Source organism: Sapajus apella, unplaced genomic scaffold (assembly GCF_009761245.1).
Source record: "Sapajus apella isolate SASKATOON/1434 unplaced genomic scaffold, GSC_monkey_1.0 scaffold157, whole genome shotgun sequence".
NCBI classification, from domain to species: domain Eukaryota; kingdom Metazoa; phylum Chordata; class Mammalia; order Primates; family Cebidae; genus Sapajus; species Sapajus apella.
This window is the reverse complement of record NW_022437097.1, coordinates 255,301-327,389: the sequence shown is the minus strand read 5'-3', so window position 1 is coordinate 327,389 and position 72,089 is coordinate 255,301. Positions and strand designations below refer to the sequence as shown.

The 72,089-nt window shown below is 38.2% G+C and overlaps 3 pseudogenes across 2 annotated transcripts; all 3 read right to left on the bottom strand.

Annotated features, from left to right (window-relative positions):
* Window positions 1-12,187: 12,187 nt before the first annotated feature.
* Window positions 12,188-13,422, bottom strand: LOC116541847 (annotated as a pseudogene).
* Window positions 13,423-34,458: 21,036 nt separating this feature from the next.
* LOC116541818 lies at window positions 34,459-35,888 on the bottom strand (annotated as a pseudogene). Its single transcript, XR_004264963.1, has one exon. The product of XR_004264963.1 is annotated as a focal adhesion kinase 1 pseudogene (transcript).
* LOC116541817 lies at window positions 34,459-37,961 on the bottom strand (annotated as a pseudogene). The gene has a single exon (XR_004264962.1). The product of XR_004264962.1 is annotated as a focal adhesion kinase 1 pseudogene (transcript).
* Window positions 37,962-72,089: the final 34,128 nt, after the last annotated feature.

The following is a 72,089-nucleotide window of genomic DNA, read 5'->3' as shown; positions in this document are numbered from 1 at the left end:
TAAATAATATGGTCCATCCTATTTACCAGGTCCACCCTAATAACAACCCTCTCTTGAAGGACTATAGTATCCTGGTCTTTCAAATGAGGAAATTAACTTAGTGTTGAGATCTCAAGCAAAAAGTCTGGCCTCAGAGTTGGTGTGCTTAATCACTGTACGATGTGGCCGTGCTCTGCATTTTAGTTTTATTATGATGATCTGGTTATAAGTGAGTTTACAAGGGACAAGGGGAGAAGACTGGACATAAAAATATCAGTCACGATCTAGAATCAACTCATTCAAAATATATAGTTGTTATTTTACTCTCTCCACAGTCACTTAGAAGGCACTCCTAATATATTTTAGACCTAACTCTTAGAATACTATTAGATTCCTGAGAAAATGACAACTTTTCTTCTTTGATGAAAAGAGTCTTGTATTAATTATGTGTCCCCTTTGCTTTGACTGTTAAAATAAACTCTTATATCTTAAAGACGTCCCCAACGCCAACCCCTCCACAAGTCCCACATTCAGTATTTTACTATTCCAGTTTACATTATTTCCTACTACTAATTTTTAAGTTGAAATTACTTAACCATTTTTATGTGCTTATCTATCTGGTCATGTGACTTGGAAATGGGGTAACCAGATAGAATGATAGATTGGCTTGCAAAGGAAAACAGAAAGGGAGCAATATCAATAGAGGACCAGATGGATGCTTCCCAGAAGCAAAGAACAGGGGCCAGCGCTTATAGGAGTATGTGGGGACTCACGAATGAAGTTCATTACACCTTCCAGAAGAGTAACCAAGCCTCTGATGAGTGAGCTAACTAAGCCAACTAAGAGCTCTGATACTCTCAGTTAGCTAAGGCCCACCTGCTGCTAAGATTACCGCAAAATATTAAGCTTAAGGTAAAACTCCAGTTTTAGAATCATATTAAAGATAATTTGGTTAAAGATGACCTGTGAAATAATTAGTTCAAATGCTGCTAACTGAGCGCTTCAGTTAGTGCTCCTTAAGACTGCAAGAAGTAGGCTTAGGCTTAGTTCCTCCTGGATGCCGTAAAAGGGACATAAAATCTCTGGACCCCAAACTCAAGGGGAGGGAAACATCAAGCTGAGAACTGGGTTGTACAAACCAGCCTCCAATTTTGTTCTTAAATAAGATAGCTACAGATCTAAAAGACTGTGTACCTCCCTCACAATTTGCTCAAAAGGAAATTCTTTGTGGGTCCCAAGATCTTTACCCTAAAACAGTTCTGTTGAATTTCACCCAGACAGTGCAAGTGAACAACTTATCTTCACAGATCCTGGGACAAAGGACAGAGGACAGAACTAAAAGGCACCTCCACTCCCCATTACCCCCTACCAAAGGAGGCATATCTGATTGCCTCCTTTGGAAAGGCTAATCAGAAACTCAAAAGAATGTAACTGTGTCTCACCTCTCTGTGACCTGGAGCTCCCTCCCAGCTTTGAGTCTCCCTGCCTTTGCTTCCAGTTGTCTCGCCTTTCCAGACCGCTCCAATGTACTTCTTACATATATTGATTGATGTCTCATGTCACCCTAAAATGTGAAAAACCAAGTTGTCCCCTAACCGCCTTGGGTACATGCTGCCAGGACTTCCTGAAGCTGTGTCACAGATGCGTCCTCAACCTTAGCAAAATAAACTTTCTAAATTAACTGAGACCCGCCTCAGGTTTTCTGGGTACACAAGTGCATAGCTGATTACTTCCTTTACTTCATGTTTATTTTAGCTTATGTGAAATGCAGATTCACTGAGTGTGAGATAAATGCATAACTGGCTGTTTCTCTACCCCTTCCTTTGACATGTGAAATGTGGATTCAGTGGACACTGATCAGAGACTCAAAAGAATGCAACTGCTTGCCCCTTTTATCCACCCTCCTCCTTTTTTCTTTTCTTTCTCTTTCTCCTACTGCCTGCTCTTTCCCCTTAAATACTAAAATTCCCAGGCCTCTTTGGAAAAAGCATGACTCACAGATTGTTCTTGTGGTTTTGTGTTCCTTTTTCTCAGGTGCATTCTTAAGCTTATCAAAATAAACCTCTAAAATGATTGAGACTCTCCTCCGTCATTTTCTTTGACTGTCAGTGGTGAAGGTTTGTTGCGTGGGTCAACTTCTTTCCCACTCTGAGTCTTCCTCTGGCTGCTTTCAGTGCCAACACAAAGTGCTCCCTCTAACCTCTTTGCAAACACACATTTCTTCTATCATCACTATCTCTAGGCTTTCTGTCAATTGCTTTTGTCAGCTTTCATACATCCAATCCCGTTTCTTGTCTATATGGCTTATATTTAAGGCGAACAAGAGAGTCTCATGGGTTGGAAAGTCACTGATATGAATGATCCAGACCTTTGGCTGCCTTTGGCTAATGGGCAAGCTGGTGAGAAATAGTGGCAATGAGAGTACCATATGAGCTTAATAAGTCTGTGGTGATACGCCCAAGGATTTGCTTCTCATTGCACTTATCAGAGACGGCAGTGTTGAGTGCAGACAACTCTAAAACGGGAACTTACCCAGCCTGCTCAACCTGCTAGAGGTGAAGGAGTATGCAGGGAAAGGTGCCAGCACATTGGATAAAATGATCATTATAAAGAAACAGGCATACCTGGGGCCATGGGCATTTGATACATAAGATCTAAAAGAATAATCCATATGCTTCAGACCAGTTGTGAGAAGATTTACTTTTCTATATAGCAGGCTCCAAAGTGCACTTCTAGGAGGCACAGATGCCTCACTAGAAAATTAAAGAAGTTCTGAAAAGAAACTAATATGATACTTGGGAGCATGTCTGTTTCCATCTCCTCTAAGTCACAGAAAGAGAAAACGGCCTCATTTACCAAAGTGTGAATTGGAAGCCTCTGAAAAACGTGACTGGATAGGACGAAGCACTTGTGTGACACTTTAATAATGGGTATTGGCTAGCTCCTCATTGTTTTCCACTGCAGTGAAGTATGGCATCTGGCAAGATGTCAGTGTAGCATTTACCTATGCAGTGTCACTGCTGCAGAATTTTAAGGACTGGAGATAAGGAAGTGCTACTTGAAAGCTAGCAAATACACCACACATTCAAAGACAAAAAAAGTTGACTTTTGCTGAGTACCTGCTTTGTGCTAGGCACTGGTTTCCACATTGTACTGCACAAGAGAATCATCTTGGATCTTTAACAAATCTTGATGCCTTGTTCCCATGCCTGATATTTTGACTTCATGGATATGGAATGCAATCTGGATACTGTGTTTCTAAAAGCTTCCCATGTCATTCGAATGGGCAGCAGTTTGGGAATCACCCTGCCAGACCATTCTATTTCTATCCATTATCTCACTTAATCCACAGTGGAGCCTGTTGTTACAGATGAGGTCATAGAGACTAGATGGCCCCAGAAAACTTGCCTAATTTTGAGTAGTGAAATAGACTATAAAATCTGATCCTGCAGCTGTATAACTCCAAAGCCTGGGTTCTTTTCGTTCTTCCACACTGGTAGAATTCACGGACTGTAAGGGAAGAAAGGTTTTCTGTTTAATTTTTTGTGACTGGTAGCTAGTAGAGATTTCTAAATCATTTAGTAGAGGAAAAAAAAAACCATATACATATGGGCTATTTTATTAAGGATTGGGTTTTGGTTAAGATCAGACAACGAAACCTATTATAAATTTCCAAAGATATGTAAGTCAGACCACACTACACCATGTTTCTGGGAGCCCAGCATGCAGAAACAAACATCAAAGTTCTCTTGTAATCTCATGGAAATATTTCATGTTAAAGTTGTATTAAATTCAAAAGGTTATAGTAGAAAAAGAGAAGTATATACTTCATTAATTCTCAAGTTCTATATTTGCCAGAAACTTACCTCGCTTTCATTTAAAACATCTCTTATTACTTGATTTCACAACACTTATAAAACATACTATGACATCCTCAGTAGGGATTCAAAATCAGTTACCAAAAAAACAAGTAAAATGAATTTAAAAAACCAAACAAAAAAATGTTTGAGCTCGGAAAACAAGAAACTCAGATGGAAAATACAACTTAAAATAAAATCCTATGTAAAATTTAACAGAAATAAGAAGATACCTTTGACACTATATGGAGGAAAAACAAAAGAGGGAGGAAAAGAGCTTTTCAGACCAAAATAAAGAAAAGAAGAAAATGCAGTGATAGTCCTGGTAGAATGCCAGAGTAATCCCCTCAGATGCCGTGATCCTCAGGGGGCATACTATTCTCAGGCATCTGAAATTGAGAAAGGAGGGTTTTATTTCCCACTCCTGTTGTAGGACTAGATTCTCTACTACCTATATTTAGACATATGCTACTCATGTCCAATAATATTGAATGTATAGATTTATATCTTGCTTTTTCCGTGTATATGTCATGTCCATTTTTGACAAATGTTCATATTTATTACAGTTAATAACAACAGAAGTTTATTGCCTCGTGTTGGGTGGTAAAGTTTCCTTAACTATTTTCCTACTCTTGAATATTTATGCTATTTCCACTTTTTGATGTAACACGGAACGTGTTGTAAACATAATTAAAAAAAAACTTGTCAGGATAAATTTCTGGTAGTCAGATAGTGATTAAAGGAGGATGACATTTTTATAAATTGTATAGCATTTGTATGTTACTTTCTGAATGCATCCATTAGGTTACAAGGTCACAAGTAGCACATGGTGCATCTTATTCTCCACAAGACTGTGTTATAAGTAAAATTTCGATGCCACAAAAGAAATAAATCCTCTCAGCAAGGCAGTTTACTTCTATAGAAGGGTAGAGCTCACAGATGGAGCAATGGTGGCCTCATGCTTGATAAATCCTCTCAGCAAGGTAGTTTACTTCTATAGAAGGGTAGAGCTTACAGATGGAGCAATGGTGGCCTCATGCTTGGACAAGGAGAAGGGATACTTATGCCTGACAGGGGTCGTCCCTACTGTTGTGTCATTCCCCTGTTGGCTAGAGTTAGACCGCACAAGCTAGACTAACCTGAATTGGCTTTTTTAAAGAGAGCAAGGGTCTGAGCTGGAGTGGCAGGGTGGGTGTTTTGGCAAAGGACCGTTATGGGAGGGTTAGAGCAGGTAGCCAGAGGTGACCTAGGGCAAAGAAGGTGACCAGAGCAGGTGACTGGAGCTGGTGGCCAGGATGAGTCAGGATGGAGCTGGAGGCCGAACGAACAGATGTGAAGTGCTGATTAGAACTGGTTGAGAAGGTTGTTTACTGGAATTACAAGGAAGTTAAACTTAAAAATAGAGAATTAAAGAATAAGAAAGCTGAACATACTGGGATACTGATTCTTTGAAGAGAAACTTGGGGTTCACTATATCAACTGCCAGGAAAGGTTTACCTTTTCACAGTGATTTTATGAGTAATTAGACATAAAATGGTGCTTTGGACTACTGTAACTTTCATTTCTATGGTTATTGGAAAAATTTTTTCTCACTTTTTTAAAACTATTTACATTATCTCATATGTGATCTTGTCAATAAAGTTTTTTCCTTTTTTTTAATTTCTCTTAAATTTCCTCCTACTTTCTGAAATAATTTATTTACTCAATATAGAGAGTAGTCCTCGAAATGGTAGTATTCATTGTAATATTTCCCAGCTTCATTTTGTTCCTCATATAGCTCTAGTCTTCTTCTGCAGATATTTTCATTTTTATGCATTTAATTTTTTAAAGAATATCTTCTGTTGCTTATCATCTGTGAAAGTTTTTACTTCTTCATTTCTACTTGGACCTAATGACACTCTTATTATCTGTAGGCTTTTCTCTCCATTAGGTTAGCACAGCCTTTTATAACCTTATTAGACCTCACAAAAGCATAGTTTAACACACTTCAACGCAGCACCTCAGATCTATTTGGCCTCTTTTCTTCCACACAGGCATATCATGTTCATTTATGCCTTGGGGCATTTGGTCCATCTCAGATGCCTGCCCATTCTTATTTCCTCTACCCATTCAAAGTCTACCTGTCAGTGGGACAGATGCCTTCATTATACTCTTCTCCTTGATTTACTTAGTCACATGAACCCCTGTAACCTGCAGAGTCAATATTTAGAATTTAGCAATTACCCATAATTATGTAGTCTCTTGTACGTATTTCAAATGTGTTAGCCTTGTTTTCTTAGACAGACTGTGAGAATTAAGACCTATATTTCAGTCGTCTTTATAGCAGCTCTGATGACTGTGGAAATATATTTTTGAGTACACTACATGCTCACTGCATATTTAATAGGTTAAGAATTAAATAAAGAACTGAATTTTTTCTCCGCAACTCAGTGGGCCAGGACAGTTGAATTCCAAGTGTCTCCAAGTCCTCATCACCCACCTTTGAGTGACATGACTCACTCAAATTCAGGTGATGAGAAACAAGAAAACTGGAACTCATACTTTCAGAGATTTTTCTGCCTCAGATGTAAAGTCTCCTGGCTACTGGAGTCTAGAAGATTCTGAACTGATTCTGCCAGGACTCTAACTTGAAACCCCATTATATTCAGTTTTCCTCACTGTTCTCTTCACTCACTCCACTCTAGGTGGTACCAGTATTGAGAACTAATTCCCCTCTAAACTCTAAACCCTAAACTGTGTCCTCTTTTCATCTCATGTATCCTGCCAGTCCCTCCCTTTCAAGTTTCCCCCTCAACGATTCAATTTATTCTCTTCGATTCTGATCGTGTTCATCAGCACTCTCCACGTGCTTAACACTCAAACTTTCAAAGCACCCTTAACACTCAAACTTTCAAACTGGATCAAAACAACCATGACTACAGCCTATCCCTGGGCTGTAGTGTGTTGCCACAAGAATTCACCCACTGAGTGACGTCAGTGCTCACAATTTACAGCCACAGAGCAGCTCTGCAGAACTTCCAGCATCCTCTTCCATTTCTCCCATGGCTCCACCAAATCTTCACCAGCCCTCAGAAGACCTTTCCTTGCATTCACAAAGAAAATTTGGTTATCAGCCAGAAAGTCTTTCCATTGTCATGCTCTAAAACAAACAACCAGCCACGTGAAGACATTACCCATATTTGCACGTGATCATGCACATGTTCCTACCTTCTAATCTGAGAAGCCTTAGAGGGAAAAGCCTTTATGCTCAAAGTCAGTCCATGCTCACACTGTTTCTCAGTCATATTCGAGATGCTGTCTAATTATTAATATCGGTCTTCCCCTTTCATAGATTTTCAATCTTTTTAATTTATAATCATGATAAAAATTTTTTCCTGTGAAGAGAAAAAACCACCTCTAGTGTTTAGACCTTGCCTTCTATCCACCACTCTCTTCCTCAGCCATGGACATTTCCTCTTCAAGGCCAAATTCTCCAACGAAATGTGTTCCATCACTTCCTTGTCAGGCCTCCACCCACTTCCTTTTGACTATGCACTCTTATTGAAGGGCATCAATTCCCCAGTAGTCAGATCTGAGCTCATCTAACTCTGCAGCCTTTCATCTTGTAACACTGTCTTTCCTTGGCTTCCATGATACTGTTTTTCCACACCCTCTTCTAAGGTCTCTGAATGTGCCTCCTTGGTCTCCATTGCTAAGCATTCCTCCTGCCTGCTTCTTGAATGCTGGTGTCTCTCGTGTTCCATCCTTGACCTTATTTTTCCCAGTGCATTCCTCTGGGTAATCTAAACAAGTGCTTGTCAATTTTAATGTATATATAAATTGCCTGGGAATCTTCTTAAAATGCAGATTCTTATTTAATAGTTCTGGGATGAAGGATGAAATTGTGCATTTCAAACAAGCTTTCAAATGATGTCTATGCTGCTGGGCCACGCACCACACTTTGATAGTGAGAATCTAAGGTACTCATTAGTCTCAGTTGGTGATAATCCCTAATCTCTGGCCAGCTCTATCTCTGAGCAAATGCCATACAAATGGTTAAGCACCAAAGACAAACATCTCAAAAACAAATATGCAAAACAGAACTAATTTTCTCTGTTTCCTCAATCAGATAATTTGCAGACATCCCCCCACCTTTTTTTTTTTTTTTTTTTTTTTAAGCAGAGTCTTGCCCTGTTACCCAGGCTAGAGTGCAATGGCACAGTTTCAGCTCACTGCAAACTGCGCCTCCTGGGTTCAAGCGATTCTCCTGCCTTAGCCTCCCAAGTAGCTGGGATTACAGGCAAGCACCACCACGCCTGGCTAATTTTTTTTTTAAAATCTGTTGTAGAGACAAGGTTTCACCATGTTGGCCAGGCTGGTTTCGAACTCCTGACCTAGTGATCTGCCCAACTTGGCCTCCCAAAGTGCTGGGATTACAGACAGCCCTGTTTTAATAAATGGCATTATGTCCCTTCAGTTATGTAAGTCAGACCTGGATTACCCTAGGCCTTTTTCACTATCCCTCCTGCCATCCATCCCCTACCTCAATATTCAGTTAATAAGAAAGTACTGCTTATTCTACCTTCATAACATCTCTTAAACCCATGGACTCCTATTTATCCCAGGCTACTGCCTTAATTTACAACATCAATACCAATTTTATGAATCCCTTACAATAATTTGCAAACTTGTTTTCTGGCCTTTACCATTGCTGCACTCCAGACTCTCTACATTAGGAATATGCTTTTTAAAAATGAAAGTGTAACAAAGTCACTGTTTCAGGAGAATGTATCCAGCAAGTGATCAAGAAAGGCATCAGGCAAGAGGCACTGGCGTTTGAGTAGGTCATTTTTGGACAAATGAACCAGGACAGGCAGAGGGAGTGTAATGGCTTCCATTTCATCCCTGTGGCTCCACAGGATAAACGCCAAAACCCTTAACACAGACCACAAAGCCCTTGAAATCTTCAGTCAACTCCTCTGTAAAGTGTCTTCTTACTGACTCTGTCCATTATTATTCACTCTATCTGCCATACTTCTCCAGCCAATCAGCCTTTTAACATTCGTTGCTATAAAAACCATTAAAGAGGAAATTAGTACAGAGAAAAGCAACAGGTTAGCACAAATCAGGGGGTTGGGGAGGAAGTCGAGGGCTCGTTTTTCTATCCCCAATTAGAATCAGCACATGTAAGAACACCTGTGGAGAGAAACTCCAGATTGCAGCCCTTCATTAAAAACCCTTCATTTTACATATGGTAATCTGAGATCTGTAAATGACTCATAACTTACAAGATTCTAAATCTAGTGAGTCCCACATAGAACTTTTCACCTCCAGTCCAGTGCTCAGGTGTTTCTGTTCTCCTGCCCATCATCCATACAGAGGAAGTACGTTCATGCGGGGATGTTCTTCTCCAGGGGAGACTTGCCTAAGCATTTGTGCTGTGGAGATTCTTTCACGCATCGAGAAACAGTTTACTGACAGTATAATGCAAATTTTATTTCAGTGTAGAAAATAATTTCTAGACCGTCATGTCACATTATTTTGGCAGGGGTTATTGTTGCAGAGTTCATCATTCTCTGAAAGTCATTGGTTCTTGGTTCTGTTTTAAAAGAAGAGAGCTCATTGAATTTAAATATGTAACCAAAAGTAATGTGACACGAGGGTCTAGAAATTATTTTCTACACAGAAATAAAATTTGCATTATACTGGCAATAAACGATTTCTGGAAATTAGTAATAAATATCCAGAACAGGCTACTTTTCTGGAAACTGTTAATAGAATATGCATAACTAGACATTGATTAACATGGGGTTATAATTACAAAAATCTTAAGCATTATTTCAAAGGTCTTTATCTTGCCTTCTCTCGGATAGACATTAAGAGGTAGACAGGATTCAAAAAACCTAGTTTACAGAAAGGGGAAGACCTCAGAACTACATGAAGAGATTTGACAAAGGTGTAGTGACATGTATCCACCGTTATAGTATTACACAGAATAGCTCCAGTGCCCTAAAAATCCTCTGTGTTGTCTATTAATCTCTCCCTCCTCCCTAACAAGTGGCAACTGCTGATGTTTTTACTGTCTCCAAAGTTTTGCCTTTTCCAGAATGTCATACACCTATGTCTGTCTCATACCCTTCCACCTTCTAGCTTAGAGCAAGACTCTCTCCTTTCAGCCAACCTGAGTTGGCTTTTAATATGCTAGCGGTGATTGGGAATTTGGTGTACCCTTTTCTCCCTCAACAAAGCTCATCTTCCAACTCTATTAATTGTTGTGAGCTCAAAAATCCTGTTGTGGGGCCAGGTGCGGTAGCTCATGCCTGTAATCCCAGCACTTTGGGAGGCTGAGGCAGGAGGATCACAAGGTCAAGAGATCGAGGCCATCCTGGCCAAAATGGTGAAACCTCATCTCTACTAAAAATACAAAAATTAGATGGGTGTGGTGGTGTGCACCTGTAGTCCCAGATACACAGAAGGATAGCTTGAACCCAGGAGGCGGAGGTTGCAGTGAGCCGAGATTGCACCAGTGTACTCCAGCCTGGCGACAGAGCAAGACTCTGTCAAAAAAAAAAAAAATCTTATTGTGAAGGTTAAAAGCTAAACATTAACTCTTTTTAAAAAAACTTTTCTGCCACTTTATTAACTGAGGTTAAATGGCAAGATAGATATATCACCCATTTCACATGTATGTTGCAACATCAGAGATGCCGATTTTCATTTAAAAAGTCAGAACTAAATTCCTTCTAAAACACGCGCACAAAATCAGTACACTTGATACCTTGGAAAATGATGAAATGTTATCATGAATGCTGGTCTATTTGTCATGAACCAACTAAAAATTATCTTTAATGTAAACTATAATTTACTCATGTGATTGCTCCTCGTCTTATCTATATCTACTCAAAGTGAGTGATTTCTCATGTTTAACAAATTATTCTTTAGGCCATAAAAAAGTACTTTCATTAAAAAAGAAAAATACAAAACAATTATCACAGCAAACTTTCTAGTATTTTTAATTTGAAATTATATACTTTGGAAATATTATGTACTTTGGATTTTCATGCTGTGCCAAGCTTGAGCAAGATAGCAAATGCGTAAATTGAGCTCTCGAATCACAACCTCAATATATGGATTTGCATTCATTAAAATACTTCACATCAGCAAATATGATTTTCAACATTTGTGTTTTGGAGGTAATTAAGCAACTGTACAAAAATAAGTGCACTTTTCCCTCCGTTCCCCAGTGGCTAAAAAATTTCCACACTTTAAATACAATAAAAATACTAATTTTTAAAAGCAATAGCCCTTAACTCTTTGCTGGTATCTGTGTTCCTGCCCTTCTTTACTTCATTATTAGCTCTGCCAGTTTTTTCTTGCATGTGATGATAAAAAGGGAATGTGGATGGGTCATGATTTTCATGCGCATTCTGTTTCCAAATTTTCTTCTCCAAAATGCCAACCAAATAAAGAAACAAACAAAATGACTCAACAGTGCAACAAAACACAAATGGCTTTCAAATAGTTTGACAAGTGATGCATTCACCTGTGGTTTTAGTCAGTGGAAATGCTGCTTTGTTGTAATAGAAGAAAAGCAACAAATTCTAACAAGAAAACCGAAAGGTATACAGTCTTAACAAAGTCTTTTATTAGCTTCCTCCTCTTATCTCTTTTTTTCCCCCATATTATCTGTTTAGTATTTACAGCAATAAGCTGCCAAACATACAGCAAAAAGGATTGGCTTAAAGGCAATTGATGTTTGTAAATAAATCCACAATAGGATCCAAGCTGAAGAGGTGATACATGGTCAGTCCAGTCAGACAACTCTGAGCATGTGCATGTGCAGGTGAAGTCCAGGCTCCGTTAAATTTTTTAACAAGTCAGTGTATTTTTATTCTTTTTATGTTTAAGTTTTTTTCAAAGCTTTCTTTTGTTCCTTGTTGTGCCGACCACAAACAAGTTTTAAACGAGCGTCAAGAGTCTGGTAAAAATGGAAAAAACAAAAAAGCTGTAGGGACATTGAACTGCACAATGTAAGTACTGAGCATGTACAAATTTTTAAATCAGAAGAAGAACATCATCCTTCATTACAACCTGGTGCCTTGACACATATGACCACAGACTAAGAAGACGGCTCTGAGAATGTGCTGGTTTAAAAGGAGAAAAGCTCAGATGTTCAAGCATATTGAAGCAGCTCCAGAGTGTTAGCTGCAGGCTTCTAAAGGTGATCACTGGTTATTTCGCATATTCACCACTTTTCTGGGCAAAAGCAATTCTACTTCCTCTGAAAACTTGTCTCCAAGATACTTCTCTGTCCTCAGCCAGAAGAGATACAGATTGGAACCTGCATCAACCTGATTCAACCAAGTGCTCCCTCAATCAGAGGGGCAGGATGGTCTATCATCTGCTGACTGATCAGGATTCCATCTCTGAATAAAGAGGCAGAGGCAGGAACCGAAACTCTTGGATATATGCAAACAGTGGGCCTTGGAGCACTTTCCTGAGGTCATCGCAGGCACTCATGGTACAAGATTGTTCTGCCTTTGTTCCTCTGTTACCCCTTCTGCATAACTGTGTGGTGCTTTGGGTCTTTCGGGAAGGGATAAACCAAGCCAGTTTGTATTCACGTTATGCTGCCTGCTTATATTTCAGGCTCTGCTACCCAATGGATGTAGAGGAATGGTGCCGATGGCAAGTGGCAAATTAATAAATAAATTCATAGCTCCAGGAATATCTGCATATTCCATTAGTGAATATTCCACAGATTATACCACAGTGGAGAACAGAGGGAGAAACTGGTGGAATTTTCAGCAACTTGCCATTCCACATCTCTCTTTCCAAATGACAAGGATTCCTTATGCAAGTTAGCCATGCAACTGTTTTACTTCCTTCATTTCCCCTTTGGCATGGAAGGCTTGTGTTTGGTAATGTCTGACTCTGGCACCAGCATTTGGGAAGAGCAGTTCTCAGTCTTAGCAAATATCTGAGTTGATTCACCCGTGTTATAGCCCTTCCTTTCAGTTTTGGCACTTGAGGATATTGAGCCTGAGGCAGAAAACCAGCAACCGAGTGTCTTTTCTTCTGTGCCTGCTTGGGGTGGCAGTGATGAAGGAGTGTTCATATTTATATATTCAAAGACTGTAAATTCCTTCTTGGATGTTACTGTTAGTAGCCAAGGCCTGTGAGATTCAGCTTTCACACAACAGTGCACACACCATGACTGCCTTTAAATGAAGTAGCAAGTGGTGTCTGTGGACGCTTACAGCTGAATGCATATTCATGCCTTCCTGAATGAATAGCCTTGAAGCCTTCTTTGGAATTATTATTGTCTCTTTCATGCCCAATTAAGATATCTTTATGGTTGAAATATTCTACTTCTGCAATGTAATTCTGTGTACACGCAGTATTGGTGCCAGTGTTTCTAGATTCAGCCAAGCATACTTCTAAACATCCTCTTGCATGAATTTTAAGAGATTTTACTCTGATTTTGCCAGTAACTTCTAAATTCATCCTTCTTGAGATGATATCCCCACTAGAATACACAGGGACATTGCTGTCATTAAAACAGTCAAAAGCTTATTGTCAAACTTTTCACCTTTCCCATCACCATGTTTCTAACAAAGTCTACAAACGTAAGGCAAAAAAGAAGGCATATAAAAGGTGATCTTCATTTAACACTGATATCTTTGTCATGCAAAATGCTTGTAGGTTGAGTCAATGATTCTTTACAAGTAGTTCATTGGTCTCAGTCTGTCCTCCAGACTGGAGTGTAGTGGCATCATCCTGGACTCTAGAGATCTTCCTGGCCTTAGCCTCTTCAGTAGCTGACACTACAGGTGTAAACCACTATGCCTGGCTAATTAAAAAAAATTTTTTTTAATCGAGATGGGAGTCTCATCATGTTGCCCAGGTTGGTCTTGAACTCCTAGGCTCAAGTAATCCTCCCACTTAAGCCTCTCAGAGTGATGGGATTACAGACATGAGCCATCATACCTGGCTGTGATTTCTTAGAAATTCAGGGAAGCAGAGGCTGTTGCTCTGTGCTCCTGCTCATCTCAGCGGTCTCCTTACAAGCATCCATTAACTACTTTTTTTTCTTTCCTACTTTGCCAATGGATGCATTTGAACAAATAGGGGAAAGAGTTTTTAGAATAAAAAAAAAAAGAGAGAAAAGCAAATTAATATATTTCCACATTTAACCCATTTTACACAAGCAATTTCTTGGGCTTAATCCCCTGCTCCAAAGCCTCCCTGTCTGAAAATCTTTTTCTTTATGACTCTGCCTTCATTCTGAGGCATTGTATCCCTTTTTAATCCTAGCATGGAATACTATTGATCATTAGGATGGAAACCCAATCACTGATCTATAACAGAACAGCAAGAGACTGGGAAACTGCAGAATTAACCATTTTATATGCTTAATTTGTAGTTTCCCCACACTTATCCAAAACAACATTCTACATTAATACATTTGGGATGTCTACAAATATTTTAATGTTTTACATTACAAAGAACAAGTTATCTCATCCTTCACTGGAACCATTCATAGTAATGTAGAAAACAGGGCTCACCGTGGACCAGTCTCAGATGTGAGACTACACCATATTTGAAGCACATGTATTTCTTGGGAAAAATTTTCAATGTTACTTTTAATTAGTGCAATTAACATGGAGACAATAGGCATCATCTGTCATTGTTTATCTTTCATTCTAATCAAAACAGACATTTAAAACAAGCTTTTTAGATTTCTGAAATATTGTCTACTCGTAATCATATAATATAAAATTCAGCTGTTTTGCAAGTTAACTATACCAATAGTGCATCTGTTAGGTATGATAACAAGTTAACTCATTAATCTCATATAGATTTAAAGTTTTTATAAATTAGATATCTTTGAGTTGTGCACCCATATTTGGAAAGGACAACTTTTAGTCATATCCCTCATATATCTGTTTTGACATTTTATGCAACCTTATGTTTAAATATGATACCCCATTATAATGCCCTAAAGGCAAGAAACAATATGCCCAGACAAAAATATGTCTATCTTTTTCTGTGTTATAATTTATAAGGCTGGCTTTGGTAATTGAGTAAACATTTTAAGGTATTTTATTATAATTATTTATACTCCATTGAGTTGCTCAAATGAATATGAATCCTTCTAGCAAAAACCCAAACCTTCTATGGAGCTATTCACAAAGCACTCTTCAAAAGTTTGTCAGATATTCAATGTTTGTAGTTCTTTATGTATTATTTCTTCAATATTATTCATGCAACTTGAAGGAAAGTTCTGCCTTATTCTTGCATAAACTGTATAGGCACACATTTGTAATTCAATGCTTCTAATATTTTCTCCCATTTCTGAGATATTTTTTAAAAATGTATCATCATTATCACCATCATTACCTCACTATCATCATCAAAACCTCAGTGACAAATAGAACAACGGCGATCAGTTTGTGAGTAAAAGTCTGATACCAGGCACTAGTATCTTTTCTTATGAAAAGAGAACTCTTTTCATTACACGAGGAAAAGGCCAGGCCAGTATTCAACATCTGATTTATAGATCTTAAAGTTGGTCACTTCCCCTTTGCCATGCTGAATCTTTAAAATAAATCCTAATTCAATCTTTTAACCTAATGTCATGTCCAAGTCAAGTTTTTTACTATGCACTTTTCCCAGATTCACCTCTTTTATTACATATTGGAAAAATATAATTTCGCAAAGATTATTTCAAATAAAGAGGCAATTTTTCCAATATGTAAGTGAAATCCACAGGAAAGGAGAGCTCTGTTGTATAAAGAGCGAAAATTCAGAGGAATGCCTTTGCAAACTTTATGCTTCACCAACACAGATCTTCACAAGGAAGAAAATTCAAGATTGACCCCAAAACTCGTCTCCTGAACTTAGTTGATATATCTTTTTACTAACTGCCAAAACCTCATTTGAAATTTAAAATACATTTGACAAAAAGCTAAAATGTTCTGAAATGTCAAATTCACTTGTACTTCACTTCTTCCACACTAATGTTTTCAATAAATGTACTGTCAGCTACCGCAACAATGTCCAGTTCCCCTTGTAAACAAGTGAAATAGCTTGGAAGGATCTTCTGAGATTCCACTGAAGTGTGCTCACAGGGCTCTTTCATTTATAAGGTGTGCAGTCAGGTAGGTGGGTTGATCTGTTTCTTCAAGTAGGATCCACGTAATAAGATACTATGCAGTTAAGAGCCTGAGCTCTGAATCTCAGCGTCTTACTATGGGATGCTGAATAAGTGAAGCTTTTTTCTATTTTATTTTTAAGTTCTGGGATACATGTGCAGAATGTGCAGGTTTGCTACCTAAGTGTACATGTGCCATGGTGGTTTGTTGCACCCATCAACCTGTCATCTAGGTTTTAAGCCCCACCTGCATTAGGTATTTGTCCTAATGTTCTCCTTTCCCTTGTCCCTCACCCCCTGACAGACCCCAGTGTGTGAAGTTCCCCTCCCTGTGTCCATGTGTTCTCATTTGAACAAGCTAAACGTTCTAAGCTTCAGCCCTACCATATGTACATTGGAAATTATAATAGAGCCTTGTATGGCATTTAGTCATGATGCCTGGTGTAGAGTAGATGTTCTAAAAACATTATTTGTATATGTGGAAGGGCAGACATCTCATTTTTTTTTCATTTAAAAGAATATATTTTTTCTGAGACAACGTCTTACTATGTTGCTCAGGCAGGTCTCCAACTCCAGAGCTTAGGTGATTCTCCCATTTTGGCTTCCCGAAGTGCTGGGATCACAGGCATGAACCGCCATGCTTGGCCCACATCTTATTTTCATTGTGTTCAGAATACAATATAGAGTTGCATATAAGGGCATTAAATGAACTGTTGTCATACTTTCCTTGTTGATGTGTGTGCATATCTGTAATCTACCTTACGGCAGGGGATACAGTTTTGTTTGGGCTCACATCGCAGCTGGCAGAGTTGTCTCTTCATTAGAAACTGGATGGTCTAGTTTAAAACTACACAGTAAAGATGTGAGGTGGCCTTTAGTTATGGCACTCAAATAGTAAGTGTAACTCATCAGATTTCCCTAATAATATAACACGGATATATTTAGCTAGTCCACAGAAATAAATATTTTTGTAGATTTTCTTTTCTTTGTTTTTTGGAGATGGGGTCTCACTCTGTCACTCCATCTGTAATCTGTAGCACAGTGGTGCAATTATGCCCAGCTGATTTTTTTTTTTTATAGAGGTGGAGTCTCACTATGTTGCCCAGTTGGTTTTGAACTCTTGGGATCAAGCAATCCTCCCACCTTCACCTCTCAAACTGCTGGGGTTACAGTCTCAAACTGCCACCGCGCCTGGACATGTAGATGTTCAATAACAAATGTAAAAAGTAAAGATGTAAGATTAAAGAAAATTATCTATTTTTTAAAACTTCCAGACAGTAGTTATTCCTTCAGCTGCGAGAAAACATAAATGCAAAATACTTGCAAAATGTGATGACTTCTTGTAATATAGCATCACAGGCAAGCTGCGACTTTTCAGAAGATGCATTAACCCTATTACCTTACAGCTCTACCAGGTGGGACATCCCAGAGATCCTCATATTCTGTCTTTTTAATAGTTATTCCCAGACGTCATTTCTCTGCATATATTGTCAAAATCATTAATCCAATTTAACACTCATCTTTCTGGCAAGAACAGTAAAGGGTCCGAAATTGTATACTACTTGCAATCTAACAAGTTGGCCTGCCACTCTCATGGATGCTGCAAAAAGAAATAAGACTCCCAGGTCAGAGACAAAGGATATTATTAGAATTGCGGGCATTCGTAGCAGCAACTTTGGCATCACGGTTCAGGGGTTGGGGTGCGGATGGGTGGCGGGGACCCCCTATCCCATGTCTTTGTGCACATTTGCGCCAGTGGCGGTGTTAGCATAGGAGTGAAGCACTGGTGAGCACAGGAGTGTGTGCGTCCTCCTTTTACTTTCACGTGGGTGGTTGTGGCCGCTCAGGACACGGGTGGGTCCTCTGGTCTCTGTGTCTCTTTTCACACTGTTGGTAGCGTTGGTGCAGGGGCAGGGCACTGGCAGGGGCTGGGCTGGCGGGCTTTGTGCTCATCAATGCTCTAACAGTAATGGCAGTGTGATGGGCATTTGGGAAGGTGAAGCGCACTCAGGATAGCAGCAGTAGCATGGGTGTATGCCCACACATGCTGTGGCGGGAAAGGGGAGGGAAGGTCTACCCGCACATACATGCACTGGCAAAGCTATGTGGGGGATGGCCGTGGCAAAGTGGCAAGGGGGAGGCTGCAGTGGGGGCAGGGCACAGTCAGGCTAGGCTGGTGCGTGTACATGGGGACCACTCTGTAGCAGCTCTCTGCCGGTCGGGCAGTCGGCTAGCACAGGAGGTAAGATGCAGGTCCTCAGCAGGTAACCCCCACTGCACCACGCACCTGAAGCTGCACTGCAAGCAGATGTGGCCAGGCTGGGGCCCCATGAGTGGCCAGCAGACTGAAGGATGCTCAGGTCGGACTGGCTCTATCTCATGGGCATGACTGCCCTGCAGAATTCAGGTCTGACAGTTCCCCTAGGGCTAAAGTCTCCTATGAGAGCAAGTCTAGCCTAGGCCAGTGGGTATCCCTGGCCATGCTCCACTACAGATGCTTCCACACCAAACCTTCTGGGCTCTGCACCGTCTGGAGTTCTACCATTAACACTTTCTAAGCAGCTTTCCGTGACAACTCAAGTGTCCCTGGTGGTTGTAGGATCTCCTCCTGTCAGGAATTGAGGGGCTTGTGGCAAGAGGAGGTTGCTCCTTGCCTGTTCAACTCACCCTCCCTCCAGGAGTTATTGGGAACCAGGAATGAGTCTTGGTGCACAGTTGCCCCTTGCAGGGTTCCGGCTTCCTCCCTCTTCGGCCCACCATCTCTGTTTTCCCTCTGTCTCCTCTCAAAGTCTTTCCTCTGAAGATCTGTCAGGAGTGCACCAGTCTTCCCAATTTCTTGGTCCCTTGGTGGGAGATGTTCCTCCTGGCTGTGTCTAGTCAGCCATCTTCCCTCATACTTTCTTCACACAAGTTAACAACGGTTATTTTTACATTTCAATTTCATTCATTAATTGGCCTTTAAGAGAAAACAAATCTCTTTAAGAGAAAACAAATAATCAGATTATGATAATCTGCTAATATTGCTCCCAGTGAGCACATGTGTTTCATTGTTTCCTTCAACAAAGACAGTGATAGCTCCACATCATTGTTCTGATTTTATCAGATCTATAGGAGGAAAACTGCCAAACCGTGATGAAGGAATTCAGTGAAAATCTAAATGAATGGAGAGTAATTCTAAGTATACGGATAAAAAGACTCAACATTGCGAAGATTTCGGTTCTTGCTAACTTCATCTATAGATTCAATGCAATCCCAATATAAATCTCAGAAAGTTATCCAGTGGATATTGACAAACTGGTTCCCAAGTTTATATAAAAAGGAAAAGACCCAGATTAGCCAACGAATGTTGAAGAAGAATAAGTCTTAAAGACTTATACTGCATAGCTTCAAAATTTATGATAAAGCAATAGTGATCAAAACAGTGTGGTATTGGTGAAAGAATTGAAAATAGATCAATGGAACATGCCAGAGGGCCAAAAAATAGACCTACAGGTACATAATAAATGGATCTCTGACACAGGAGCAAGGGTAACTCAAAAGGAAAGATAGTCTTCTCAACAGATGGTGCTAGAATAACTGGTCATCCAACATGCAAAAACATAAATCTAGACACAGACTTTATACCTGTCACAAAAATTAAGTTGAAATGAATCATAAATGTAAAGTGCAAAACTATAAAACTTCTAGGAGACAACATAGGAAAATATTTAGTTGACCTTGGTTTGATTATGACAACATAATCAACATCAAAAAGTGTGATTCATCAAGAAAAATTGATAAGCAGGACTTTATTAAAATTAAAACTACCATCCTGTGTAAGACACTGTTAAGATAATAAACAGACAAACAGAAGACTGGGAGAAAATCTTTGTATAACACATATCTGATAAAAAATTAGTACCCAGAATACATAAAGAATCCTTAAAATTCAACAAGAAGAAAACAAACAATGCATTTAAAAATGGGTAAAACATCTGAACAAACATCTCACCCAGGAAGGTACACAGAATGACAAATAAGCATATGAGAAGATGCCACACATCATGTGTCACTGGAGAAATGCAAATTAAGATAACAGTGAGATACTACTGCTCACCAATTAGAATGGCTACATCCAAAATACTGACAAGGCCAAATGCTTTGGAAGATATGGGTCAACAGGAACTCCCATCCATCGTCAACAGGAATGCAATACAGTATAGCGACTTTTGAAGAGTTTGACAGTATCTTACAAAACTAAACATACTCTTACCACATGATTCAGCAATTACAGTCCTTCATATTTACCCAAAGATATTGAAAACAAAGATATGTTCAAGCAAAAACTTGCACACAGATGGTTATAGCAGCTTTGTCCATAATTGCCAAAACTTGGAAGATGACTTTTAATAGCTGAATGGATAAATAATCTGTGGTACATCCAGACAACAGAATATTATGCAGTGATAAATAGAAATGAGCTAGCAGAGACATGTGATGACATTGAGGAAATGTAGATACACGTTGTTAAGTGAAAGAAGTCAATCTGAAAAGGCTACATACTTTAGGGCCCCTGGGGGAAGGGAGGGATGAATAAGTGGAGAAGAGAGGATTTTTCAGGTAGTGAAAGTATCCTGTATAATACTGTCATGATGGATGCATATCATTGTGTGTTTCTCATAACCTGTAAATTGTAAAACACAAAGTGATTCCTCATGTAACCTATGGACTTAATAATAGTGTGCTAGTATTGGCTCATCAATCATAACAAATGTACTAGGAGATGTTAATAGCAGCGCAAACTTTTGCAAGAATCATCCATTCCCACCCTCTCATTTCACAGATGACTTCCCATGATCAAGAAGTGCAAAGCCATCTGTTGCTGTTCCCATCTTATTGGAGGCACAGCCCTGACTCTTCCTCTGAGTTGGGTCCAGAGAGCTCATTAGAAAGAACAACAAAGTTAGAAATATGGCGTTTGTGGGGAAAATGCCATTCTTCAAATTCCCTCTGTCTTTTATTTTTTAAGTACATATCCTTCTTTTTAGGGGCAAGATGGATGGGGGTACTCATTTTGAAACTTAGGACAATAAGAAGAGCTTATTTACCAAAGCAGTGAAATGGTTTGTCTGAAAGTTGCCTGATTTCACAATTGTTGTCCCATAAAACCAAAGAAAATGATGCTTGCCACGTGGTGAAAGCTGACTTTAGTTGACGTCTCTTCCTTCGTTCTTTTTCAGTTGACCCATCCTCCCCATTTTCTGAATTCCCACAATGACTATGATCGCTGGGGCTCATAAAATGGTACCCCAAAATATGATGCTTCCGCATCCAGAGTGTTTTGAAGGCCCCAGAAACCAACTTTCCCTCTGACCTTCTCCTGCCTTCCTGTCTCCCACCCCAACTTCTCCCCTGAGGTGAGTCCTGGAAACCAGAATTCTTTCCCAAAACAAGCCATAACACCCTGGAAATATCACTCTAACCTTCCCTGTCTTTCTGTATGGCAGTGGGCCATGAAGAAATTATCTGACCCACCTTGTTTGATAGCAGATCACAAGACCCCCAGTTCCAGAGGGGTCCTGCCTTGTACTGGGGAGAAAGAATGTCACACAGAGAGGCCAAGAAGAATCTGAACAGATGTCCACTCACCTTTGCACATGTCTGCCCATTCTTCATTGAACCTAAGCATAAAAATAGACAGCTTCCCCCAGGCCTTTGGGTCTTCATTTCTGAAGACTCCATGTCAAGTAAAACTTTGATTAAATAAATGTATCATGCATTACTTTTGCTTACCTGTCTCTTGTTATAGGAGTGTCGCCTGTGACCCTTATGATGGGTAAGGAAAGATATCACATCTTTTCTACCCCCTACATTGTCATAAAATTTTATTATATGCTGTCTTGCCCTCACAGAAAGAGAATTTTGGACCTTGAAAGAATCCTGCTAATTATGAAATCTAAACCTTTATTTAACAGAAATTTCTTAGAGACATGAAGTGATTAGTGCTGTTTCACAGAGAACCAGAGTAAGAGCCAGACCCTGGGTCAGTCCAGGCTCTGCTCTCTTTGGAGGTGGGGGTTCAGGTCTCCCCAGCGGGTTGTGAGGTCCCAAAGAATGGGAGCCAGTCTTGAGTCATAGTCTCCTGCATCCCTGCAGAGCCTGCAGCAGGAGCTGGGCTCAAGGATGCTGCTGAGTGAGTTCACGTGACTAACATAACACAGCTCTGGAAGCGCCACTCCAGCAGACTAACCCTCTTCTTCCCATATAATCCAGGCAGATTATTTTAGACAGTCCAGATTTTTCTAGATAATCTTCTAACATAGTCACATTCAACATACATATATAAATTCACACTTGGTGTGTGTAGGAGAACTGCACAGACTTCAGTAGAATTTATGTCTTAAAGCTTTCTGTAGACAGTCATCTAAGGCCAGTAAAATGTTTTAAATCTCAGGGGATAAATGGGTTCAAACCAGAAATCAGTAAAGCTGTCATTGCAGATTTCTGTAATAGACAGGCAAGTACAACCATTGATTAAGAAGTCAGTCCCTTTATAGCTATATAAGATATAAGACCACTGGCTACCCCTGTAGACCTCAACACACCACATTCCCCAGGTCAGAAATCCAGGAGGACATGTGGCATTGGAAAGGAGACCACACAGACCCTTGTCTCTCCTGTCTAGTCTATGCATCTTCACTCGCCTGGCTCCCATTTCACCAAACAGGCATTCCTGCTCCAAAGTGCTTGCTCATTAGCTGACCCTATCCTGCTGCTTACCCAGGCTTTAACCTGTGAGTCACCCCACACCCTCCTGACATCTGCTTTTCTCAGGACATACGAAATACAGGATTGGGATTTGAGCATTTTCTATGTTGAAATTGAGATTTAGGAAAGCCACTTACTGAATTTGATAATTTAGATGTGGATTAAGATTGTAGGTGTTATTTTGAGAGGGCCCCAAGCAAGTTTCAGCCGTACATTTTTTTTAAGAAAATGTGTGAGAGGCTATTTTGCTCTCACTTCTCTGCTATGGTTAGGACCCTAGTATTTACCTGCCCGCTTGCACTGGAACTCCAGAGGAAGCTTTCACCTAAAGCCTGGGAGCAATGATTTGCTAATAATCCATCACTGTGCTTTTATCATATTTCTAAGCATTTTCTCTTTAACAAGCAGTTCTTTTAATATTAAAATTTTCTTCTTCAGGCATCACTACCATAACAATATTATCAGCCACTTTGGGAACATTTTTGGTGTGTTTTTATTCAACCCAGAAAAAATTTTTTGCCAGCATTATTTTACAGAGAAACTGTGTCAGCTATAGATATATGTCAAGTTACTAATAACAGTAAAAAACTAGAAATATGGGAAAAGTTTGAGCTTGAAAAATGAAAATTAGAATGATGTACTTAAATAAAAGAAATATTTGAAGATATCCTTGGACCCAGGCTGATAATAAAAACACAGTACAATTTATTTCAAGATTAAAATGTTATTTACTTTCTGACTATGTTCTTACATAGTCAGAAAATGAAGACACACATTAGATGCTGAGATATAAGTAGTAAAAATTTTTAGAAAAATAAATAGCATGCCCACCTAGATTACTGTTAACAAACACTCTTAGTTTTTGAGGGAAACATGACCTTAGCATAGAAGTTTAAGAAAACAGAAATTTTTTTTTTTTTTTTTTTTTTTTTTTTTGAGACAGAGTCTCGGTCTATTGTCAGGCTGGAGTGCAGTGGCACAATCCTGGCTCACTGCAACTTCCGTTTTTCCATTTCAAGTAATTCTCCTGCCTCAACCTCCAGACTGGCAGGGACAACAGGCACGCACCGCCATACCCGGCTAATTTTTTGTGCTTTTAGTAGAGATGGGGTTTCGCCATGGTGGCCAGGATGGTCTTGATCTCTTGACTTCATGATCTGCCCACCTTGGCCACCCAAAGTGCTGGGATTACAGGTGTGAGTCACCGCGCCCGGCCAAAAGATTTTTTTAAAGTCACTAAACTATGACATGTCCACAAAAATGTTTAGTAGATAGTTCCTCAGAAGTAATTTTCATAGACGAACAAAATGATGATTGTGTATATTCTTTTCAGTGGTCTTTGCAGATGTATTAATTCATGGGGTAAAAGGGAAAACTTAAAAAAATGTAAATCATGAGAATCCCACATTTTAGTTTATACTGATTCTCAATAATTTATCCTGTAGTAATTGTTGCCTGTTGCTTTTGATAATTTCATAATTGTTACTTAGAGATTCTGACCCCAGTTCCCATTGTCCATCCTGTCTCAACACACAATAGAATGTCATGTCTGGGTCACTACATGTCTGCATTGGAGTGAGTTTGAACTGTCTTCAACGTCAGACTCAATTCAGAAGAGGCTACCTTCAGAGGAAGTATGGTTTTGTTTTTTCCTCTGTAGGACTTTTCCAAGTGGCTCTGGGTCAGTAAAAAGTTATTAAGAGCAACTCCTACTTCTGTCCTCATTAAAAATGGTGCAAAACAAAAAAATACATCTTTTTCACACATTATTTTTCCTGAGGTAATCTTATATTTGTTTTTTTTCTTCAACAATTGAAATCAAAAGGTAAAATAAATATATAGTTTTAATTTCTGATATTGGCAGAGTGTTTGTGTCTGACTATTTTCATGGAGATAAAAGACAAATAGTCTTCACAGTTATTCAGTTATTTTCTTTATTGTTAGGTTTAAATCATATTTGATTTAGTGTTTTATTTTCTATAAATGTTTAAGTAAACATTTTATAGATAAGCCCAATCACTACCGCCTCCTCAGATCACTCAGGTTGCCTCTAACCCCACAATTTCACACTTAGATATCCAGGAGAAATTAAGCATATGCCTGTGTAAAGACTTATAAACAAATGTTTACAGAGCATTGTTCACAATGACCAAAAAGTGGGCACAATTTAGTCGTTCAACAGCCAGGTGGATACACTAAATATGATATAGCCATGCAGAGGAATACTGTTTAGAAAGAGAAGGAGCAAACTACTCACACACGTTATATCATGGACACACCCCAAAAACATGCAAAAGGAAAGAAGCTAGACAGTAGAGACCACATATTATACAATCCCATGCTCATGAAATGTACACAAAAGGCAAATTGATAGAAAAAGGAAGTATGTTAATCATTGCCCTATAGTTAGAAATGGGAATACGGGTTAACCCTAAATACGGTTGCTCCATATCTTTGCCAAGACTTAGTATGATTTCTTTAAAATTTTAGCCATCCTAGTAGATGCAGAGGCACTTGGAGTATGCAGCCAGAGGCATGCTGGCTTATCGGTCCTGATGTGGGATCTTACCTACATTTGAATTTTTTTGGTAGGTTCCAGCTAAGTTTGGTGTTTGTTGTTGTTTAATGAGTTCTGTGACCCCAATCTGATGGTTTTCCTATACATTCCATTTGTGGCATGTAGGTTTCTTTTGTTTGTAACTAAGAATGCTGGCCAGAATGATTTTCAAATATACCTTGGTGGGAAGTTGGTAGAGGATCATTTAGGAATTGGTATCACTTTAAATGACAAATTATTTTCATGCCTTAAAAGAATCATTCACATAATTGGAGGAATGTTAATTTCACTTGGCCTGTGCAGATTTTGGCCATCTGAATGCTTTCGGCATTTACTTAAATTACGTGTTTTGCCTCTTTAGTATGTCTGTTATAACTGAAGTTTTGAATGGTGTACTATGTTAAATAGTGTCACCCCCAAATTCATGTCCTTCCCATAATCTGAGAATGCAACTTATTTGGAAATAGAGTCCTTGCAGATGCAATTGTTAAATTAAGATGAGGGTATGGGGTATGGTGGGACCTAAATACAACCTGACTGGTAAGAAGAGGAGAAGAGACACAGGGAGATACCCTGCGAAGACACAAACCAAGAGAACAGATGGCCATGTGACCATCTGCCTTCATGGCAGAAACTGGAATTGTGCAGCTGCAAGTCAATAAAAGCCAAGAATTTCCAGAAATCATCAGAAGCTAGGATAAATGCATGGAAGAGATTTTTTCCTCTGAGCCCTCCAGAAAAAACCAACCCTACCAAGATCTTGAGTTTGTACTTCTGGACTCCTGGTCTCTAGAACTATGAGAGAATAATTTGTTATTTTAAGTCACATCGTTGTGGTACTTTGTAATAGTAATGCTAAGAAATGAATGGAAGTAGCAGTAACCAAAATGTCTTCTGTTGGCCAGGTGTGGTAGCTCAAGCCTGTAATCCCAGCATTTTGGGAGGTCAAGGCAGTTGGATCACTAGAAGTTGGGAGTTTGAGATCAGCATAGCCAACATGGCGAAACCCTGTCTACATACAAATACAAAAATTAGCCAGATATTGTGGCGGGCTATTCAGGAGGCTGAGGCGGAGGTCGCAGTGAGCCGAGATTGCGCCACTGCACTCCAGCCTGGTGACAGAGCGAGACTCCGTCTCAAGAACAAAAACAAAAACAAAATGTCTTCTGTAAAACACTAGTCCAATAAACTTCTGCCGACAAACCTGAAGGTAACCAGAATGGCAAACACTAAGGTAAACAAAATTCTACATTTCTCAATGCCTTTAATATCCTAATGTTCATTGTGACTCTCTAAAAAGGTATTCAAGAGTTTTAGAATTTCTTGCAAATCAACATAAATATTTGGTGGGAAGAATACTCCAGAGTTAAATTTTGAGCCTCTTTTTGAAGATTTTAAGCCTCTTTTTGAAGATGTTACTTCTTGAATGATCTGTAAAGTTTGAGAATGGAAGAGATCTTTTTTTTCTAAAGTATCTGATTGGCCAGTGTGTTCATTGCACGGGTCCCTTATTTGGCTTCTACAAAATAAACTGTTTAGTTAGTGGTAGATTCAACATTGGCGCCCAATTCCCAGCTCCCCAAGTGCTGCCATTTACCCACTATAATCCCCTGATGGAATTCCATTCTAATTCCCCAGGTTGATTTGGTGAGGTTTTACATTAGATTCCAGAAATATTTGACTGTATTATAGCCTATCCTCACCAGCTCTGCCAAAATTGTACTTAAATCTATCTCCATCCTCTTAGCATTGAAACAATCAGATATATCTGCTTGTAGCAGAAACTTTATTTTTGCCTAATTATTAGAGACTCAGATATATTTCACATTTTGATGAAGTTACGAGTGTATACAACAATGATAAAGTTGTTCAACTGATAGTTGTAATATGAATTATTTTAATAATTCTGCTAAAGAGCATGTGTTTGGTATAAATGTAGCAATAGGGACTATACAAAAAAGATGCATGTATCCCTTTTAAGGTGCTGATATTATGGGTGCTAATAATAGTTATTATAAGAGATGAGCTCACACAATTCATCCTTTGGCACGTTGAAGGGCTAAAAATGACAATAAAAAGCAAACCATAGTTACAGGAGTTTACTGGCAGATGTCTGGTTGTATTTTTGTAAATTGATGCAATATTGATATTAAAGTTTTTAAATTTTGCAGTGATGGCTTCAATTTGTACAGCAATATTAGAAAGTTTTCATTGATATACTTTTTCTTCAATAAGAATGTAATCAAGTGAGTAATCAAGACAGAATGTAAAAGCAGTTTAATATTTTTCTAGTCTTACACCAGAATTTTCCTGTCTTATTTTTCAACTATAGGAAAAAGTACTAAGGATTAATTTATCCAAAATTTGGAACTTTCTTATTTTTGCCAAAATATCATACCTGAAGAATTTTGTCGTTGTTATAAATGTTGAGAGGTGTGCATTTTTGTGTTCCTATGAAATGTCATAGATATGAAATATTACATTCTAGGGAATATTTTAAAATAAAGTATGACACCTTTCTAGCATTAACTATTCATGGCTACAAAAAATTAGCATTATCTTTGTGCTTGGCTGCTAAGGTTTGTGTTGAGATAAACTACACGTTAGGTAGGAATGACAGCCAACTTACAATTAACATTTTTCCCATCATATATTTGCTGAAGGGTATATTTTACCAAAAATTATAATGTTGTTTTTAACGTAGGTTTCAATTTTCTTCCAAAATGAACTAAAAGGACTTTTTTCTCCTGCTAATCAGAAAAAGAGAAAGTGATAAGTTTCATGTCTATTGAGTAATAAATTATAGTAGGCAGGTGTTTGCTTGCTATCTGCCCTTCATTGACACCTTAGTCAATTGACTCATGCATAGCAAAATATCAGTTAATGTATTCTGGCCCACAACATATTCAGAATGCTTTAGACTGTGAAGATTCTTTCTATGTAACCCTTAAAAAAGCCCTAGTCTAGGAAAATAGGTACATGTCTTGGGCATGGCATTATATTCATAAAGAGAAGTGATTTTACAAAAAAAAAATACTACCTCTTTATGAAATCACTTTCTCTGCTAAACATTATGAAAATGCTACCAATTTCAACTAGAGGAAAAAAATTCAAATTTAAGAGAATGGGCAATATTTTTTATTCAGTTTACTTAAAATCTACCTAAGATTTCTGAAACTGACTTAATCAGCTCAAATGACAAATTAAACCTAATACAAAAAAGACAGATTCAAAGGCATTTGGAGGATGAAGTACATGGGCTTTGAAGTCAGGAAAACCAAGATTCTAACAGGTTCTTTACAACAAATTGGGTAACATTAGAATGAGACATGAGTTCTTAAAATCATCCAATTTTGCCATGTTATAAAGCTTGAACTCTTAGATAGGATAATAAAAACAAAATGATATTTTGAATAGCACACTGGTTGTGTCCTCCTTTGTCACAGATGATCAATAGCTGTAAAGTCTTGCTCATTATTTTAGTTCCAACACCAGACTCAGAGTGACATAAACTTCATTGAACCCTACACACTGTCCATGTACAGCCATATTGGCCGCTTAACCCACTTATTTACTGAAATAAATGAACCTGAAACTACAGAAAACCACTCTGGGAAAGTGGAGGATGTTCAGAAAAAGACGCTGAGATCCACACCCGTCTCCACGGCCCCGTGGTCCTCACGTGTGTGTCCAATTTGACCATGATAGTTGTAGGAAGCACCTGCTCAACTGAGTGGTTTGAAAATACGTGAAGGAGACACATTTTTTTAAACTTTTCTTTTTTTTTTTTTTTTTCGTTTTTTCATTCTAAATATTTACTTTTATTTATTTATTTTTTTCCCCATTTATTTATTTTATTGCATTTTAGGTTTTGGGGTACATGTGAAGAACATGCAAAATTGTTGCATAGGAACACACGTGGCAGTCTGATTTGCTGCCTTTCTCCCCATCACCTACATCTGGCATTTCTCCCCTTGCTATCTCTCCCCAGCTTCCCACCCCCCACCGTCCCTCCCCTATTTCCCCCCAACTGATTCCAGTGTGTAGTGCTCCCCTCCCGGTGTCCATGTGTTCTCGTTGTTTAACACCACGCTTGAAGTGAACTTTGAGAAGAATTTATGAACCAGCCATTCAGCATATTACGATGAACCTAATTACTCTGTGATGAATAGAGCTAAAAAATAGACATAGATTCCATTCTTACAGACATGTCATAGTTGTGAAGAACTTTCAAGTATTCAATTGTTATTTCCTTCCATGACCTGTCATGCTGTAGTATTATTAAGGTCAACATATTTAAATGTTTAGTAGTGGATAGCCAATAAATTATTTCCCTCTATCTTCATTGAATGCCCCTTTTTGATAAAACATTTCCATAGACAATATTCATTAGCCCCCGTGTTACCAGACAGGATTTGAGTTTTCAACATGTTCTATGGAGGTTTGAGGTAATATTATTTTCTTTTTCCAGACGGGGTCTCATTTTGTCATGTAGGCTAAAGTGCAGTGGTGTGACCATGGTTTGCTGCAGCCTTGACCACCTGGACTCAAGTGATCCTTCTGCCTCAGCCTCTGGAGTAGTTGGAATTATAGGTATGCACCACCATGCCTGACTAACTTTTTAAAATGTCTTTGTAGAGACAGGGTCTTGCTTTATTATCCAGGCTGGTCTTGAACTCCTGGGCTCAAGCAATCCTCCCATCTTGTCCTCCTAAAATTCTGGGAATATGGGCGTGAGCCACTGCAACTAGCCTGAGGTAGTATTTTTTAAAATAATTGGTCACCATAATGTAGAGCCTAATTAATGTGCTATCTGCTATAATCCATATGAATTGCAGGTATTATCTCTGCTAAAATGTACTAAGGTGAGCCAGAGCAAGCAGCAGCTCCTGGCCTGCTGGAGGATCAGCCCCTGCCCTCTGTTCCTATGTCAGGCCTGAGCTAGCTCACAGCCAGGTGGCAACTCATCTGCTGGAACCAACATGCAAATAAGCTGTTTTATTCACTCTACCCACTCTGCCCCAGAAAATAAAAAGTTTATACCGTGTTCTTTCAGAGTATGATTTTCTAAATTAATTCAATAGGAAATAAATAACAGAAACAATTTACCACAACAGGTAATATCCTATAGTGACGTTTGTTGTTGTACAGTCACTATTATCTCTTAGAACCAAAAATACCCAGATATTGTGACCTAAAATCTAATCCTTCAAGATATTTCAATAAATTAATTAGCAATGCCCAAGTAAATATAGTAACTGCTGCATGTCTGTATTATTTTTGGAGATATAAAACGTTTTACCAGGTTAAGAGTTCAAAGAAGAGTTTTATTTCAAATTAGCATTTACAAGATGTAATTGACTGTGGACACCTTTTTACATAAAATTTATCAGCACTTATGGTAGAATTAGTTCAGAAGAGAAGCACATCTGTAAGTAAACGTTCAGTACAAGCAGGCCAAATATGAAATAACTCCATTTTATAGCCAACCAAACCTCTATAAATCAGTTAAAATCTGGAACTTGCTCATTTAGTCACTTAATAACCTGTTTAAAGATCTTCATTTTTTTTTAGAATTGCATCAATCACCTGATAACTTTTGAAATCATTTTATAGGTTTTATATTAAAAAAATAGACCATTTATTTGTTTTTACATACAGATCATGACATTCGAGGTTGGATATGGCTGAGCACCCATCCACTCTATCCCCATCATTAACTGTCCCAGCCTCTTTGCCACTCTTTATTCTCTATACATTGGAGATCTATATCCATTATTTCAGTTTCCTAAACCCACTGAGTTCTTCCATCAATTGCCATTTCCTCTGCTTGGAATGTGTTCATTCCCTTTCTCTTTGCAGAACTGGCTTCTATAAAGCTGCACATAAACTAGCATCATAAGACAGAATTTGAATTTTCAGTGTGACGTCAGCAAGATGGTGAAATAGGCATTTCTAGCACTCATCTGCTCACAGAAAAATCAATATGAACAACCATTCATGAATGAAAATACCTTTGCAAGAGCTAAGGAATCCAAGTCAGAGATTATAGCATCTGGATAGAGTACAGAAATAAGAAAAGGCACATTGAGTAGGGTAAGAAGGACAGTGTTGAATTACCCATGTGACATCTACCACAAGCTTGCACAGCACAGTGCAGAGAGAGATACCTTCTGCATGGGGAAAGGAAAGTGAAGTGAATGCCTGACTTTGACATGGACATTGGCACCAGACTCCTACCAGTGAATCTAGGCACAAGGCTGGCCCCCACTGTTCCAAGAGGTGGTGGTTCCAAGACCACCTTAATGGTGTCAGACACCAGGCCTGTTCTCATGGAATGAGGTACCAGGCCTATCCCAGTGTGCCCTAATGCCAGACTGATCCCTGTGGACTCAGTATGAGGCTCATTCTGACAGACTTAGTTCCAGACTTGCCCCAGTATCAGGTCAGCCTTTGCATCCCCAAGATGTAGGCCAATACCTGCACTAAGTTAGCCCCTGTGGCCCCAGGATCTAGAGCAACCCTGTGGCCTCCAAGTTCCAGACCAGCTCACATGACCTCAGGCAACAGGCTTATCCAGAGCCATGCTGGCACCCACACCTTCAGCTCCAGTCTCTCGCAGCTCCAGGCTCCAGTCCTGTCCCAGCATAAGGCCAACCCCTATGGACCCAATTCTAGGCCTGTTTTCATGGTCTTAGGTATTAGACTTTTCCCAGTGGAATGAGGTATGGGGCCTGTCTCAGTTGACCCTAGGACCAGGCTGCTGCCATAGATTCTAAACTGAACCCAGCCTCACAAACTCAGGTTCTGGGCCCACCTAGTACCAGAATATCCCCTATGAACTCAGGTTCAAGGCCCACCCCAGTGTCAGATTGGCCTTATAGACTCAGGCTCCAGGCCTATCCCTGAAGAACAAGTCTACTCCAGGAGGCTCTGGTACCAGGCCAGTGCCCTCAGACCCAGGAGCCAGTCCACTCCCATAGACCCAGGATCCACTCATCTATTTAGACCCATGCTCATCATCCACTTGAGTGTACCCAGGCTGTAGGCCTGCCCCCATAGGTCAAGGGACTAGGCCAACCTTTGTGAACTCAACAGCCAGGCCCACATGCCCACTGACCCAGGCACCAGGCTAGCCCACTAAAATAATCCCTCCCATGAACCTTGCCAGTTGGTCTTCCCAGAATCTCTGGACAAGGTGGCTGTTAAAGGGATTTCCCACTGAAGTATTTGTAAAGACTATAAGAGGTGCCTACTTCTTCAAATATGAATACACTAATGTAAAGCCACAAGGAACATAAATAATCGGGGAAACACGGCATCACAAAAACAATATAAAACCCATCACAAACCTAAAGAAATGGAGATCTATGAACTTCCTGAAGAGGAATTCAAACTAATTGGCTTGAAGAAGCTCAATGAACAAGAGAATACACAGTCAACTAAATGAAATCAGGAAAACAATGCATGAATAAAATGAAAAGTTCAACAAAGAGAAAACATTAAAAAATAACCAAACAGAAATTCTGAAGCTGACGAACATAATGACTGAACTGAAAACTTTCGGAGAGCTTCAACAGCAAACTCGATAAAGCAGTCAGTGAGATCAAATGCTGCTCATTTGGAATTAACCAGAGGAACAAAAGAAAGAGAATGAAAATAGTAAGGAAAATCTACAGGATTTATGGACCACCATGAAGCAAACCTATACATGCATGATGAAAGTCCCAGAAAAAGCAGAGAAAGAGGGAAAAAGCTTCTTTAAGAAAATAATAACAGAAAACTTCCCAAATCTGGAGAAGTAAATGAAAATCCAGACCCATGAGTTCAAAGAATCTCAAATAGATTAAACATAAAGAGATCATCACAAAGACACTTTATAATCAGATTGAAAGCTTTTCCTCTAACATCAGGAACAAGGCAAGGATGCCCACTCTTATCACTTTTATTCAACATACAAATAGGTGTCCTAGCCAACAAGAAAAATAAAAGATGTCCAGTTTGGAAACAAAGAAGTTAAATTGTCTATTTTGCAGATGACATGATCTAAAATATAAAAACCCCTAAAGACTTCACCAAAAATTGTTAGAGCTAGTACAAAAATTCAATAAAGTTGCAGAATACACAATTAACATAAAAAAGTGTTTCTATGTTAATAACAAATAACCTGAATAAGAAAAAAAATTTTTTTACTGGTAACACCTTTTTAATGGGTCAAAGTAACTGTACGGTTCATTATATTCTTCCTGAGAATAATTTATATTCCCCAACAAACTAAAGGGAGGGATTTTTTCAAAATTAACAGAATGGATGGTGTAATTGGACATCAAAAGAAAACCAAATTCCTGTTTTGCTTCATTCTCTCCTGGGAAGACAGATACAAGGAAGGGTTAGTTAACTCCAGTGGCTGTAAAATAGTCAACATGGCTTTAATCTTTCTTTATAAATTATATAAAAATGGAAAAAGGGGATGGTTCCAGAACTTCTCCTCATTGCAGTTTGGAGGTGCTCTGGTATAAAGCTTTTCTGCTTCCAAGAGAAATAACATTGCTACAAAAAAAAAAACGGCACATTATTCTGTGAAAAAAGACAAGAGTTTTTAGTTGTGTTCTACAACTAGTTCCCAACCAAATGCTTCACATATTCACACGAAAGTAAAAGGCAGGTAAGACAAAAATGGCTGTAGTTTTTTTCTGAAATAACTCAAGTTTCCAAAATATAGCTTTTATATTCTTTGTAAAATGGGATTAGCATATAGCAACTGAAGGGTGTTCTAACAAACAAAAGTTCCAGTCTGGATAATAATTCTATGGTAGACAGAAGAATTCTCAGCCTCTTGGGTTCCTGGAATTCTTTACTTCATGTTCGCCTCTTTCACTATGCAGCTAAGGTAGCTTAGGAATTAAGATGTCACCCCTTAGCCATCCCCATTCAAACATATCTTAATGTGAACATAAACTGTTCTTCATGATGCTTAAAAGCTTACATACAATTTTGATTCTTAGAAAATGCCACATTTTGGATCCTGGACTTTTCTGAGGATCATGATTGAAAATAAACAAAACAAAAAATGAACCCAAATCAAAGTGTGTTTACATTTATATGAGAAAGATTTTCAACCAGATGGTCATCAGAAAAGTTGGAGCTGTAAGTGCTGGCGACCAAGGATACAGGGTTAATTCCTCACTGCTGGTGGAAGGCTAGAGAACATCTTCAAAAGAGGGTAGCAAGACATGCTCCCAGGGGAGGCTCAGTGTGGTCTCATCTGCCCAAGCATTTTCAGTCTTGCTTGGTCAGTGACATCAAGTAAGTTTTTGGTATCCACAGCCAGGGCGTGAGCAGCAGTCGGCATTTGCTTTTTGTACTCTTGCTGGAGGCTGGTCATGACATACTGCTGGGCCAGTTTCATCTTGTTGATGAGCTCACCCAGGTCAGAGTTCAATAGTTTCTGTGCCATCTCCATCTCTCGGCGGGTGCTGGCTGGGAGGAGGGGAATGGTCTCATCCACAGTGGCCAATAACGTCCTCAGGGCCAAGCCAACTTCCTTCACCATAGGGACATATTCCTCTGGTGGGGCCAGCTGGATTTTACTGGACATCTCGATGACAGCTTTCACCAGGCCCGTCACATTGTCATACATCTTATCATTTGACCGGTCCAGCTTGGCAGTAGGTGGGGGGCTGATTTCCTGGGGCTAAAGCCTCCATGGCTTGACACCCTTGTTGCAGCTGTCCCCAGGGCTGCTGAGGCTGGCAAGGCTTCCCAGGTGACCAGGGGCTCCAGGGTGAGGTGGTTTATTTGGTGGAGCTGCAGGATCTGGTTTACCCACAGGCTGATATATATGTTGGTTTCCAATCGGACCCTGAAGACTTCCATCCTCCCTGTCAATGCTGCCTCGAGAGAGTCTCACATCAGGTTTCAGAAATCTTTCCTCTTTTTCCAGCCAGTGCTAATCTTCTTCCATTTCCTGTTGCTGTTAGATTAGCCTCTCTTCCATCAGGTGGGTTGGCAACACTTGCCCAGTCCCTCATAGGTCCAATGCTGTAGAGTCCTCCACATTGGGCTGCCACATTCATATCTCCTGAGGTCTATGACTCCATGAATCTGCTTGGTCCAAAAGAGATGCCTGACCTGGATAGATGCTGCCAGCCATAGCTGTGATTCCATGTGAACCAGGGTAGCCAGAGACCTGGTAATGATTGATTTGCACCATGTGCTGTGGGCTGGGATAAAATTCTTCACTGGATCTCGGACTAGGATAACCTGGTCTGCTGGGCTTGGGCGGCGCTTCATCAGACCCTCCAGAGTCCCAGGACACTGTAGCCTGTCTTCTGGACTCCATCCTCATGCGTTCTTCTTGCTGAGCCTTCTCTTCCTCCAGAATTGTGCTGAGCTGAGCTTTAAGTTCAGTAAACCTGGGCCGCCTGCTGGGGTCATAGGCCCAGCATTTCGTCATAAGGCTGTAGAAGGTAGGAGGACAATTTGGAGGCACTGGTAGTCCTTCCCCATTTTCAATTCGACCGATTACATCATTGTTCTTCACTCCTTGAAAAGGCTTGACACCATGCATCAGTATCTCCCACATACATAAACCAAACATCCATTTTACCAGCTGAGGTAAAATGTCGAAAATTGATTGACTCTGGAGCCATCCATTTAATAGACAATTTTCCTTCTGAAGCTTTGTAGTAAGTTCCATATATCGGGATAATCCAAAGTCTCCTAATTTTACACAATCATTTGAGGACACTAGAACATTCTGAGCAGCAATGCCCCTGTGTACAAATCTTTTGGTCTCTAGATATGCAAGAGCTGTGCTAAGCTGATAGGCATACAGGATCAAGGGTGCTAGATCCAAACTGTATTTCCTTACTTGCAAAAATGACCTCAGCTCTCCAAGTGTACGTAGCTCCATGATTATCCAGACAGGATTCTCTGTGATGACTCCAATCAGCTTCACAATATGAGGATGGTCAAACTGATGCATTGTTAAGGCTTCTTGAAGAAATTTCTTCCTCATGCTGTCCGAAGTATAGTTTTTACATGTTTTAATTGCAACTGCCAAAGCTGGATTCTCTGGACTGATATAAACGCCTTGATGTACATCTCCAAATTGGCCTTCTCCAATACGTCGTCCAAGTTCTATTCTTTCTCTTTGAATCTCATAATCTCTGGTTGAGGGCATGGTGTTAAGTATCTTCTTCATCTATAATCTCAGCATAATCATCTGTTTCTGACACAGAGACGGCATGTGTCTGCATGCCTTGCTTTTCACTGTTGGCCAGCTTTGGTATTGATGGCAAAGCCTGTTCACCTTCTTTCTGGGGTCTGATAATAAATGACTGCGAGGCTCCATTCACCAGTCAGCAGTACCCATCTATCAGGTCAGCCATATTCTCTGCAATGGTTAGGGATGGTGCCGTCACTGTCAGAGGCTCGGGTGCACCTGCTATTTTTAGTTTTAGCATTCCTTTTCTGTCCTTCAAACTGTTTGAATACATGGTTTGCACTTGATTGAAGTCAGCAAGACGTGTGGAATTGCAGCCCTTGTCCGTTAGGTAACTGATTCCTTCTTCCGGGCTGATTGCCAGTTCCACTGAAATAATCCAGCTTGAACCAAGAGCACACTTGAAGCATTCCTTATCAAATCTGTACACTGGAGACAGGATCTCAAAGAATTTCAGAATACTCTCTTCTCTATTAAGGTTGGCAAATTGTCTAAATGTTTGTTGAATCAGTTTTCTTAGTGTTTTGCCCTTGACAGAATCCAGTAAACTCTTAGGAAAAAATTGCTTTAAACCAACATATTTTTCTAATACTTCATAGTTAGACTTCTTTTCTAACTATAAAGTATCTTCCTGCATCTCCCAGTATGATCACCATATTTCTAGACAACCCAACTTCAAAGCAATTTCCTGGTCCACTTGATCAGCTATCTCTAACATATAATCACTCTTCGCCTGCTGATAGAAGAAATTCAAAGTTGGTTTATCTTCAGTAAACTGGTTTAGAAATCCTTTTGGCAAATAACGAATTCTCAATTCATATTTCCACTCCTCTGGTGGGTGGGCAAGCTCATACTTCTCCCTCACACTGGAGACGCCCATATCCACGTGAAGCCAGTGAACCTCCTCTGACTGCAGGTGACCGAGGCGGAATCCATAGCAGGCCACATGCTTTACTTTGTGATTGTCCACTATCTTCTGAATGATGCCCCTGACATCAGTAGCATCTCCATGCCTGATAATACTGGCCCAGGTGGTTGGCTCACTATTGCTTTCAAAATAACGAAAGACCTTTAATACTCGCTCCATCGCACCAGGAGACCGTTCTATACCAGTACCCAGGTGAGTCTTAGTACTCGAATTTGGTGTGTGATTCAAGTTGGGGTCAAGATAAGCAGCTGCCGTTATTTTGCTAGATGCTAAGTATCTGCCATATCTGGGATGCAAATGTGGGGGGCCTTCTTGCTTCACTGCACCCGACTAACGCTGTTGTTATGTTTCAGGAGCATCTTTAGTTGACAGCTCAGAAGGCCACAATAACTCTGAAGAAATCAAATGACAATTAAAAAAAAATAATTCTAGTTTGTCTTTCCTCTTTCCATTGCAGTCAAAGAGAACTCGGACCGCGCCAAAAGGCAAAGGCAGACAACAACCGGGTGGCGCAGGGCTAAGGCAGCCGCGCTCCCTCCCATGCCTCCCGCGGCAGGTGCACAGCGGCCCTGACCTGGCTGCGGCGGCGACAGCGGCGGGCTCGCCCCCTCGGGGCCGTGCTGAGCCGGCGCGGGCCCGCGCGCGTGCGCGGTAGCCGGCTGAAGCGCGCGCCCTCCCTCGGCAGCGCCGCTGGGCCCAGTCTCAGTCGAATACGAAATTTTTAAAATCAATCACATTTACAATGCATCATAGCCACATACTTTGACATAAATTTAATCAATAAGGTAAAAGATGTGTACACTGAAAACTATAAAACATTGATGAAAGAATTAAATAATAAATGAAACAATAAATGAATTAAACAATAAATGAAAACAATATCCTGTGATAATGGATTGAAAGATTTAATATTGTCAAAATGTACATACTACTCACCATGATCTATGGATTCAATGAAATCCTTATCTAACTTACAATGTCATTTTTCACAGAAACACAAATAACAATGTTAAACTTATATGGAACCACAATAGATTCCAAATAGCCAAAGCAATTTTAAGCAAGAAGGACAAAACAGTATAAATTATACTACCTGATTTTATAATATATTACAAAGTTATAGCCATCAAACACGATAGTATTGGCATGTGTCAGAGGTATAGACCATTCAACAGAACAGAGAGCTCAGAAACAAATCCATGTAATTACAGCAAATTGATCTTTAGCAAAGGTGCTAAGAACCTAGAATGGAAAACAGTCTTTTCAGCAAAAGGTGTAGGAAAAACTGGATATCAACATGCAGAAGAATGAAATTGGATCCTTATCTCATACCACATGCAAATATCAACTCAAATGGATTAATTACTTAAACATAACACCTAACAATGTACGAATACTAAGGGAAAATCTTCTAAACATTATTCTGTGGAATAAATTTTTGGATATGATTCCAAAAGCACAGGTAACAAAAGCAAAAATAGACAAATGGGATTACATCAAACCAAAAAATTTCTTCACAGCAAAGGAAATAATCAACAAAGTACAGAAACAACTTACAGAATGGGAGAAAATATTTGCAAACCATACATCTGGTAAGAGGTCAGTATCCAATGCACATACTAAAATCAAGCAACTCAATATCAAGAAAACAAATAACCTAGTTTTAAAAATGGACAAGAGACTTAAGTAGACATTTCTCCAAAGAATATATCTACTTGGCCAACAAGTGAATGAAAAAATGCTCAAAATTATGAGTCATCAGAAAAAAAGCAAATCAAACCACAGCAAGATATAATTTCATATTTCTAGAATGGCTACTGTAAAAAGATTAAAGACAAGTGTTGATGAAGATGTGGAGTAATGGAAACCCTTGTACACTGTTGGTGAGAATGTAAGTTAATACCGCCATTATGGAAAACAGTATAGGTTTCTGTGATGACTGGCTCTTCTAAAACAGGTTTCTTAAAAAATTAAAAATAAACTACCATATCATTAAGCAATACCACTACTGGTTATATATCCAATGGAAATGAAGTCATTATCTTGAAGAGATATCTGCACTCCCGTATTCATTACAACATTATTCATTATAGTTAAAATATGGAAACAACCTGAGTGTCTGTCAACAAGTGATTGGATAAATAAAATGTAGTATATGTGTAACGTGGAATATTATTCAGTCCTGAAAAGGAAGGAAATCTTCCCATTTGTGACAATGGATGAATCTGGAGGACATCATAGTGAGTGAAATAAACCAGGCGCAGAAAGACAAATGCTGAACGATCTTATTTATAAATGCAATCTAAAAAGGAAAAAAAAAAGTGAAACCCACAGAAGCAGACAGTAGGATGATACTTGCCAGGGAATAGAAGATGGGAAAAATGGGGAAATGTTGGCTACTGGGTACAAAGTTTCAGTTATACAGGATAAATAATTTCTGGAGATTTTATTTACAGTATGGTGACTATAGTTAACACTGTATTATACACTTGAAATTTGCTGAAAGTAGATCTCAAATGTTCTCACCACACACACACACACACACACACACACACACACACACACACACGGTGACTATTTGAGGTGATGTCTATGTTAATTAGCTTGGTAGTGGTATTATTTCACAATATATATGCGTATCAAAACATCAGATTGTATACCTTAAATATACATAACTCTGTTTACATGTCCCTGGCTCTGCTTTCCTGGACACAAGCTGCCTGCCTCTAGGAGGATGCCAACACTCTGCCCATAGTCTCACTACACCATTTCCTTACAACCCTGAAAATCATTTATACTTGCTTGTTTATTAAGTTGTTTCCTTGTTATTGTCTCTTCCTCATTGGATAAATAGCTGATTTTTTTTTCTTGAGGTGAAGTCTTGCTCTTGTCACCCAGGCTGGAGTGCAATGGCACAATCTCGGTTCACTGCAATCTCTGCCTCCCAGGTTCAAGAGATTCTCATTCTCAACCTCCTGAGTAGCTGGGATTATAGACACCTGCCATCACATCTGGCTAATTTTTTTATTTTTAGCAGAGATAGGGTTTCACCATGTTGGCCAGGCTGGCCTCAAAATCCTGACCTCAAGTGATCTGCCCGCCTCAGCCTCCCAAAGTGCTGGGGATTACAGGTGTGAGCCACCACGCCTGGCCAGGTAGCTGATATAATAGCCTGATGTCTTTCTTCACTGCTCTACCAAAGTATCCAGCATAGTGTCTGGCACACAGTTGGCCACTGGGTGATGATTTGTTGAATGGGGAGTTAATTATGTAGAGAATTAGGAATTGATCCAGGAGTATCTTTTGGAGATAGTCTCCAGTGTCTGAAGCTAAGAATGATCTGAGAAAACTGAAGCATGGACTAAAAAGTAGTGCTGAATGAAGCTAAGAAAAAACGTAATGTGGTTGTCAGTCTTCTGAATCTTCTGTTTATCAGGTCAAGCATCCTGTGTGTAAAAGTTCAGCCTTTCAGAATCCAAAAGTCACTCACTGGGCTCAGGCATGACTAAAGATTCTATCATATAAAAAGCAAGGATGATAACTCAACTCTTCTGTAAATTCAGTCCCGTCACCCACAACATGAAGTGATTGAATGAGGAGATCTAAGATGTCATCTGGCTTTGACAGGCTATGTTGAAATAACTTTAAATTGGGAAATTCTCTGATTTAAAAGGGGATTTTCTTCTCTGACATAAGCCTGCCAGACATCTTTTATTTAAATTGGGACACTATCCTCATGCCAAATGCCTGCCATGTGGATATCACCCCATTGTAATAGACAGAGTACATGCAGACATCCCAGAGAAACAGGTCATGCTGAAGCTGGCCTACTTCAAGAGGTTCTACTGTGACTGTCACAATAGATATGGACATGGGACCTGGACAGGCAAAAAGATCAGCTGAATGATGTTAAAAGTGTTGGTAACTAGGGTAGGATGCAATAGTCCACACTAGCTCTTTGTGTATATTTTATATTACAATCTTAAATCATTTAACACTTTATCTTATTTTTCCTAATTCATATTTCAACTACTAGAATTTTACCTTAATTTGGTCTAGCCATTCTAGCTACCACTTTACCTAGCCAATAACAATAGCTATGGCCATTTCTTTCTTTCCTCCTCCCCCCTTTTCTATTAAAATACTCCTTTACTTTTATTTATCTCCAGAAGAAAAAGAAAATCTCAATTTTACTCAGCAAATAAAAGTTACTTTTGAAGCGTAAATTAGTTGTTTTATTCACAAATCATTTGAGTATTTACTAGCATTTTACTAGGCAGTGTGGAAGACAAATACAATAGTAACAGCCATTTTAAAAGATTTTTTAAAAAATGATGAACGCCATGCTAAAGATTTTACATTCCATAGCTCAGATTCTTGCAACAGCTCTATGAGTAAAATATCATTGTCTCAATTTAAGAGGAGGAACATTATTTTTCCAGCAGATGGGTGAGGTCACACAGCAAGGAACAGACAGAGCTATATTAAAACCCAGGTTTGTCTAATGGTCAAACCTGGACTGGAGACCACCTAGGAAACTCCAGACTAGAAACTACACACTCAGCAGCAAATCAGTCTTGTATAGTCAAGAATCTGACAGTTGATATTCTTTTCCTATAATAAAATCTGATTACGCGGACAACTTTCAACAAACACGTCCTCTGCTAACCTTATGGTTGCACTTTCCTCACAATTTTTTCAACCCTTCATGTGTACAGGATTTTGGGTTTGGCCAGTAAACCCTGACCCAGTGATGGATGAACAAATGTACTCAGACACAGATATTCAGTGAAGGAGTGGGCATAGGGATCTAGGCCTCTCACAGAGTCAGCAGCTGCAGCCTCGATCAGTCAGCGAAGATCGAATTTATTTAGTACAGATTAAATGACAAAGGTTTTGAGTAAACACCACTAGATGGTAATTGACCTTCCCAATCCCCTGGAGCAGAGAGCCATTTCCCCACACATATGATTAAAGATTGGTCCTAGGTTCACCTGAGTAAACAAGCTATTTAGATAAATTCCTCTACATTCCTATATATTTATGCCCTAAGCTTTTAAGATAATCAGTTGCCTTCAGTCAAACCTTTTACTGAAGCTATGCAAACCTCCCAAGAAGGTTTGTGCCTATTTCCTATAAGTTTATAATTTCTCTTACAACTTTTCCCACCACCTGACTGAACCTCCACACAGGGTGAGAGTAGAATTCTGTCTAGAATAGCTTTAAGATGCACACAGCATTGACTTATGTCAGCTGCTCCAAGAAAATGAGAGGTAATGGGGACATCAAAATGTATTAAGGAGCATTTCTCTAAGTCTGAGAAATTATGCAAGAGCCCAACAGAATCAGTTTGAATATCAGAGAAATGCATTCTGAAAAAAAAATTAACTTCTGATGAATGTATTCTGAAGAAATACTTCTGAATTCACTATTTTCCTCTTACTGAGTTTTTCATTTTAAATTACTAGATTTTTCACTGGACATGAAAAAAGGGAATAAATTTCCCACATTCTTAATCTGGAAGATTTTTGTTTAACTAAGGATTGGCAAGTGGAGAAGATATATTTAAACCTGCCCTTTCTCTTTGAATGCAGGACAGAAAGAGATATTCTCCACTTGCAATTTAGTGTGTTTGCAGATAATTTTCTTATATATGTTTATTTAGGAGGACAGCTTGCATTTTCAGTGAAAAAGAGACATTTGGCTGAAAAGAAATATTACTTCTGGGCAACAGCATGTATCATTGAAGACTGCAGGCTTTAAAAAAATTAAAAGATTGTATTTTTAGAGGAGTTTGAGGCTTACAGAAAATTAAATAGATAATACTATGATTTCCATATACCTCCTCTCCCCACCATCACAGTTTCCCATATTATTTATGTCTTGCATTAGTGTGGTACATTGCTACAAATGATGAGCCAATACTGACAAAACACTAAGTAAAGTCAATAGTTTACCTTAGGGTTCATTCTTTGTATTGTACAGGTCCATGGGTTTTATACAAATGCAAAATGTCATGTATCTACTGCTACTGTATCATACAGAATAGCTTCACTGGCCTAAAAATCCCCTGTGCACCACCTATTCATTTCTTTCCTCCTCTGCACGCACAACGTGGCAATGACTGATATTTTAATGTTTCTAGAATTGTTCCTTTTCTAGAATGCCATATCATTGAAATCATACAGTATATTGTCTTTTCACACTGACTTCTTTCACTGAGCAATGTGCATTTAGGGTTTTGCCAAGTCTTTTCATGGCTTGATAATTAATGTTTTTACTGCTGACTAATATTCTAGTGTGTATATGCCAAGTTTGTTTATCTTTACATATTTTGAACGATGATTGGTTGCTTCCAATTTTTAGCAATTATGAATGAAGGTGCAATAAGCATTTATATGCTGCTTTTGTGTGGACATGTGTTTTCAACCCCTTTAGATAAATACCTAGGAGTGAAATTGTTGAATCATATGGCAAGACTCAAACTGTGTTCCAAAGTGGTTGCATCATTTTGAATTCCCACCAGAAATGAATGACAGTTTCTGGTGCTTCACATCCTTGTCAGAAATTAGTATTGTGAGTTTTTTTTTTTTTTTTAATTTTAGCCATTCTAATAGGTGTATAGCATCTCAGTACTGTTTTAATTCGCAATTACCTAGTGACATACAATGTTGAGCAACTTATAAATGTTTATTTGCCATATGTATAACATCATTGGTGAGGTATCTATTCAGATATTGGTTTTTTTGTTGTTGTTGTTGTTAATTTAAGAGTTCTTTGTATATTTTGGATATAAATCCTTTATCAGATATCTGTTTGGCAAAAATGCTTCCTAATTTTTTGCCTCTCCATTCTCTAAATAATCTCAGAAATTTCTAATTTTAATGAAATTTGCCTTTTAAAAAATTTTATAGATTAAGGATTCAGTGTTGGATGTAAAAAGTCACTGCCAAATAAAAGGTCACCTATGAAGTAGTCCCAGCTACTCCAGAGGGTAAGGCAAGAGGATCACGTAAGCTCCTGAGCTCGAAGCTGCAGTGAGTCATGATGGTGCCAACCACACTCCAGCCTGGGCAACAGAGAGAGATCTCAACTCAAAAAAAAAAAAAAAAAAAAAAAAAAAAAGAAAAAGTCATGTAGATCTTCTATGTTATCTTATAGAGATTTTACAGTTTGGAGTTTAAATTTTAGCCTGTGATACATTTAAATTAATTTTTGTGAAATGTATAAAGTCTGTGTTTAGATTCAATTTTTTGGTATGTGAATGTCCAGCTGTTCCAGCATAAACTCTTGAAAAGACTTTTTGTCCATTGAATTTTCCTTGCTACTTTCTCAAAGACCTGTCGACTATGGTTGTGTGCATCTATTTATAAATTCATTATTCTGTTTTCTTGACCTGTTTGTCTATACAGTCACCAAAACCACTCTGTCTACAGATTACTGTAGCTTTACAGTAAGTCTTGAAGTTGGGTGATATATATTCTCTGACTTCGCTATTTTCCTTCAACATTGTGTTGACTATTATAGGTCTTTTACCTTTTCATATACATTTTAGAATCAGTCTAATGATATTCACAAAATAACTTGTGAGGATTTTGATTGGGAGATTGGATTAAATTTATAGATAAAACTGGGACGAACTGACATCTTAAAAATACTGAGTTTTTCTATACACAAACATGGAATGTTCTCAACTTATTGAATCTTTTTTGACTTTTTTGATGAGTTTCATGGTTTTCTTTATATAGAACTTGTTCACATTCTGTTAGTATTTCTTTTTCTCGGTGCTAATATAATTGGTATTGTTTTTAATTTCAAATTCTAATTGTTCATTACGAGCATAAAGAAAAGCAGTTGACTTTCATATATTATACATGTTTCTTGAATTTTTGCTATAATCGTTTAGTTCCAGAATTTTTTTCTATTGTTGATTCTTTGAGATTTTCTGCATAGACAATCATATCTGTGAACCAAGAGAATTTCATTTAGTCCTTCTTAATCTGTATACCTTTTATTTTCTTGTCTTGTCTGTTAGCATTAGCTCGGTCTTCTGGTATGACTTGAATAGAAGTACTGACTGAAGACATCCTTGCCTTGTTCCTGATCTTAGCATCTTAGCAGAAAAGCATTTATTCTCACCATTAGTTATGATATTAGTTGTAGGGTTTTTTTTTAACATATGTTCTTTATGAAGTTGAGGATATTCCTCTCCATCTTAGTTTGCTGAGAATTTTAAAATAATGAATGGATGTTGGATTTTGTCATATTATTTCTCTGTATATATTAATATAATCAGTATGAACATATGGCTCATTTTCTTTAGCCTGTTGATATGATGGATTGCATTAAATGATTTTCAAATGTTGAGTCAAACTTGTGAAACAGTGTATTTCCCTGACCCCTTCAGGTGTAGGAACTGAAGTACATGAGTGCTTGCAGGGTTGAACTCCACTCACTTGCTGCTCCACCCCTCACAGGAGGGGGAGCATAGGTGAGTAGGTGTAGGAGCCAGGGCAAGTGCTTTTGGGTACCTGCAAGAGTCAACTCTGTACTGACCCTGTGGCAGCATCTAGGGAAGGGTGCCCACAACCCCTGAAACCCAGGAGAGAGTGTTATAGTGCACTTTTAGCTTTGCCATCCATAGACGGCTTAAGTGTTAACAGCTCAGTGGAGGGTCAGTATGACAGCCTTTTGCACCCACACTCATGGCACCTGAGTTCTTGTCCGATGTCCAGGAGGAATGAGGCTGCACAAAGAAATTGAAGATGGTAAATATGGGGGATTTTCTTGCTGTTGAAAATGGCTCTCAATGGGAAGAGGAGCTGAAAAGGGGTCAGAGTGGGAAGATAATCTTCCCCTGGAGGCTGGCTGTCCCCAGCTGACTCTTTTCCAAAGCTATGCCATCAAGTTGCTTCTCTCTAATGTCCCTCTGAAGTCAAGGTTCTTCTCTTTGATGTCCAGCCATAGTCTCTGATGCCCAGGTGCATCTCTTCTGTCCGATGGCTGAGCTCTGGAGTTTTTATAGGAACAGAATGGAGGGCACGGTCATGGGTGGTTTGCAAAAAAGCAGCATTCAAGTGGGAAAACAGGTTATGTAAGTTCTCACTTTGGGCCATAGTTCCAGGCTTTCTGGCTTGAGGGTGGGGCCCTCACTGGGGATCCACCCTCTTCTGCCCAGAATTTCCCTGCCTCCTGTTCCTATCACTTGTATACTCAGAATAAATCTCCTTTAATCATAGTGTATAATTCTTTTCACACAGTGTTGGATTCAGTTTGTTAATTTTTTTCCAGCTTTATTTGAAGTGTAATAGACAAATACAAATTTACATATACACAAGGTACATAGTGATTTGGTATATGCACACAATTACCATAGTCAAGATAATTAATATAACCATCATTTCATATAGTTACCATTGTGTGTGTGTGCTGTTGCCTAAATTTTTGTGTATTTTAGTTTTTAGACTTCTTAAAATTTTATTTTAAATTTATAAATAACAATTGTATATATGTGGGGAATACAATATGATGTTCTGATATATGTTTACACTGTGAAATGAATAAGTCAAGCTTTTAATTAACAAGTCCATTAAGGCAATAGAGCACTGCAGGAGAGGAGAGAGACTATACTTAACCCTGAATACAGCAAGGGCAGGTAGGAATTCAGAGCTATGCAGCAGTGTGGGAGTCAGGGGATAAAAAGTTACAAGAGGAAGGAAACATTAGGGTGAGGGGGATTCTGGTTAAATCGACCTAGCAGGATTCTTGCTGAAGCCGGATGGGGGTGATTAGACCTCACCTGGGGACAGTGGAAGATGCAGACCCTGATCTTATATGGAGGATGATCAGATACCCAGCATGGGGGTGGTGCTTGTTAAATTGACTTAGCAAGGATTTTTGCTAAAGCTGGATTTTGCAAGGACATACATAGATGGGCCTAGGAGAAGGTTCGGGGTGCCGACTAAGGTTCCAGCAAGCAATCTTTGCCAATACCAACAAACAAACCCCAAACCCAAGAGGCTTAAAACTGAAAGTTTGTTTACCATTTTGGTTATTCTGCAATCTGCAATCATCATCATAGAATATTAAGTTAGGGATAGCTAAGGGCTTTATGACTTGTTTCTAAATTGTGACCATCAAATCCCTCCAAATCTCTAATAAATCTGATAAATTCATGAATCAAAGCTATTCAAAGCTAAAATGGTACAGTAAAATGTACAAATTTGATAGAAAAAGATTTTGATTTAAATTAGAAAAGAAACTTCTAAAAAATTAAATATGCTTTCAGTTTTACCCAAGGAAACAGCACAGGTTACCGCTGCATGCAGAGTGCCAGGCACATGATCCAAAACTACCGAGACAGCAGCCAGGTCATTTCATTTACTTTAAAATACGTATAATCTGGCAATGGGGAAGATGCTTCCAGATTTAAAAAAAAAAAAAAGGCTTGACTTGTTCCAGTGAAAATAATAGAGACTCTATTGAAATCAATATTTTACCTGAATGACTTGGATAATTTACAAAATTTTCGTTTGAGGGTGATTAAGTTGTTTGCTCTTCTGACCAACTCTCTTTATGTAATGTCAACTGTAAGATCAATTATTTGCACTCTTATTGCAAATACTGAAATGTAAAATGCTTCCTCTTGGTTGGATAATGAGGGATGGGAAGGCTTTCATTTTGCTATTTAAGTGAAGCTTGATTCATTTATCTTTGTTTTCAGCCTTCATGATTCAATTATAATTACAATCATGTATGATTTTGAATATTCATACAATGCAGTTTTTAATTGCTGACTTTATTGGCTGTTGTCAGATCCTCACTGAGTACATGTGGCAGGGTTTCTCAACGTCAGCACTAGTGACATTTTAGGCTGGATAATTCTGTGTTGTGGGGGTCTGTCCTGTGCATTATAGGATGTTTTTTTTGTTTGTTTTTTTTTGAGTCGGAGTTTCGCTCTTGTTACCCAGGCTGGAGTGCAATGGCGCAATCTCGGCTCACCGCAACCTCCGCCTCCTGGGTTCAGGCAATTCTCCTGCCTCAGCCTCCTGAGTAGCTGGGATTACAGGCACGCACCACCATGCCCAGCTAATTTTTTGTATTTTTAGTAGAGACAGGGTTTCACCATTTTGACCAGGATGGTCTCGATCTCTTGACCTCATGATCCACCCGCCTTGGCCTCCCAAAGTATAGGATGTTTAATAGCATCTCTGGTCTCTCCCCATGAGATGCTAGCAGCACCCACCCAGCCCTACTTATGACAATGAAAACATCTTCAGATATTGCAAAATGTCCTCTGAGGGACAAAATCATACCTTGAGAACCATGGGTCCAACGTTATCATTGAGAAACTGACGAAGGCTTAATCAATTTATTAAAAGTACACATTTATTAGCTAATATTGAGAGTGTTCTCCCACTATACATTGTCTGTTTAGTAACAATAAATATTTTAACCCTCTTTATAAAATATTTACCAAGGGTGCTGTATGAAAGAACATTAGACATTTAAAAACTAAAATGCAATGCTTATTTGACCTAGTCTGTGCTCCTTGAGCTTAGGTTAAAATGGGGTTTCTAGCCATACAAGTGACTGAACCAGAGCAGAGGAAAGGGAGTGTGCTCAGAGGGAGAGCAGGAATGCCGTGGCCACAGACGAGAGCAAGGAGAGGAATCTGCCTCCTACCCGGTTCCCCTCTTATCCTCCTGTCTCTACATCTTCCACTCACACTAACTGGTTCAGTCACATCACTCTCCTGTCGCTTGACGGTATCCCTCCTGGCCTCTCCCTTGTAGACAGCTTCACACATTGTCTCAAAGCAGTCTCTGAACTGAGTGCAGAATTCTCCCTGCCACATGCTCTCCAGCTCTCCTGTTAGATTCTCTCACATAAGCCATGTCTAATTTGTTCTGTGTCTGGAACCGTGACCTTATGGCTTTAGAATGTGAACAATTAATTACCACAATGATAAAAATGAATAAACCCTACTGAGAATGGGATGTTTGTATGCACAGTGACCATAGGAAACCGATAGGTAATAACAAATGACTTAAACATTCCATATAAAAATAAAACTTCCAATCATTTAAAAATATTTATATAGATGATAAATTTAATATACAGTATTAGCTGCCCCTGGTATTGACCCTTTCCGACCTTGTCACCTCACACAGTTTTCTTCTGATACAACACCTGTCCACTCATTGCACAGATCTTGTCATTGCCCTAGTTGTGAGCATCTGCTGTTTCAGCACAGGATGGGCCCTAGGGCCCTGCTGAACTCATGGTGTCCAACCTTAGAGAGATTAATCAATGTATTTTTCCATTTGTGTTTTTCACCTGGCCTGGAAATGAATGTTTCAGCTTAGACGCCAGGCCCAAGGGGAGAAAGATGCCCCAGAACTGGAGTGAGGGGAAGGAATTCCACCACAGGGAACAAAAGATCCAAGAGTGTCTCTAACCTACAATCATAGCATGTTTGTTCATCTCTAGGCACAGTGAAAAACGATATTTACCTGCTTTATGCATCTGTCGGTACCCTAGATCCGGATGCCACACAATGCACACTGCAGAGTGTCTTTGTGGAGGGCAGGGCAATTAGGCCTTTGCACTGGGGTTATTCTTTGTCTCTCAGGCGAGGCTCTGCCTAATGCTCAGGCAGCCCTGGGCTATAACAAAGGTGGATGTGGCTATGATACCTTCTGTACTTTTTTTCTCATGCTCCTGCCCTTTTCTGCCTCTGTGTGCCAAATGCAGAATCTCTTATGGTTTTTAAAAATAAAATCTGGTTTCTGCAGAGATGGGGACCTTGCTATTGCTAGTTTTCCCCCAATCTATACATTTGCCAATGATCTAGAGATGCAGTGGAAACATTTTTACGCTGGTCCAAGTTAAGAGGAGTTTTTTGACTACTTGGTTTCAAAAAAGATTTCATTTCTATGCAGAAGGTTATAATGTTACATGTTTTTATTTCCTTTTCATTGGCTTATTTCTATTTCTAGCAAAGGTGAGGAATGAATATCTTTTCTGTATTTGAAATCTCCCTTCACTTTAGTGTCACTTATGCCCTATCTTTCCCCCAAATGCATTGCAAAAAAGATTAGAGCAGGAATTTTTAATCTATCGTACTCACTTTTACAAAACTTCTTTCTAAAATATTGTGTGCCTGGGGACATAAGAGATACTGGATGAATATGTGTTAAAAGAATGAATGGATGACCCAAATATTATCTGAAACTTCACTGGGTGCTTTGAGTTTTTACAATAAAGTTCTCATTCACTCTTCCCAGTCAGGGTAGGCAGTTCCTGTCCTCAGTGTATGGCTGGCGTTAGCTAGAAAATGGGCAGGTGTTAGCAATCTGGGTACGACTTAATTTAGGTTAACCCGGATTACCTACTGCATAGTTTTTGAAGGTTCACTGCAAATAATGCAGTTATCCAAGGCAAAACACTAAATATTTCTAGGCCCATTTGATTCCTTAAATATTTTTGCCTCTCAGTAATGAATATTCATTTCTGGGACTGGATTTAAATACAGGTCTGAATTCAAATTTCTTATTTTGATTAAAATCACTTAATTTTTTTGTTTTGTTTTTTTTTGTTGTTTTGTTTTTTGAGACAGAGTTTTGCTCTTGTTGTCCAGGCTAGAGTGCAATGGCACAATCTCAGCTCACCACAACCTCCACCTCTGTTCAAGCGATTCTCCAGCCTCAGCCTCCCGCGTAGCTGGGATTACAGGCATGCGCCACCACGCCTGGCTAATTTTGTATTTTTAGTAGAGACAGGTTTTCTCCATGTTGGTCAGGCTGGTCTCAAACTCCCAACCTCAGGTGATCCGCCCGCCTCGCCCTCCCAAAGTTCTGGGATTACAGGTGTGAGCCACTATGCCTGGCCAAAATCATTTAATTTTTTAAGTATGCTTTATGAGATTTCACTCATAGGAGATAAAAATCTATGCACATTATATTAAATATCAATTTGTAAGAAAAGTTTACTATACATATCTGTGTATAAATTTATATTTCTCCAAAATCTCTTGCTTTTGGCTTGAATGTATTTTCTTTTCTTTACCAGCACAAATATCAGTACTCTCATTGAAGAAATAGTAAGTGAGTGTGTTAGTCTATTCTCACATTGCTGTCAAGAAATACCTGAGACTGGATAATTTATTTTTTATTTATTTATTTGAGATGGAGTTTCACTCTGCTGTCCTTCCTGGAGTGCCATGGCATGACCATGGCTCACTGCAACCTCTGCCTCTCCAGGTGCTGGGATTATAGGTGTGCACCACCACACATAGCTAATTCTTGTATTTTTAGTAGAGATGGGGTTTCACCATGTTGGCCAAGCTGGTCTTGGACTTCTCACCTCAAGTGATCCCCCTGCCTCTGCCTCCAACAGTGTTGGAATTATAGGTGTGAGCCACTGTACCCTACTGAGACTGGGTAATTTATAAAGAAAAGAGGTTTACTTGGCTCACAGTTCTGTGCAGCCTGTACAGGAAGCATGATGCTGGCATCTGCTCTCAGTTTCTGCAGAGACCTCCGGAAATTTACAATCATGGCAGAAGGCAAAGGGGTAGTCAAGTGTCTCACATGGCAGGAGCAGGGCCAAGGTGGGGGGAGGTGCCATACACTTTTAAACAATCAGATCTCCTGAGAACTTACTATCACTGGAAGAGCACCAAGGGCATGGTTCTAAACCATTCATGAGAAACCACCCCTATGATCCAATAGCCTCCCACCAGGCCCCACCTCCAATATTGGGGATTACAATTGAACATGAGATTTGGACAGAGGCACAGTTTCAAACCATATCAGCGAGAATTATCATAAACTGAAGTGCCTTCTTCAAATTTAGATCTAATGCCTTAAAACTCTAAGCATACCCCCCAATTTTTATTTTCAGCCCAAGGATTCAAGGCAGTTTATCGCTATAATTGTTAAAATGCAAAAATAAAAACAAAATGAAAGGCCTCTCATGTCTCAAACACCTCTACCTTGTTTACAGTCATGTAGAAGCTGACAATGGAGAAAGCTTAGGAGTCCATAAACATTTTGAATAAAATTACTAAAAACAATAACTACATTTTAAGCAATTATTTTTTAAAATATTTTACTTTGCTATGTTAATCTGTCCAAATTATGGTTATCAATTTAAATATCATTCTCTTTTTTAGAAAATCTAAATCAACACAGAGGAAGGATTTGGTGGATAGGATTATAATCCCCCAGGATTTTGGAAAGGCCGTGGAGACTACCCATCAGGTCTGAATAACACATGTATTTACTAATAGATGCCTCCATATATACTTGTGTGAATTTGCACGTACACATGTGAGTTTTTTTTGTGTGTGCATGTGTATGCATTTTAGGAGTTAAATTTTATGTTTGTTTTGAGCTTCAATATATTGTCATCTAAACTCCAGTAATTTCTACTTTTCTATGTATTTTTTTGAGAACTAAAGTGAAAATAGTTTCTTTCATTTAAAATTGGAATCTTTTGCCAGCTAAAGTTCAGTTTCTTTTAGGTTTAGGCTAATGTCTTTCATGTCTTATAACCTGTGAACATTAGCCACTATCTTGACTGATCTATTCCATAGGTAAACAAAAATTTCCGATCTTTATAATTGTTAATCCAAAAATATGGAAATAATTTATTGTTCCTGTGTTAAATAATACTACAAACACGCATACTTTCCTGTCATAATGTTCAACGGTTTTTGAGCTAAACATACTTTATCCCTCTCTGTGCTAAGCACATTTTCTTATTTTTGCCGAACAATACGGAGAAAGAACAAGTCAAAACAACAACGGCTTGTTGCAGGGAATAACTGCTCCTGGGGAAAAAAAGGTTGAACCAACCCAACAACTTATGTATTGAGACTAAGAGCTGATTTATTAAGGCTTGCTTTAAGACTTAGCTAGCTCCTGCAGCCCACAGCTGTTTTACCATAAACTCTGAGTAGTCACAACTTGTTCTGCTCCTTGTAAGACCCTGGGTGATTTTAACACCCAGCTGAGTCTCTGAAGCCCTACGAATACTCGCCTAATTTTTCTATTTTGAGACATGCTATTACACTGACTTTGTGCAGACTGTATTCTCTCTTATTCTCATTGAGATTAGTAAGAGAGCCGGGCATGGAATTAGCCGGACATGGTGGTGCACACCTGTAATCCCAGCTGCTCGGGAGGCAGAGGCTGGAGAATCACTTGAACCTGGGAGGTAGAGGTTGCAGTGAGCTGACATCTCGCCACTGCACTCCAGCATGGGTGACAGAGTGAGGCTCTGTCTCAAATAAATAAATAATTACCCAGTTTCAAGTATGTCTTGATAACAATGTAAGAACGGATTAATACACTCACTATTTCTTCAATGAGAGTACTTATAAGTCTAGTCAATGTAGCTTTGTCTGACTAACAAGTTCCAGTGTTTTTTTAGGGAGTTAACAATTGCCGCTTCTAAGGAGGTCAAAGGATATATAAGAAATGATGAGCTTTGAAGTCAGAACTGCATTTAAATTTGAGCTTAGCATTTCTCTTGCGTTTATGCTTTTTCAGAAAACATATGAAGTGTGGATATATATGTGTACTTAGCAGTGGGCTTGAGAATATCACGCACAATATTATACGTAGGCTACCATAGAATCTGCAATTACTGTGATACCCGAATCTCTCCTATAGCCCTTCTACCTCTTTAAGACATTTAAGAATTTGCTTTTTCCACTGCAAATTGGAAATAACAATATAGCTGAAGGCAGTCCTTGCTCTATTGGGTCATTTGTTGGAATTGTGCATATCCTGCAAGTTTGGGGAAGGGAGGCCTTTAAGCATCAAATGAGGCTGTCTGTGAGTCAGAAAACGAGTGAAGAAAAATTGAGCTTTGCTCTTGGCAGCACTGCTTGAAGTATTTGGATGGTATAAATTTGTTTTTTAAAGGCCACAATACTTTTAGAATCTTCTTTGCCTATGATTAGTCATCGCCTTCCTCTTTATGTTTCTCCCAGAATCACTACAATGACAAGCTTCTCCCACCCTTTCCTAAGGACTCTAAAGTCTGGGTTTATTTTTTCTGACCCAAGAGGCACAACCAAAAGATGCTTAAGCATCCCCAACCCAGCCAATGTGTGAGGCCATTTCCTCCAAAATACATTCTCCTTTCTTTCCTGCCCTATCCGATTCCTTGTCCCGCCTGACCTCTTATATGCACCCCGATCTTTTCTCCTCAATGTCCTTTCTTATCCCGTGCACAACTGTCTATTTCAGTTTCTGTTTCAGCCACTCCTTAGTTTCTTGGTAAACAAAGTGAATAAATGCCCTTGAAGTCCTGCCGCTTAATGACTCCTTTGGAAACCCAACTCACCATTAATTTGCAGCTCTTAAATTGTACTCTCTTTGCATACTGATTTATCCTCTGGCACTGGGCGAATTCAGGGCTCTTTGAGTCCTGTGTACCTCATTTTCACATGCCCGGGTCGGGTTGGAGATGGCTTTTGTGAGGCCTTGAGTGGGAGGTGTGAGAGTTGGTCCTGTAAACATGCATTTTGACTCTGCTTTGGTGTTTGAACTCCAACGCGCTGCTCTTACTCAACATGTCTTTGAGACAGTATGTTTACAATGCCTACCACATTGATCTGAGGAATTTGGAGGGCCCTCTGTTTTGGCTGTCAGGAGGGACCAAGAACCTTCCCAATTACACCTGTGACAGGCACAGCAAATCATGGCAGCGATGGAAGGAACTATATCAGCATTTGTTCTTCAGCTGGAGATGTTGCTGGAACTCTACAAATTCCCACAGGTGAGACAGGATGCGGTGGGTCAGAGATAACACTGAATGTCCTTTGCTGTTATTGCAAGGCATCTGAGCCACCTTTTGCTTTGTTGACAAAAGGTGACTCAGATGGTCTTTGATGTTTCTAAAGGTGACAGAAAGTCCTTGAGCTGTCAGTGTTTAATTGGGGTAAGAAGGAGGCAGGATGAGATGGGCAGCAGTGAGGCATCCCTGGCTGGCACCGCCAGGGCATCTCTGGGAACTCTATATCTGAACAATTACTTTCCAGTTAATTTTTCCAAAGGGAAGATGATACATGTAAAAAAATTCAATAAGTAAATCCTCGCCTTTCCAAAAGAGAATGTGTTATCTTCAACTTCAAAACGGTGAAATAATCATTGCTTTATTCTTTACTGTCGTGATGTTGTATCTAACTTCTACATCTGCGAAAAATTCTTGACCATCCTGACTCTCTCCAGAGTTGTGCCCTTGACTAATAGTCAAAATTAGACTTTTTACAGCCCAGTAAACTTGGAGATTAGCTTATAAGGAGATTTGGTAAACCAAGATTCTGGGGAGGGTTAGGGAGCTGGCAGAGAAGAAACCCTGTTTACAATTTTATTACCCTAGATAATATTAACCAGTTTTGTATGTTTCTTAGAAATTTTATTTTAGCTTGCCTTTTTCGCTACTGGCTATATGAAACCTTGCTCTTCAAATGTTCTACAAATCAGGACTTTTGTCTTCCAGATGGTTTTCTCATGAATTAGTTAAATACAATTTTAACTCTTGTTAAGAAAAACTCTCAGCATTTTGCCTTTACAAACGTTTATCAATTTCTCTAGGAATTTACTTGCTAGCTGTGAATTTCTTCTAGGAGTAGAAAGTGATGCGCCTGATGCATTGTGTTTGATTGTGCTCTTCTCCCTCAAATCACTTCTCAATACAAATGGATAGTGTTTTTCCTTTTCTTCTGAGATTAGACATGCCGATTTGATGTTATGCCCTTTGCCGAGTGATGAAGGTCAGCTTCCAACTCTGTATCAGGTGGTTCCAAGGAATCATCTTTGCCCCTTGGCATGGTGAAGCTGTTGCAGCATTTTAGCTGCACCTGGTAGGGCAGCTTATCTTGGATGACATGAAATGTGGGCATTTTCTCTTAGAACTGAGAGAAGTGGCCAGGGAAGGCATCTGTTCAGGCTTTACAGGAATTGTCTGGGAGGGTACTCTGCCATCAGCAGGTAGGATAACCTTGGCCAAGACTGAAGATCCATCAACAAATGTGACTGTTGTCTGAGGTGACAGACTCCCTAATCCTCCTGAACATTCTGGGATTGAATAGTTAGAGAACATGGAAAGCTTGTGTTACCACCTCCCAGTGGGACTTTGTGATCTGCCCCCCTCAGCCTCCTAAAGTGCTGGGACGACAGGCATGAGCCACCTCGCCTGGTCTGGGACTCTGACTTTTTCAAAGCAGAACAGTGTGACGCCTGGCTTCAAGCATTTTGTTCAGACAATTCATCCTTCCATACACTCAGAAGACATTTCCCTAAATAAACCGTGGCTTTTTTCCTCGGACTGCTTCCTTTCTGCTTCTAACTGTGAAACACTAAGGAGGATGCCCACGAAATGCTTCCTTGGGTTCTGTGCATTGCTTTGACTGGATTGCGTCTGATTTCATTAAGATCGCCTATGACGCTGCGTGTGCAGCCCATGCGCCACGCTAAGTGCTGCTTTTAGAAACAGGGGGATATGAGGAAAACGCAGATGCACTGGTGTTTCATCCATGGAAGGTAATGATTTCCACTAGGGCATTCTAGGCCCTGGAGCCCATGGATTCTTGAAATACAGAGTCATAACTGCGATTTTCTCAAAACTTGCATAATAACTCAGCCAAAACATGTTGAAATTTTATATTCTGAATATAAATTCTGAATATGTATATGTCTACTTGCTTTAACAATAAGAAACCATATATAGTTTGGAGAGTTTTCAATTTCAATGTGTGTATGTGCACGTGTGTGTAAATGTTCGTCACATAAGTATCTCTGGGTAGAAGAAAGTTTGTCATATTTGATCTAAAATTAAATATTTGTCCCACATTACCAACACTCATTTTCAATCTGATTTAATTTTTTTTTTTTAACCTCTGATGTTGATGGTCTAGAAATGACTGGGGAAAAGAAATTAGTTTTGAGCCTTTATTTTATCCAGCATAAATGATTATATTTTTCTAATTTAATTCAAAATAACATTAAGAGATATGAATTGCTATTTCTGTTTTATGTATGAGAAAAACTCTTATTCAGAGACACTCAGTAAAATTCTTACACACTGCCTTTAAATTGGTCAACAAAAATTTGAAAGCGATTGGGTGCACTGGCTCACACTTGTATACAATCCCAGCACTTTGGGAGGCGAAGGTGGTTGGATCACCCTAGGTCAGAAGTTCAAGACCAGCCTGACCAACATGGTGAAACCCCGTCTCTACTAAAAATACAAAAGTTAGCTAGGTGCCCACCGGTAGTCCCAGCTACTTGAGAGGCTGAGGTAGGAGAATAGCTTGAACCTGGGAAGTTTAGAAATGGTGTCACTGCACTCCAGCCTGGGCAACAGAATGAGACTCCATCTCACACACACACACAAAAGTAAAAAAGAAAAAAAAATTCGAAATCACATTTGTCTTTATTTTCATCAAAGTATAAAGTTGAATTTGAGCTTTTTGTCTTCACGGATCAGGGAGGAACGACACTTCAGTTAATGTTTCATAGCACAATGCATCTTTTTTTATTTTATTACTCCCTGATGCATTGCTTTTAGCTTTACTCTCTTAAGGACCACTGAATTTATGACCAGTGCTGGTGACCAAGTACTGGATTAGAATAGAAACTGTTTCGCAGTACGATATTCTGAATTATTGTAATTTGCCGGATGGTCTCCAACATCAAGTCAAGCTAGGAAAACATGTTCTCCATGTGGTCAAGATTTTCCATGCATGAGGAAAGGATCAAATGGGCCACTGTTGTTTCCAGAAGCTGGTCAGAATTTCAAAGATAGCTTTTTACTGAGTATGGATACCAGAATAGAGTTGTTCCATGCAGGTAATTTCACCTGATTTGAACCCTCTACGTAGTTGATATGTGTATCTCACATACACAAACTTCTGCCTTTTAATATTTCGTATTCATTGCATATCATACAAAGAACAAACTTTAAATTGCACAGTAAAAATGACAACAATGATGGTAATAATGGTAGTGAATAATCATTAATTATGTGCCAAGCATTGTTTTAGTAGTTTCATGTATGTCAATTATATTACTCAGAACACTGCTATGAGTCAGATCCCATTAGTAGTTTTTTTAGATGAGAAAAGGAGTGCACAGAAAAGCTAAGTAACTTATTCACCATTACACCCTTAGTGGTGAGTCACAATTTCAACCAAAGGAGTTCCTGCCGAAATTCATGGTTTTAACCACAATATGGTATTGGTTCTCAGATTTTTGTATCTTATTAAATAATATATTTCTTTTAAAATTTATTTTATTATTTTATCACCACACATGTAACAAAAGTGCATTAAGTAATATATTTCTAAAATTAAATGTTTTGTGTTTATTTCTACATAAAAATAATATTTTTTATATCCTGAATTTCTATTATCTTCCTAATTCTTATAATTAAAATTGTCTTGGTTATTATAGTCAATGATACTAACACTAAATAGTAAGTTTTATGTCTTTATTTCAAGTCCTTATGTTATTTTGTAGGAGCTCAATTTTCACCTTTATGCGTATCATACTTCTTTCAAGTGGAATAATTCCTATATATTACCTTGATGCTTTCTGTACGTTTCTGATAATAACTTTACTTGTACTCTTAGATTACTCGGACTTTTTAAAATAAATCACAATTAGTTTGGTGTCTATTAAAATGCATATGATTTTCTGTGATAATCTGTTAGTATAGCTTATTAAATGTATATATATATATATATATATATATATACACACACACACACATATATATATACTTATTAACTTATTCTTGCTTCCCTAGGATAAACGGAAATTGATCATACTTTTTTAATACACATTATTTTTAGAGTGGTGTCAGGTTTTTAAAAATTTGAAGAGAAAGTACAAAGAGTTTATATATACCTCCCCTTTTCTCCATTTCTCTATAGTTTCTGTTTATTAACACTTCATGAGGGTGGTGCATGTGTTACAATTGATGAACCAACATTGATATTTCATTATTAATTAAAATCCATACTTTGCATTAGGGTTCAGTAAACCAACATTGATATACTATTATTAGCTGAAATCCATACTTTACATTAAGTTTCAGTCTGTGTTATAGAGTTTTATGGGTGTTGACAAATTTATAATGTCATGTGTCCACGATTGAAGTATTTATATCCAAATTCCTAAGTGGAAATGTTCTCTAATTTTACTTTCCCATCTATGATTTGCTTTGCTATCAATGGTATGCTAGCTTCTTAAATTGAGAAGTCTTTTTCTAATTTATTAAAAGATGAAAATTTACTATGTCTTGAACACTGTTATTTGGGTATAAAATCACATGGATCTGATGTGTATCTTGTAGCTCTATTCCTAGCTCTATTTTAAATTATTATTGTGATGTGGATTGGATTCATGTTCCACAGGCTTAACAGGAAGCATGACAGGGAGGCCTCAGGAAACTTACAATCATGGCAGAAGGGGAAGGGGAAGCAAGAACCTTCTTCACATGGTGGCAGAAGAGACAGAGAGAAAACGGGGAAGTACCACACACGTTTAAACCATCAAATCTCATGAGAACTCATCACTGTCATAGAACAGCAAGAGAGAAATCCACCCCCATGATCCAGTCACCTCCCACCAGGCCCCTCCTCCAATTCAACATGAGACTGAGATTTGTTTCCTTAAAGAGTTTAAGCATATACATATTTTGTATCCTATGTCTGAAAATTACAAGGTCTAAAATGTTTTCTGGTTGTATTTTGCTGACTCTTCATTGTGTGGTTTACATGTTCATTTGGTCTTAGTGTCTGTATAACTATATGGCGAGTAATAAATATTTTGAGGGTTAATCCCTCTTACAGGGTTGTCTATGTTTCATCCAAGCACCTGAGTTGTTAATAATCAGACATTTAATTTAGGTACTTAAAGTTTTCCTTGATGATGCAAATACATTTAAAATGGAATCCCAAACCAGTATGAAGACAAGTTTTTGAATAAAAATTTCTCAGAAGAGACATATTTTTCTCTTGCCATCCAGACTCCAAACTGAGGCTGAGAACTTATCTTCTTTCACTGGCAGGAAGATTTGTTTTTTCTTTTCCTAGAAGATCATTTACCCATGAAAGTGGGCCTTCAATAGTTGTAGCTCTATGGATTGTCTTAGGCCTAAGGTCTTGTCTTCTGTCTCCTCAGTTTTGGTCATTAAAACCCAAATGACCTTGATCATCTTCATTAGCAAATGTTGGAAGGACAGCTTTTGCTTGCAGAGCAGCTTTCCTGTTCTGAGTTTCTGTTCCTTTTTATTTTTCCTGAGGTTTCTCATACATTATTGGAGTTAGGCTATGTTTTTATAAACTTTTGTTGTACTTATCTACCAATTCTAAGAATTTTGTATTCTGCATAGCTGATCTAATTATCTCCAGTAGGAGAAGCCTGGGCTAGTTTTTAAAATAAAATGTCTTGAGTGCCCAGATATGTGTAACACTGTAATTGTTATCATACTAGAGATAGCATCATTATACATACTTTGGACAATTAATCAATATATGACTTTCAGTCACTTTGCTTATCCATTTTGTATAGACATAATTTAGATTATTTGGATATTTGCCTTTAATGCAAAAATGTGACTTTATTTTTGTCAAAACATTGCTTTTGTTTCTTCTTAATTTTATTTTCTAGTATGCTTGTTTCAGATAGTTCTAAAAGGTATTACACACCATATTTAAATTAACACAATATTATTACTTTTCAGGATTTTATAATTCATCTATTCTAAATATTTAGGAACACATACCCCCAATTTCTTTTCTTCAAGCTCCCTACTCTGTGTGCAGCCAGAGCTATGGATCAGGATTTACAAAAGCCCCATAGGAAGGAGAAGCTGTGTGTTCTTTTAACTGCATTCAGTGCGCAGAGGGTGAGATTTCCAATAAGACGGGTAAACAAACAATTTGTCTCTAGCTGTTCTTCAGCTTCCCCATTAATAAAAAAATTGGTTAGAATTTGGGTTAGACCTACAAAGTGCCATTCTTTCCCTCATTTATCATTCCTTTGATCATTCATGTAATACATTTTAATGGTCTGATCAGTGGAACAGTGCCAGCTTTCTCATGAACTAACGGAGCAAGAACTCACTCATTACTGCAGGGAAGGCACCAAGCCATCCAGGAGGAATCCACCCTTATAATCCAAATACCTCCCATTAGGCCCTGCCTTAAACATTGGGGATCAAATTTCATAATGAGATATGAAGGGAACAAATATCAAAACTATTAGTAGGCAAATGAGTCTTGTTGCATTCTGAGGAAAGAATATTCAAGACAGAAGAACCAGAAGTTCAAAGCCCTTGGGGCAGGAGTTTGTGAAGTTGAAAGTAAATCAAGGCAGCTAATGCGGATGGTTGGAAAATATAGTTAAAAGAAATTGTGATAGGAGGTGAGGTCTGAGATTTAGAACCATTGTAAAGATTTTGATTTAAGTGTAATAAAAAGCCATTGGAAAACTTTGAGCATGGCATTTAAATGATTTGATTTTTAAAGAGTAACTGCCTGTTTTGTGCAAAATAGACTAAAGTTGACTCAGGGATTTGGAGGTAGGAAGGCCACTTAGGTGTATTACAATAATCTAGATGGAGATTACATTGTCTTAGATCAGAATGGCCAAGTGGAAGTGACAAGAAGTAATTAGAATTAGGAAATATTTTGATGGGAAAGTCAAGAGGATTCACTGATGTATTAGATGTGGGGTGTGTGTGAAGTAAAAATCATGAGTAATGCCCAGATTCTGGACCAGTGCAACTTAATGTCTCATGGCCAATCTAATGGAATTTTGAGTGTTTTTTTTTTTTAATTAAAAAAAAAAGTAATAAACCTTGGTCATTGCAATGTGTCTAGAATTCAACTAAGGGTCCGGCTCACCATAGGTTCTTAGTTAAAGCTTTCTTTATAAATGAATAAATTTAAGGTTTAGCCTGGAAAATAGATATTTGAAATGTTTTAAAGATTGTAATGTTCTCATCATCAGAGAAAAAATAGGAGTAGCATGCACATCTATGTCGAAGATGAGAAAAAATCATCTTTCTTCATATAAATGACAAGGGGATAAATACTGCTAAACTGAATTAGTTCATTTGTAGCATCTCATAATTGTGTTAAGTGTGGAGAACAGGTGGACAGTGTGCTTTAAGATGACTAATGTTATCATTGTTTAGTCCCATGAAAAAAGGAAGCATTTCAGAACTTGAGACAATAAGCTTTTGAATTTTCAAAATCAGATTCCAATGAATGTACAAAATGCCCAGACAACCAGCATTCAGAGAGAGAGATCACTGACTCACAGAGTTTGTGAACTCCTGAATTTTGAAGATGTACTGGGGGCAGCATTGGCCAGCATAGCTCTCTGTTTCTCTGTCCTCACAGCCAATGATATGGTTTGGCTGTGTCCCTACCCAAATCTCATCTTGAATTGTGTAGCCCCCATAATTCCCACGTGTTGAGAGGGACCCAGTGGGAGATAATTGAATCATGATCGCGATTTCTCCCACACTGTCATCATGGTAGTGAATAAGCCTCATGAGACCTGATAATTTTATAAAAAGGTTTCCCCTTTTACTTGACTCTCATTCTTTCTTGTCTGTCACCATGTTAAGATGAGCCTTTCACCTTCAGCCATGATTGTGAGGCCTCCCCAGTCACATGGAACTGTGTGTCTATTAAGCCTCTTTTCCTTTATAAATTATCCAGTCTCAGGTATGTTCTTTATCAGCAGTGTGAAAAAGGACTGATATAGCCACGATTCTTGTGGTCTTTGTGAATCACATACACACATCCATAGTCAAGACTCTAAGCTACATCTCTCTTTGCTTTCCTCTGCTCCTTGCTCTTCATTGGCTGTACAAACAGTCACTTGTATCCTCTGACAGATAACATTTGGAATCATATTTACTGTGGTTGTTTCAACTGCTTTAGCTGAATCTATCAGTTTGCTTATAGCCTGTAAGGCTATAGTATCAGGGAGAAAGCCAAGGTGTTTTTCGATACCAGAAGTATTTAGCACAGTTATTTTTATTTGTTTTCTTATCCAACTAAGTCTCTGTAATTAGACTTAGAATCTCTCCTCCGTTTGTCAATATCGATCCTACACTCTGAGCATGAATACCTCCTCTGTGAGTGCCTTCAGGTCTCTGTCTTTGCCTTCTACTCTGTTCTGTGGTTCTTGACCTTTTCGGCACTGGGGAGCTTCATCTTGGCTTTCCTGGCCAAGAGCCTGCCTGACACCTTCAATGAAGTTCTTGATGTTCAGCATGCTGATGTTCTGTACTGTTTGGATTACCTTCTTACCTGTGTAACATAGCACCAAAGGGCAGGTAACCATGTTGCCTTGGAGATACTCTCCGTCTTGACTTCCAGTTTTGGGCGATAGGCTGTATCTTTTCTCCCAGATACTGTATTATTCTAATAAAACCAGATAAAAATGCTCTTGGAGAGTTAAGGGAAAAGAGCAAGTTCTTACATGTATAAATATTTAATTTCTGGCCTTAAAAAAATAAAAAGAGGAGTGTAAAAAATAACTGCTATTTGCATGCAGATGGCACACAGCCATATTTAAGTAATATTTCAGCCTGGTTTATAATCTCTTAACTCTACCATTATATTCAAATAGAGTGAAATTCACAATGCCTTCAATCAACAAGTTTGTGAATATAAATCTTAACTTTGATGTGTGATTTCTCAGATTAAATCTATTATTAAATGCTGTAAGTTGTCCTTCATTGTATGCACAGTAACCCTTTTTATCTCTTTCTTTAGCTTCCATTTTGTCTTAGACACACATTTTAGCAAAATTGAGACAGTCCTCCACTCAACATCCCATTTAATTTTATGACTTTTTTCTAATTGGTGGGACAGGTAACATGAAGATCTATAATTTGTATTGGAACTTTATTATATTTTTCTGTTTTCTTCTGAACAAATATATGTGAAATTATAAAATTCACCTTTAATTCATATATCTAAATTGCAGGGTGTAGAAGTCTAATATTAGTTTTATCAAAAGAAAAAAACAGACATTTATCCCCAAATAAAAATTAAATAGACTACACTTGTCTTATTGATTTTAAATGCAACTGTACTGTATACTACATTTGTATGTTGTCACAAATAACTCCAAGTCAGTTCAGTTATTAACAAGCAAGTTTAATATATGTGGAAGAACAATCAATAGATTGTTATCATCAAACAGAGATAAAAATTGAATTTATAAAACAAAAGGGCAGGGGCATTAAAATAAACAAGTTAGTCTGAAAAGTGAATTTAGTTTTCTTTTTCCCCGAGTATACAGACTAAGAGAGACACTAAGGGATCAGTCTCTGGGACAGTCAACAGAGAAAACTTTCAGTTATTTCTAGATTATCTAAAAAGGCTTGACAGTTCTGTTGGGACAAGCTGTGTCCAGGTATCATGTGTCACTTCTTCTATTGTCACTCTGCACACAATTAAAACAGATTGCATAATATCCCTTTAAAATATATCTTATATCCCTGTTTTCTTTGGTTAAAATCCAGCTCCTAGATGAACAGATTTTTTCCTATAGAGATCTTATTTTTTTCTTCAACACCATATTATGAGTTGAATGTCAGGTCAGGGTTATGGCTTTGAAGCAAGATATAAGAATCAAGATAATGGGAGGATTAAAAAACACTAAAGTTTGGGAATAATCTCAAGTACTTTAAGAAAAATTTGGAGCTCACTTAGTATCTAAGTTTTTCTTGGGTTTAGCTTAACAAGAAAAATAACTCCCAAGATCAATTAAATCAATCTTACTTACCTAATGTTTATTCAGGTGCAAGATATTTTAGGTATTGTAAAGATTTTCTCTTGGAAGGACATTAAATTGCCAATTATCTATCATTTAGGACTATCGTAGCCAATACATTGCTGCTATTCTGTTGAGTTTCTAAAACCTGAGATGCTTTGTTTGCTACGTAGACCATAATCAAGGATAAATTATGGATCACATACGTTAGTTGGGAAACAACATGGATAAGGCAGAAATACCTACACACACACACACACAAACGCATTCACACGTGCACACACAAAATGAAGCATATATATATACATGTACATATATATGGTAAATTCTGACGTCTTGAGTCCCTCCGTATAAATTATCACATTGATTCAATAAAATATAGCAACTGAATCGTTTGTTTCAGTATATGGAAAGGCCAGAATATTGTGTCCAAAACAATGGTTATGTTTAAATATGATTATAGAAAGTCATGATTTGTTCATAAGTAATAATTCTAAGAGTATATATTGTGGAGGTACAAGTATGTTTTTCATAGTCACTATTATTTATCAAATGCCACCTGAATTTAATTAATTTTGTATTCAGAATAAAAGGCCAAAGTTTAGAAAAATTATGCAATGATTTCTATGTAGCTTTATGAGAAAATAATTGGTTATTATTTATCATCCATTATCTTTCTCATGAGGCTGTAAGAAATATCAGCAACTATGGCTAATTTTGAGGACCTGTAGTTTGGTCATAACAGCTAGATGTTTTAACATTAGTAATATTCTGGAAAGTTGCAAGGAGTCCACAGGGTTTATCAGAAGGAAATTAGTCAAGAAAATGAGAAAAATGACTAGGATTTCAATTTTCATGTCCTAATACCTTGAACTAAGACAAAATGAAAACAGTGAGAAAAGGCAGCGTATCCAAGTGATAAAATAGAATCAAAATGAGGGTATGTTTTTCTGATCATGAAGTTTTACCTGAAATATCTTCAGCGAAAGTTGCAGATGACTGATTATACTTTTAACGTCATCTTCTTCATCTATAGAATCTTTGAGGAATATGTCTACTGGAAGTTGTCTGCTTCTGAAGGCTTTTACTAAGCCTCTGGGTCAGATTTAACGTGGGTCTGGATGTCCAGATTATAAGACCCTAAACACTTTTATCCTTAGAACACTGTCTTCTCTAGTGTTTTTCATAGACCTCAGACAGATTCTTTGTGATGAAAATAATCAAAATGACTTTTTATATAGTCCTAATGCTGAGTGGTGTTTCTTCCAATAAACTCATTCTCTTGGAGGGAAGCGTACAATCATATCCCTCTTGGAAATGCATTTTGTATTAATTGTGCACATGACTCTGCACATATATTAATTTTGGAAATACTTGACAGGATACAAATTCAATGATATGAAATCTGTCAGAGGAGAATTCAAGCCAAGACTCATATGCCTTCTTGTAACATTTACAAAATGAGAGTTTATGAGAAATTTGGGACTAGGTCACATTAACATTTCATCTAGGAGTACAACTTTGGCTCAAATGAAAGCTTCAATTAAAATGAAAAGTTTCTTCTTCACTAAATGACTTTTAAAACTTTATACATTGGTAACTGATCCTTGGTTATGCTAAGTATAAATAGGGCATTTCCAGAAAGTTTTCTTTGCAATTTTCTTGAAATTTGAATAAGTATTTTAGATTAATAAAATCAGTTTGAGCAATTGATTTTACCAGTTGATAAAAACAAATGGCTTCTACTTTTATACAGTAGTCATCTAGGAAGTTCCTTTCTGTTTTTAATGTATCCACTAAATTATAGCCTATAATTTTAATAACCAAGATTCATGTTGAATATTGCATTGCCTCCAAAGTCATTAATCATTTTCAGTGTTTGATTGAAGTACCCAATGAAATTATAAAACTCCTTTGTTAATCTAATATTAGCATGTTAGACTCATAAAAAAATCTCGGAGGAATATCTTCTCTTTAAGGTAGCTAAGTCTTAAAGCTATAGCAAAGCTGCATGCTTATACTAGGCCTATCAGTCTAACCATCTGAGAAGATTAAACATTGGTAAAAAGGTAGATTCTATAACAGATATCAAAAAATTACATTCTATATTGAAAACATATACCTGGATCACTTTAATATTACATCAAGGTTTGTAGAACATTAATCTAGTCATAAAAGTGCATAAAGTTTCAATGATTGATAGATACAAATAACAGTCACCTATATTAACAAGGAAATGTGTGTCTGTTTGAGACTTTACCCCATTTATAAGATAATAACTTAGCCTGTTACTGTTTCATGAATAGGTGGAAGACACAATAGTTCTGGGTCAGAGACAAACATTTTATTATTCATGGCATCGCTAGCATGAGTGTCATGTTGTATCATTCAGCTTTGTTCCCCAAATCTCACAAGGATAAAGCAGAGGAACCCAAGTCAAAAATGAACATGCTGTAATAAATTTGTATTGCAGCAAAGAAACACTGAGCTTGAGGAATGTCCTGCTTTTACATCAAGCAGTAGACAAGTCTGCTTGACGTTCCAAAGGGAAACAGTTTTTCACCTCTCAAGGTTGCTGCTAGAAACCTGGAGAAATGGTATGGGAAAAGGGCATTCAGAGCCTTGCCTTTAATTTTTTTCTTTTTTTGACGCAGGTATTTATTTTTATTTGTCTATAACTTATGTCTCAAATTTTCTGCTGTGATAAAATAAACATAACATAAAATGTTACCATTTTAATGATTTTTAAGTGTGCAATTCAGTGGCAAGCACACTCACATTGTTGTGCCATCATCACCACTATCCATCTCCAAAATTTTTTTCATCTTGCAAAACTGTTGTACCCATTAATAACAGTAATTATTAATTCCCTATTTCCCCCAGCCCCATTCAATGACCATTTTACTTTCTGTTTCTATGAATTGGATTACTCTGAGTACCTCATATAAGTGTATTCATATAATAAATATCCATTTGTGTCTACCTTATTTTACTTAGCATAATGTCTTTCAAATTTATCTATATTGTAGCATGTGGCAGAATTTCCTTTCTTTTTAAGGGTGAATTATATTTTATTCTAAGTCTATGCCATATTTTATCTCTTTATCTGTCAATGGACATTTGGGTTGTTTCTACTTTTGGCTATTGCAAATAATGCTAATATAAATGTTGATGTATATATATCTAATATGGATGTTGATGTACAAATATTTGAATCCTTGCTTGCAATTAATTTTGGAGGAATTGCTGGGTCATATGATAATTCTATGTTTAATTCCTTGGGTAACCACCATACTCTGGTCTGCAGCAATTCTGTCATTTTGCATTCCTGCCAGTAATCATAAAATCTCTGATTTTTCCATATCTTCACCAGCATTTGTTATTTTCTGTTCATTTGATATTAATTTTTTATCCTAATTGGTGTGAAGTAAGTAAGGCGACTTGCATTCTTGACATACACAGCAAGAACCTTCAGAACTATGCAGGGCTCATGGTAGATTGCATCCCTCAATCGGTAGCTAGATTTAGTTAATAGCACAGTTTAAAGGTTTTCTGGGGAAGTAGCCAACAAAGGATTTTATAGGCAATTATGTTGTTTTCTTAGAAGTTCCACGTGTTGTTCTATACTAACAACACTCTTGTCAATAGCCCTGTACAGTGTGAGCTGAGGGAAGTCTGCTAAGACTTTATCAGTTGGACTACCACTATACCTAAACAAAGTGAACAATCCTTAGTCGCAAGGTCAAGAGAAATGTTAATGTAGGCAATGAGCTTGTGATAAATTTTTAATTTTGAATAAGAATACATAAAGCAAAATGTTATCTCCAGGGACAAATAAAGGAAAAGGTTTATTTTTATTAGGAATGACAGCCAATGTGGACCCTTATGTCACTTCTCCTGAAGTGTTTTGGTTGACACCTCCCCATTGAAGTGTTGTTGCCAGTGGACTGGGAACACCTTGGCTACACCAATGCAGTGGGTGCTTAATCTTGAGGGACCAGAAAACAAATCTGGAGGCCTAGTACCACCTTCCAGGGTAAGAGCACACAGCCCAGAAGTACTGAGCTGAGCCTTGGCCCCCTGAAAATTTCCAGAGATGAACCCAGTTCACTTAATTCACTTTATACCATAGTCAACCCTCAAGGGAATTAAAGAATATAAAAGTAAAAATCCCCATCCAAAGGACAGCAACTTCAAACATTAAAGGAACATCAGCCCACACAGAAGAGAAAGAACCAGTACAGGAACTCTGGCAGCTCAAAAAACCAGAGTGTCTCCTTACCTCCAAATGACCACACTAACTCCCCAGCAACGGTTCTTAATCAGGCTGAAATGACAGTCATAGAATTCAGCATTGGGATAGGAACAAAGATAACCAAGTCTCAAGACTAAGTTGAAACCCAATCGAAGGAATCTAAGGAATTGATTTAAATGATACAAGAAAATCACCAGTTTGAGAATGAAACTCATCTGATACACCTGAAAAACTCACGACAAGAATTTCATAATACAATCAGAAGTGTTAACAGCAGAATGACCAAGCTGAGGAAAGAGTCTCAGAACTTGAAGACCATATCTTTGAATCAACTTAATCAGATAAAAATGAATAAAAAAGCATAATCACAACCTCAGAGAAATATGGGATTATGTAAAGAGACCAATTCTATGACTCATTGGCATCCCTGAAAAAGAGAAAGAGAGAACAAGCAACTTGGAAAACATATTTAAGGGTGCTGTCCATGAAAATTTCCCCAACCTTGCTACAGTACAACATTCACCTCCAGGAAATGCAAAGAACCCCTGTGAGATACTATACAAGATGCCCATCCCCAAGACACATATTTATCAGATTCTCCAAGGTCAACTTGAAAGAAAAAATAATAAACATAGCTAGAGAGAAGAGGTAGGTCACCTAAAAAGGAACCCCATCAGGCTAACAGCAGACCTTTCAGCAGGAACTATACAAGCCAGAAGATACCAGGGGCCTATATTCAGCATTCTTAAAGAAGGAAATTCTAATCAAGAATTTCATATCCAGCTAAAGTAAGCTTTATAATCAAAGGAGGAAAAAGATCCTTTTCAGACAAGCAAATGTTAAGGGAATTCACTACAATCAGATCTACCTTACGAGAGATCCTTAAGGTTGTGCTAAACAGGGAACAAAAGACTATTACCAGCAACCACAAAAACACACTTAAGTACATAAACTATTGACACAAAGCAACTATATAATCCAGTTTGTATAACAATCAGCTAACAACATGATGACAGGATCAAATCTGCACATATCAATATTAACCTTAAATGTAAAAGGTCTAAAGGCCACACATAAAAGGCACAGAATGGCAAGTTGAATAAAGCAAGACCCAATCACATTCTGTTTTTAAGAGACCCATCTCGTATGCAATGACACCCATAGGCTGAAAGTAAAAGAATAAAGAAATGTCTATCACGAAAAATGTAAAACAAAAACAAGCAAGGGTTGCTATTTTAATTTCAGACAAAACAGACTTTATACCAACAACAACCAAAAAGAAGACAAAGAAGAGTATTACATAATGATAAAGGGTTCAATTCGTCAACTATCCTAAATATAAATGCTCCCAACACTGAGAACTCAGATTCATAAAAGAAATTCTTAGAGATCTACAAGGAAACTTAGATAACCACACAATAATAATGGGAGATTTCAATATCCCATTGATAATATTAAACAGAGCATCAAGGCAGAAAACCAAGATATTCATGACCTGAACTCAATACTTGACCAAATGGACCTAACAGACATTTCCAGAACACTCAACTCAACAATGAATATATATATATATATATATATTTTCCATTTGCAAATGGCCCATACTCAAAAACTACCCACATGATTAACCATAAAACAATTCTCAACAAATTTAAAAAAAAACAAAATCATACCAACCACACTCTTGGACCACAGTGCAATAAAAGTAAAAATCGGTATGAATAAGATCTCTTAAAACCATACAATTACATGAAAATTAAATAATTTGCTTTGGAATGACTTTTGGATAAACAATGAAATTAAGGCAGAAAAAAAGAATTTTTTTGTAAATAATGAAAACAAAGATACAATATACCAGAATCTCTGTGAGTTAGCTAAAGTAATGTTAAGAGGAAAGTTTATAGTCCTAAATGCCCACATTAAAAAATTAGTAAGATCTCAAATTAAAACCTAACATCACCTCTAGTGGAACTTGAAAAATAAGAGCAAACCAATACTAAAGCTAGTAGAAGAAAAGAAATGAGTAAAATCAGGTCTGAAATGAATGAAATGAATGAAATGTGAAAAAGACCATACAAAGATCAATGCAACAAACAATTGGTTACTTGAAAGAATAAATAAGATTAATAGACCACTAGCTAGACTAATGAATAAAAAAGGAAAAGATTCAAATAAACACAATCAGAAATGACAGAGGGCATTACCACTGACCACAGAAATACAAACAATACTAGGAGACTATTACAAACACCTCTGTGCACACAAATTAGAAAACCTAAAAGAAATAGACAAATTCCTAAAATCATGCAGCCTCCCAAGACTGACAGGAGGAAATTCAATTTCCTTTCCCTGAAAGACCAATAACAAGGTCCAAAATTGAATCAATAATAAAAAGTCTACCAACTAGAAAAATCTCTGGACCAGACAAATTCACAGCCAAATTCAGCCAGATGTACAAAGAAGAGCTGTACCATTCCTGCTGAAATTATTTCAAAAAAATTGGGGAGCAAGAACTTCTCCCTAACTCATTAATTAGGCCAGCATCATTCTGATACCAAAACCTGGCAGACACA